This window comes from Rhinolophus sinicus, chromosome 3, assembly GCF_057876585.1.
Source record: "Rhinolophus sinicus isolate RSI-liver-muscle chromosome 3, RSI-T2T, whole genome shotgun sequence".
In the NCBI taxonomy this organism is placed as follows: domain Eukaryota; kingdom Metazoa; phylum Chordata; class Mammalia; order Chiroptera; family Rhinolophidae; genus Rhinolophus; species Rhinolophus sinicus.
Genome location: NC_142503.1, coordinates 129,672,730 through 129,739,738, shown reverse-complemented (window position 1 = coordinate 129,739,738; position 67,009 = coordinate 129,672,730). Strand labels below are relative to the sequence as shown.

General features: G+C 39.3%; 5 protein-coding genes and 2 pseudogenes across 5 annotated transcripts; 1 reads left to right on the top strand and 6 right to left on the bottom strand.

The window, feature by feature from the left end:
• Nucleotides 1-12,656: 12,656 nt before the first annotated feature.
• Nucleotides 12,657-14,139, bottom strand: OR10G3 (olfactory receptor family 10 subfamily G member 3). The gene has a single exon (XM_019713588.3). It carries the CDS (start codon nt 14,137-14,139, stop codon nt 13,198-13,200), a length of 942 nt encoding a protein of 313 aa, XP_019569147.2. The 3' UTR covers nt 12,657-13,197.
• Nucleotides 14,140-21,562: 7,423 nt separating this feature from the next.
• Nucleotides 21,563-23,747, bottom strand: LOC109435604 (olfactory receptor 10G2). The gene has a single exon (XM_019713589.3). The coding sequence runs from the start codon at nt 22,542-22,544 to the stop codon at nt 21,588-21,590; it is 957 nt and encodes a 318-aa protein (XP_019569148.3). The 5' UTR covers nt 22,545-23,747; the 3' UTR covers nt 21,563-21,587.
• Nucleotides 23,748-31,138: 7,391 nt separating this feature from the next.
• On the bottom strand, nt 31,139-32,095 carry LOC141570367 (olfactory receptor 10G2-like). Its single transcript, XM_074326707.2, has one exon. The coding sequence runs from the start codon at nt 32,093-32,095 to the stop codon at nt 31,139-31,141; it is 957 nt and encodes a 318-aa protein (XP_074182808.2).
• Nucleotides 32,096-40,965: 8,870 nt separating this feature from the next.
• On the bottom strand, nt 40,966-41,857 carry LOC141570608 (Y-box-binding protein 1 pseudogene; annotated as a pseudogene).
• A 3,142-nt stretch (nt 41,858-44,999) lies between these two features.
• LOC109435605 (RNA-binding protein 3 pseudogene) lies at nt 45,000-45,619 on the bottom strand (annotated as a pseudogene).
• Nucleotides 45,620-51,436: 5,817 nt separating this feature from the next.
• On the top strand, nt 51,437-53,532 carry OR4E2 (olfactory receptor family 4 subfamily E member 2). Its single transcript, XM_019713587.3, has one exon. It carries the CDS (start codon nt 52,579-52,581, stop codon nt 53,530-53,532), a length of 954 nt encoding a protein of 317 aa, XP_019569146.2. The 5' UTR covers nt 51,437-52,578.
• Nucleotides 53,533-65,199: 11,667 nt separating this feature from the next.
• On the bottom strand, nt 65,200-66,147 carry OR4E1 (olfactory receptor family 4 subfamily E member 1). Its single transcript, XM_019713529.3, has one exon. The coding sequence runs from the start codon at nt 66,145-66,147 to the stop codon at nt 65,200-65,202; it is 948 nt and encodes a 315-aa protein (XP_019569088.3).
• Between the last annotated feature and the right edge of the window lie 862 nt (nt 66,148-67,009).

Genomic DNA, 67,009 nt, shown 5'->3' with positions numbered 1-67,009 from the left:
TTAAGGAGGGCACAGCTCACAGTGGCCCATGCAGGAATCGAACCGGCAACCTCGGTGTTATTAGCACCACGCTCTAACCAACTGAGCTAACCGGTCACCCCCCTCACATATGTTTTAAAAATACTTAAATATCATCTTTTAGTTGGTGACTTTTCTTTCTTTTTCTTTTTTTTTTTGCATTCAATCCAAATATGGATGGGTACATGAGGTCCTCTCATATCTTCCAACTTCATGGCAGATATTTCCTACCCGAATGTCTTGTCACCACAAATTCAGTGTAACCCAGGATCTGGATGGTGTTCTTCTCTTCCTTTTCTTTCCCACCTAGAAGGCAGGCTTCACTAGTTTACAAAGGGAAACCAGAAGATTTATTCCATTGTCTTTTAGATGCATCCCAGAGTTGAAGTGTCACCCTTCTTCCTCCCCCATCGTGAGAGCAGAAGCCCAGACTGTGGCAGGCGGATACTGCTGTCCTTGTACCCCCACAGCTATCATGCAGGACCTCATTGTTTTCTGTACATATTTTTTGGGGATGTGAGAGCCCTTGTCAACAGACAGTTGTTGCCACCAATTCAATACAACAGGAGTCTCCAGTTTGGGGTGTGGTGAAGGGGAATTTTAGTCAATGAAAACAGCTTAATCATGAAATAGCATAGCTGTGCAACAGCACAGTTGTGAGGTGACCCTGGCCCTAGTGTCACAGCTCTGTCCCTCTCTGGCTTTACCCCAGTTCAGCAAGCCAGCTCTGCTCCAGTCAGACAAGATAGGTTTAATGTTACAACTCTAGCTGGGGAAACATAGTCTTTGGTGGAAATAGAATGTGATCGTTGAGTCAGAGGGGACCTGCCTTATATAGAGAGCTGACTTACATATACATACACCCCTGATCTCTGATTGGTCCATTTCTATGCAAATGAGGATGCTAAATCCTCACAGTTTGATCCAAATAGCATCATCCTGATTGGTCAGAATGGAGCCACTCTGATTAGTCAGTGAAGATGCAAAGGAGGATATAGCTACACAGCTCCAATTGGATGGGGAAAGTTTCAGTCCTATTGGTTGAAATGTGATTCCAGGAACTACTTTATAAGTGTTGGTTCAGATGGCAGGAACACAGTGCAGGCAGGCAGCTTCTCCCTGAAGTGTGATGTGCATGAGAGGCCCCCATTTAACAATGGCTGCTAGGCTCTGCTTTTAAATTTGGGCCCAATTAACCACGAGGAGTCCTTCTTAATAGGTATTTCCTTTCTCTGAGTCAACATCCTCTCAATAAGAGGGTCTGGCAACAAGGCTCAAGGGCTCCTCTGAGAGAGCACAGCCCCATCCCCTGCTCATAGCTACTTCTAGCCAGGGGCACGTGCAGGAGATGCTGGGGGGCTCATCACTGGAAGAAGGCATAAGACACGATCCATTCTCTTCAGAGCTGAGCGCTTTCTTCGATGAATTCTTTCAAATTGCAGGTGGCTCATGTCCCCCTAGTTTTGTGTGTAAGTAGGTTGAAATAAAAACATACTCAACATATTGATTAATTGCTCCTTTTTACCTTCTTTCTGAAGTTGTGTTTCCCCAACCTTTATTTATATCTTTTGGTCTTCTCTGGATCTTTTCCACAGTCTTCTTAAAAATGTGTTTTATTTTTTAGAGCAGTTTTAGATTTACAGCAAAATTGAGCATAAGGTACAGAGATTTCTAATGTGCCCTTTGCCCCTACATATACATAATACCCCCCATTATCAACGTCCCCACTAGAGAGGTACATTTGTTAGAATTGATGAACCTACATTGACAAATCAAGCATCACCCTCGGGGGTAGGGAAACCTGAACTGTAATTGATGATTTCCTGGAGGCTCAGTGTGGACAAGTCTGAGAGAGAAAAACTCCAAGGGAATCCAGTCATAGGGAGGCTCCCAGGCTTTTCTGAGTTTGCCTTTAGGAGTTCTACTTCTGGCTTGGTCTCACAGTATATATAGGAGAAAAATACCCTCATGTTTCCAATAGGAGAAGGAAAATGGGACCTTTTTGAAATAAGCCAGAGCATTCTCTTCTTTACAAGTCCTGCCCTCAGGGGAACTATTTAACCAGAGCCTAACCTGCTGGGGTACTATTAGAGCCCAACTGACCAGGGAGAAGGGAAATACTCAACTCCAGCCCCCTCTAGCCATCCTGTCCCACCTAAAGTGGGAAGGGGGTGTTGAGAAACACATACAAAGTTCACAGTCCACAACTAAAGACTGTAAAATAATGACACCTAGTTATAAGACTAGAGTATGCTTCCTCTCGCCCCTTACCTCACTACCATATTATTAAAGGCATATTTACAGCAGTTCTTTTTACCAAGTACATCATGCCCGGTTATCGAGAAAAAAATTACAAGGCATACTAAAAGTCAAAACAAAACAAAGCCCCAAAAACTCCCCCACAAAACAAAAAACGCGGTTTGAACAGACAAAGCAAGCATCACAATCAGACTCAGATATAGCAGGGATGTTGGAATTATCAGACCAGGAATTTAAAACAATTGTGATTATCATGCTAATGGCACTAATGGATAAAGTAGACAGCATGCAAGAACAGATTTAAGCAGAGAGATGGAAATCCTAAGAAAGAACTAAAAAGAAATGTGAGAGATAAAAAACACCAGAACAGAAATGAAGACTGCCTTTGATGGGCTTATCAGTAGACTGGAAGCAGCTGCGGAAAGAATCTCTGAGCTTAAGGATATCTCAATAGAAACCTCCAAAACTAAAAAGCAAACAGAAAAAAGACTGGGCGGGGGGGACCCAGAACAGATATCTAAGAAATATGAGACAACTACAAAAGGTTTAATATATACTTAATAGAAAGAAAGGATATGGTGCCTTTGATCTAAAAGAAATTAATTTCTACTATGACTATTGTATGTATCCATATTAGAATATTATATGAAAGGGAAATGAAATGTATTAAATCACAATGAGTTAAATGAAAATACCCTTCCTGGTGGAGATCACATGTGAGCTAACTGAATCATAAGGAGTCTGCATAAAAGTTTAACTCTGTATTCTGAATTTATAAACAGATAAAAAGATGGTAATCCTACAAAACTATAGGTTGTAAACACAACTCTAAACCTGAAAATTCTAGAAAGAGGGCATCATTTAGTGAAACTCATCTTGAAGTTGAACAAGCCAGTGAAATTATTAAATTTATTGTTGCTTGTTTTTCTTCAAAACTTAAACTTGATGGAGGAGACAAATACTTAAAAAAATTATTTTAATTAAAATTTATTGGGGTGACAATGGTTAGTATAATTACGTAGGTTTCAAGTGTACAATTCCGTAATACGTCATCTATATATCACGTTGTGTGTTCAACACCCAGAGTCAGCTCTCCTTCCATCACCATGTATTTGACCCCGTTTACCCTCATCTATCACCCCCCTCCCCACCTATTCTCTGGTAACCACTAAACTATTGTCTGTGGCTGAGACAAATACTTCTTGAATGAATTCACAAATTTCAATATTCACTACCATTACCTTAATACCCTCACCTGACTGCTGCATCAGTCTTCTAACTAGCCTCCTTACTGTGTTTTGCCTTCTACAATCCATTCACTACATAGCAATAAGTGTGACACTATTAAAACACAAGTCAAATATAGTCAATAATATTGCAATCACTGTGATGTTGGTTGGGAACTGACTTATTGGGGCAATCACTTTGTAAGTTATATAAATGTCTAATCACTATTCTGTACACCTGAAACTAATATAACATTGTATGTCAAATGTAACTGAAAAATTAAAAACAAACAAACAAACAAACAGAAAACCCCACGAGTCAAATCACCTCAATGTGGAGCTTCGATTCTCTCAGTGGCTTTGATATGATACTTAGAGTGAAATCCATAGTCCTTACAAAGATCTGGATGATCTGGCCCCACTTTACTTTTTATAGCTTTTCTTATGTCCCTGGATCCTCACCCTCATTAACAATGCTAGCTTTGCCTAATTCTTTCTTATTCTTCAAGTTTCAGATTACCATATTTTCACAAAAATCCTTGTACATGAATGTTCATAGCAATTTATTCATAATAGCCAGAGAGTGGAAACAATGCAAATCATCATTAACTGTTGAATGGATAAACAAAATGTGGTATAGTCATACACTAGATTATTATTCAACCTGTCAACATAAGAAACGTCAAACCTGTAGAGAATTATTATAAAAGTTTATTTGAGCTAAATTGCCACTATATGCCAGGGAGCAAGATCTTAGATGCTCTGGAGAATAACAATTTCACAATTTCTTTTATGTGTTTGAAATTAAGGAGGGAATATCAGGAAGATTACATGAGGATGGGAGAAAGCAAGGCAGATATTGGATTACAGGATAGTTAACAACATTATATGCTTTCTTGAGGGTGGTTATTTGAAAGGTGTGTTAACCTAGATGCACAGAAACAATGGACAAGCTTGCTTAAAGTAAAGATAAACCTTTTACTAAAAAGTATATGCTTGGAGCATGACTATTCACCATGATCTGCCCAGAAGAAATTTAGAATCAGATCATCCTGTCAGATTACTTTCCAGAGAACCCCTTTTTTTGTCCACAAATCTTAAAAAAGAATGAAATCACAAACCTTAAAAAAGAATGCAATTCTCGGGTAGCTGGATGGCTCAGTTGGTTAGAGCCCGAGCTCTGAACAACAGGGTTGCCGGTTCGATTCTCACATGGGCCAGTGAGCTGCGCCCTCCACAACTAGATTGAAGACAATGAGCTGCCACTGAGCTTCTGGATGGGTGGCTGGATGGTTCAGTTGGTCAGAGCGTGAGCTCTCTCTCAACAATAAGGTTGCTGGTTCAATTCCCACCTGGGATGGTGGACTGTGTCCCCTGCAACTAAAGATTGAAAACAACAACTGGACTTGGAGAAACACCCTGTTCCCCAATATTCCCCAATAAAATTTGTTTTAAAAAATGCTAAGTGAAAAGTAGTTAGGGCAAATATTGTATGATTCCACTTATATGAGAAACCTAGCATAGGCAAATTACTTAATCACATGACACAACGTGTATATTTCAAACCTTGATTCTCCAAATAGTTCTTTACGTCAGTGTTCTATACCATGGTCTGGGAATAATGGCTCCTGCCCTTTGGCCTATGGCAGGTCAGGTGAGGCCTGAATCACATGAAAATTTCTGGATCTTGGAAGAAGAAGGCCCTGAAGGGCTGACAGGTTAGGCCAAAAGAAAAAAATGATCAGAGAAACAAAGACAATGGCCGGCCCCAGGAAGATGACAAAGGCTGTTGAGGTCAGGCAAAGATAAAGCTACCAAGGCATTAGGAGAGCTGTTCTGGAGTGTGGTTCTAGGGCAGGCATTTGGAAAATAAAGCCCTGGCTGGGGGTAGAGGGAAGAGAGGTGTTCAGGTATCGGGGTCTTAGGTCACAGTAGCCAGGAGTGTATTAAAGATAGAGCACTTGCCAACATCACCAGCTTCCTGTTTTTCCCCCCAGACCCCAGGCCCTACCCTTCCTCTTCAAGGGTCTCTCAGCCTCTTTTCACTTCCTTCTTGCTGCCCTTTCCTCTCTGGAAAACTATAAACGCTATTGCCTCAGAACCTTTGATTGCTAGACCCATGAGTCAGAGAACCTTGAGGCTACTTAGGGGGCTTAGGGTTTGGGGGAGGTTGGCTTGTTGCTTGTGCTGGGTCAAAATTGGTTGGGGCATTTCTGCTGTTGTAGTTGTATCTTGTCCTTCCAAGCTGCCCAGCTTCTCTGTAGAGGGAACAGGGACCCCTGTGTAACTGCATGTAAACTTCATTTCTTTAGGATGCATTCTACTTTAATCCAAACTAGCTTTGTTTAGCCTGATAGAAATATAACTCACTTGCATTCTTTCCCCAGATTCTCCTACCTGTACATATACTGTATGTCCACTCCTTTTAATCATTAAGCCCTTAGGATATTAGGTTCTGGTCAGTGTCAAACTTACTTCAGAATAAAGCTTCAGATCTATCAACCATGACCAAGATACAATAACCAAACCTCAAACTAGAATAAAGTTTTGGTCAAACAAAGCTAACACCTTAGCCTCCTTTATGTCTCAGCTCCAGACTCATGAAAGCAGAACGGCCCCATGGACCACGTCGCCTGGGAACCAGACAGAACATGCCATGACTGACACCAGACCTGGAGCTATGATCAATCGCCCCCTGCCTTAGCCCCGACCAATCAGTAGAGCCCATGACACCAACTCCCATAGCAACCATGATTAATGATTTGCCCCTTACATAACCTAGCTGCTAGAGGCCACCAGAGAACCAGGTTTTTGAGATCATTAGTTCACCTGTGTCTCTGGGCTTGGCACCAATTCCTTAAATAAGCCTTTACTTTCTTTGCTGCAAAGTCCTGCTCGTGTCTCTTTTTTTTTGGCTTGGCTGCATGCAGGCAAGTGGACCCTCTGAGTCTATCGTAGCGCCTTCTCTATATAACTTTTGGCAGAAAGGTCCAGAAAGTGGAGACAAAACTGCCTTGGGGGACCAAGAGTCCAGGCTTTTTCCCATTGCTTCTCTTCATACTTCATGCACTGTGAGGTCTTTTATCCCCAGGAAAATTCTGCTCTTGATGTTTAGATTCATTAAATGGAGCATAGAATGAGGTGTGCTTTGGGTGTCAGAGAGTCTCAGCATCCTGCGGCATCAAAAATGGTGGGTCAGTACCCAAGTTACACAGCCTCACCCCATGCAGGTCCTAGCTTCTTACAGCTGGGTGCTATAGCAACACAGCCTAAGAGGAGAGAGGCTCAGAAACCGTTCCAGCCACAGAATCCCTAGGACCTAATTCTCCAGAAGCTTGAGCCTGGGGCCAAGTAAAGGAGCACATACAGGTTATTTGAGACTGGGTATGTGAGGTCTTTCACTGGATGGGTGGAAGTACATATGGTGACTCTTCCTTGGCTCTAGAGAGAAGAAAGAAAAATAGGAGTGTGTAAAGGGATAAATGAGGTTCTTACAAGTAAGCAAAATGAACATGAAAAGGAAAATTGGTGAAACTTTTGTCCTGTGCAGACATGAAGCAGGTTTCCAATGGAAGGGCTCTATTTTCGTCGGTAATAGAGTGGACTGGTGGATTAATCTAAATTGGAACAGAGCAGAGACTTTCCCTTGTTTCCAGAGGTTCTAAGATTTGTGTTCAGCTCCAAGACATTGTATGGCTTTGGGCCTTTCATTTAACCTTTCTGAAATTCAGTTACTAAAAATGGCTTACCATACTACCTCCTTACCTCATGGACGGGGTGATGGCCTTATATATGTGATAGGCCTTTGTAAACTCTAAAGCCTTGTTATTTAAAGTGTGGGCTTGGTCTAACAGCATCAATCACCTGGCAGCTTGTTAGAAATGAAAATCTCAAGTCCCATTCCAATTCGACAGAATCAGAATCTGCATTTTAATAAGATCCCCAGATAGCCACGTACACATTACAATTTTCAAAGAATCACCGTAAATCACTGTATAAATTAATGTTACTGTCTGAGTGAGGACCAAACATCACTTGGGATTCAGTTTTGCCCTCTTATGTAAGACCACAAGGGGGTGGTAAGTGCCCACTTCACTGAGTGACAGATCCCTCTACTCCAACTTCTTTCATAAGTGTAGTCTTTTTTTTTTTTTTTTTTTAAAGATTTTATTGGGGAAGGGGAACAGGGCTTTATTGGGGAACAGTGTGTACTTCCAGGACTTCTTTTTCCCAGGTCATGTTGTTGTCCTTTCAGTCTTAGTTGTGGAGGGCGCAGCTCAGCTCCAGATCCAGTTGCCGTTGCTAGTTGCAGGGGGCAGAGCCCACCATCCCTTGAGGGACTCGAGGAATTGAACTGGCAACCTTGTGGTTGAGAGCCCACTGGTCCATGTGGGAATTGAACTGGCAGCCTTCGGAGTTAGGAGCACCGAGCTCTAACCGCCTGAGCCACCGGGCCGGCCCCCATAAGTGTAGTCTTAAGAAGGATGATTAAGAATGTGCTGGGCCCTGGCAGTGGGATGGGAGAAAATGAAAGAAGGACCTGGAGAGAAGAAAAGAAAGATGGATGGTGAAGGAGATGGAAGGCGGATGAACTATAGTGATTTTCTGGGCTGAGTGCAGGAGAGCAAGTGTAAGTAGAGACAAGCTGAAAGCATTTGTAATCCTGTGTTGGGGGCTTTGAGCACACGAAGGTCTGCTGTTCTGAGGTAATAGACAAATTTCTCCTTTTTGTCACTTTTCTCCTTTTTCTAACAGAAGACATGCTTCTGACATGGATCCTCTTCTTGCTTCTCCTAACGGATGAGTCTGGCTTCTCCGAGACCCACAACTTCCTTGTCATCATGTTGACAGACCCATAGCAAAGGTCTCTGATAAGTACAAATATCACTGTGACGTGATGATGATGGTTCGAGGGCTGGCCACTGAGAATAGCTGTAAGAAGACCAAGACCTTTTTTGCAGCCTGTTTCCTAACACAGGTAACCCTCTGCAAGGGTCCAACTGTGAGTAACTGCCACCTCATCATCTTCAAAGTCCCTCAATGTAATCTCTACCCAGAGGCCTTTTCACCACACTTACTACCAAGGCATTAACCCCTGGGGATATGTGAGGGTGGTCTGTGTGGGGAAACATTCAATTCTCTTGGAGGAATCATCTCTAAGCATCTCATCAAGGATGACTGTGGTTCTGCCCCCCACCCCCCCCACCCCATTCCCACTGGGAGGCCCTGTTTGGTCCTAGCTAGTCTAGGTTCTCCCCCCAGAGCCTGGACTGCCTCACTGTTCCCTACGTCCCAGCCCCTAAACCTGCTCTGAGGGATAGTGGAGGCAGAGGGGAGAGAGGCTTGTCACCAGCCTCCTTTGACACCTTTAGTACTTGCCCTGTCTAATTGCCTTATCTTTCCTCCAGAGAGAGAGAGAGAAAGAGAGAGAACCAATGCTAAATATTTTTCTAGGGTTTGGCTCCTTTTCTCCTCAAGCTCTCACTCCCTAGGGTGGAAGAGAAGGTCAGAGAGAGGTTTGTGAGCCTGGTGTGGGCAGTTATGCTCCAGGGTCTGCTGAGCCCATTTGCCCACCTGCTGCTTTAATAAAACTCTCAAGGGTGCTGACCGTGAGTGGCTCTGAGTGTTTGGGTTTCTAGCACCCTCTCATTTGAGGGGGGCTTGTGACAGAGAGGGGTTTGTAGGTGAAATTCTCCTTTACAGGTACGAATCCCAGAACTGCCAAGCACCAACAGTGGGCAGAAGTGTCACTATCAGGAGACAGGAGTGACATTGTCCTGGGGCAGACCCACTCCAAGCAGCATGATCCCTTCTCTGACATGGGTCCAGCTGCCGACCATGCTGGCCATGCCCCCTTGAACACTGTCTTCTTAGCTTAGCAGAAGATGCAGAGAAATGTTGAAAAGACCAAACTGATTACTGAAAGTACAGGAAAATTAACCCAGAGGCTATAATTAGCATAAAGCTTACCGAGGACAGATTTCCTAACTTACTCCGTTTCACCTGTCATTTTGAGATACTTAAACTTTGGTCCAAAGGGATCAGGAGAGGAATCCATCACATCGACTGAGCATCCTCAGGGTGCAGAAACACTGCCTACATTGTGGCAACTGTACTGTGGAAGGGACAGACAAGGTAAGAGAGGAAGGTGTCTGCCACCCTGTCTGCCGGGTATTTTATCTCCTCTGAAGAGCTTTCAGCTTTTAGAAGCAACCCCTTTCTATGTCACTGTAATGTTTTTAATTTTTATTCTGTCATTTCTACCTTGTATGGTCTTTTGGTTACTAGGGCTTCCCAGAGGAAATCGGTAAGAAAAATTTAGGATCCATGAGTTAATTTTTAAGTTTCAGGCCGAGAAGGACAAAATCTTTGCCATTGGTTTGGCTCACTTTCTTTTGTTCTTTAAGTGGCAATTGTTTTTCTATAAGAGAAAAGATAATTCCATGTTTTTATTGCATACTATATGCAAAAATAAATTTCAGATGAAATAAAGATATAAATGAATAAAACAAAATTATAAAAATGTTACAAAAAAATTAAGGACACTAGAAAATCTTGGGGTGGGGAGCAAGCTTCTTAAGCAAGACAGAAGCCCAGAATCCATAAAGGAAAAGATTATGGCACAAAAATAAAAAATTCGGAATAAGAAAAACACAGAATAAACACAAACAAGTGATACAGTTGGAAGAAAATAGTTGTACTCATATAATCAACAGATGACTTTTCTAATATACAAAGCTCTCATGAATTGATAGGGAAAAGTAAACAACTCAATAAAAAATAAGCAAGTGATATAAACAGACAAATGATAGAAGAGGAATTCTGAATTATAGGTAAATCTAATAAAAGATAATCTCTCTATAGTTAGATACATTAAAACAAAAATAAGCTTCTCAACAGCTTGGCAAAAATTAGTTGATGTGATTTATTGTAGGTGAGAGCGTGGGAATGGGCATTCATTCACACACACACACACACACACACACACACACATTGTATTTTATGTATGTATGTTTTTGGTGTATCTATTGTAGTAAGTTCTCACTTAACATCCTCAATAGTTTCTTGGAAATTATGACTTTAAGCAAAATGATATATAATGAAACCAATTTTACCATGGGCTAATTGATATAAACAAGAGTTAAGTAACTACATCATATTTCTCGTAAAAAAACATCACCAAACTTCTAAATAATGGCCCCACATACTTCATATTAAACACTGAAATAATTGTGAGTGATACAGACATCTAAGAAAGGTTAATAAAAACAAGTAAGATAATGATTTTCCAAATTGTTGACTCCAGTATTGTATCTTGAGGGCCTGAGCCTATGCTGGCAGCTCAGGGCACAAAGTAGGAACCAACCTGAGCAGGACACCCCTTCCATCGCAGGGCATGCTCACACCCCACCCACACTCACTCAGACTGGGACAATCTAGACCTGACATTTCACTTAATATGCTGCACATCTTAACTGACTATAGGAATAACATTTACAGTCATAATGTGATACCCTTTAGGTAAATGCTTTTTAATGGTTTTCCGTATTTGGAATCACCATAAACAGAATAATAAAGGCCTACTGATGGTTATAGAATAGAGTATAAATTTGATCAACTCTTACAATTAAAAAGTACAGATTACAGAAGTTGAGAGGTGCAAGGTAAGAAGAGGTGGATAAAATGGGGGTTCTCATGGTCTCCTTTCATAAAGTGAAAGGAAAAGAGATTTAACTGTATTCATTCACTAATGCAGCAAATACTGAACACCTGCTATGCTGATACACTCTTCTTAGTGCTGGAGATTCAGTGGTGAATAAAATAGACACAAATCCCTGCCCACTTACAAAGACAATGATAGAAGAGTTACACTTACAACCATAGTCTTATGTGGGCAATAGATGGAAAATTGGTCAACAGGGCATCCCCAAATTGCAGAATGGAGCACATCCCTGGTGTGGCTGTCATGGAGGTGTCATTGGCATCTCCCTTCGAGACAGAAATAAACTAGTATATACCTTCCAGTGAGAAAATAAACCTTCCTCCTCAGAAAAAGTAAGATGACAGTTAGGTTTCCATGGTTTCCATGTCATACTGTTTATTTGCATGTTTCTATATGGCCAGGTGACCCTCAACTGACACTATCCCTTTCGTGCAAGCACATTTTCTAGATCATAGCCCTTGGAGTCACAAGCAAATATAAGTTTCTTATATGACTTCTCCAATAGCCCATGTGATCAACAGTTTCCCCTGCCTCCTACTGCCTTCCCCTTTTGCACCCCTTAAATAAGACCCCCATGTGGCTTACCAAAATCCTGCTCTTTTTGTTTGACTTGATCATTCGGCCTAAAATATTCCATCCATGGAACTGAATAAAGACATGTGATAATATTATTTTATTAATTTTTAAAACAACAGCTATGATAGCAATTGTGCTAAGCACCTGTGAAAACGGGAACAAGATGTATAACAGCCTTTGGAAACTTTTTGATTCATAAGCTACAGATTTAAGTTTATTTTTGTAATTAAATAGTCAACCATTTTATTTGTTAACTATTTTGAAAGATTAAGATATTTCATAAGTAATTTTGTAGTTTGAGGGAGTTGATATCTAGCGCATTGTTTGTTTTCAGTATAGAATATTGAGGAATTGTGTACGTTCGCTTCATCGAAGGGAATATGGCTGGTTTTCTCCTAGATCAATAGGTGAACTTCTGAGTCATTTGGAGAGGAACATTCACATGACCAAACTAGTGACTCTCTGCTATGACCAAGAGACTTTGCTCTATTGATAACATGATTTTATCACATGGATAAAGCAACCATCCAACATAAAAAACGGAGCATGAGGCAGAAGCATAATAGGATAAGATTGGAGGTGCGAAAGGGTTAAAACGAGAGATATAGCATGAAATTTGCCCACATTGATTAAGCCCTGGCCTAACTCACTGAAAGCTTGTCAACCTCATGAATCTAAATAGACATGAAATACTAATTTGGATAAATTATCCTGGTGCCCTGATTAATTGCCCTATTTTCTTTTAATGGGAAATTTCATATTGAGCTTTACTTTTGGGTATGGGGGAATTATTACTGGGACATTTGAAAATATTTTATTGCATTCTTTTTTGGATTGTTTAATTTGGTTTGGTTTGTGAAAGTACCAGTTTAAGAAAAGGTTTATTTCTTCAGCAGGCAAGGTAGAGAAAGGACTGTAGCTCCTCTTTATATCCCATACTGGCCTCAGGAAGTTCCCCAAGCCAGACCTTTTAAAATGCACAAAGCAGGGCATCTATAGTTTCTCTTCTAGCACTAGCTCCTAAGGTATATATCCAATTGCAACAGAACTGAAGAACATTCTCCCATCAAAAGACCTATAGTCCATCCTATTAGGACTTGACCGATTCCAGCCTAGATGTCAATCCTCTGGATGTCTAAATGTACCAGGTTTTGCTATCTCCTAAGTGGCTTTAGTCTCACTCTTCACTCTTGTAGCAGCTGAGTTGTTTACCTGGGAAGAACACTAAGGAACGGCTAGAAAGTAGTATTTTGCCTGAAACTGTGTTTGATCTTGATGTATTGATACTATATGGCTACACAAAAAAGAAAAATCAAGAAAGAAAAAAGCTGTCTGAAATCTAAACATTAGAATAATTGTAAATGTGAAGGTGTCCCCAGTGAGGGACAGGCACTTTCAAACATCACTGTTAGTCCCAGGACCTCCTATCATTCTCTTCAGGGCCAGCTTCACCTCTTGGTTCCGCAGAGTATAGATGAGAGGGTTGAGAAAAGGAGTGATGGCTGTGGGGAATAGGGCAGCTGCCCCATCCAGGGGGCTGTTGGTTTCAGGCCTCAGGTAGATGAAGGCACAGGGCACATAGTACACGGTTACCACGGTTACATGGGCTCCACAGGTGGAAAAGGCCCGGCGCCGCCCATCAGCTGTACGGATTCTCAGGATGGCCTGAATGATCTGTATGTAGGAGAGGAGGATCAGGGAGAAGCAACTGGCAACCACCAGTCCGATGTCCACAAAGGTCACCAGCTCGTTGACTGTTGTATCAGCACAGGCCAGCCTCAAAACTGCAGGGATGTCACAGAAGAAGTAATCTACCTGGTTGGGCCCGCAGTAGGGCAGACGGAAGGTTAGGATGGCCTGGAGAGCCCCATGGATGGAGCCGGCCACCCAAGCTCCGGCCACAAGAATGGTGCATAGCTTCCCATTCATGAGCACCGGGTAGCGCAGGGGCCGGCATATTGCCAGGTACCTGTCATAGGCCATCAAGGTGTAGAGGAAGCACTGGGTGCTGCCCAGGAAGTGATAGAAATACAACTGAGCCACACAGCCACCAAATGAGATGGGTTTGACACCTAAAGTGAAGTTCATCATGAGACGAGGGACAATGACGGTGGAGATGCCCATGTCAATGATGGAGAGAATGCCAAGAAAAATGTACATGGGACGGGTATGGAGCTGTGTGTCTACCCAGACAGTGATTAGAATGAGCAGGTTCCCCAGCTGAGTCAGGATGTAGATCAGCAAAAAGAACACAAAAAGAAATGTCCTTAGCCTGAGTGGGTAGGGAATGCCTGTCAGGATGAACTCAGTCAACAATGTACTGTTGACTCTTTCCATCCTCTAGAGAGATCCTACCTAGAGAATAGACAAAACAGGAATTAGCATTGGTGGTGAGAGGAAGGTGAGGGGCAATTAGGGAAAGGGATTGTAAAAACCAGGAGAGGGGCAGGGAAGTTTCTCTCTTATGTGGAGCGATGACAAGTAGGGAGAAAATATGTTCTATGGCAGGAGCTGGCCTGTTTTGTAAGTAAAGTTTTTTTGGAGTACAGTCATGCTCATTTACTTATATATTGTCTGTGGCTGCTTTGGTGCTATGATGGCAGAGTGGAGTCATTGCATTTGGCCTGCAAAGCCTAAAACAATTACTCTCTGGACCTTGACAGAAAATGTTTGCACCTAGAGTACTTTTGCCAAAGATTAAGGGTTTACTGGGAATGACACGTGGTGGAAAGGGATATTTGTTTTGTTAAATGCTCTGCCAGTTCAGAAACTTCCAGAGGCCACTAGCTCGTTCTTATCTCTGCCAGGGCAGAAACTTATGCAGAGTGGGGAGTATGCAGAAAGGAAATGAGAAAATTCTTTCCCCCTCTTTGTAGTAGAGAGAATGGAATAGAATTTTGATTAAATGATTAGTTACATGTAATAGTGCTTGATGCTGTATAAGTCTACTCTCCAGGTTCTTTGTAGAAAAGAATGCCCATGAGGCAGTAAACATATAAGTAAAGTTGTGGTTGGTACTTAGTGCTATGTATTTTGGTTTCTTTTTACATAATAATTTTGCCTTGGGACATGGTAAAGAAAGAGAAGAGAGAAGGAAGCAAAGCGGGACAGCCATAGTGAGAAGTCAGGTGGCTGCTCTGGTCTGGCAGACATGGGATGCTATAGTTTTCTGAGGTAGAAAAGGTCTGATGTTAAACTCTGCAGATTTAGAAATCTGATTTGGTCAGGTTTCCCCAGGGTAATCAGGCATTGGGAAATCAATTCACTCTATTCAAATACCTGAGAGAATGACTTGTAAACCAAACAACAATTTTGTTAACCTACAGTGGGAGATCTTACTCCCATGACTGAAATGGTGTGGGAGTGCCATAGTAAGCGCCCAGGGCAACCACTTACTATGTAATATCAAGGTCCTTGGAAATCAAATTAGGAATCAGGTGTATATTTCTGAATTTTGAATCAGGGCAAAAGGAATTTGATGGAGCTTCAACAGCTCTCAATTAATTACACCTAGTGAATTACACAGTACCTTTATCTTTATACTTCAATCTTCCCTTCAGATACAATACCTTTTTCTTCTGGACAGTAGTGGGGATACATGGACAAAGTTTTACTGTTATTATTTCCTTCCTGAGTCTATATCTGTTTTAGATTACCTTTATTATTTCTAATGGCATTCTTCTTTTCAGCACATTTCATAACTTTTTGGGATTCCTTAATGCTTTTTTCCCTCATTTATTTTCCATACTGTCTTCTTATTTGCATTAGGGAACATTCTCTGTTCTCTGAATTTTTCTTGTGGAACTATTTCCCCCCCCCCCCCCGGAAATTTCCCATAGATAGGGAATTCCAATCCACACATATTGTGTTGATTCTTGTGTGGGTTTTAAATATATGTCAAAGATTTATTAACTCAAGAATGAGCAAACTAGTTAGAACATAGAGTTACCAAGAGCATTTGAAGGAGAGAGTATTTATAGGCACTGAAAAAAAAAAAAAAAAGACTGTTGGCATAAGGTTGCCAGGTTAGTCCAAAACTGGTTACAGTATAATGACAAAACCATAGCCTTTGGGGATATTTTTCCTATGAAAAAGAAATCTATCAAATTAGCATATTATCTCACAGAACCTAAACTTAAAAATTTTTAAATTTGTATTTTTACATTGAGGTATAATTTACATTAACATTATATTAGTTTCAGGTGCACGACGTAATGATTTGGTATGTGTATATGCTGACTCTTGTTATGTTCAACCCGAGAGAATGTATTTCCTAATCTTGCCCTTAGGTTTTAGAGCCATCATGGGAAGGCATGTAGCTCTGTGTGTAATTCTGTTTTATTAGGTGTGATTTCATTCCAGTCGCAATTAAGTTTTCCTCTATTCGTTTCTTTAACAATTTTTCTTCCTCATTTAGTTATAAAGACTCACAGGACAACTTTTTTTTAACCTCTGATTTGTCATGCCAGTATCATAGACCTCCAAGCATGAAACTTGGTATCACTGGCTGAACACCCTCTTCTTACTTCGAGTCACTGATATCCCAGATGTGGCGCTGAGATGCCTTAATTCATTTCAATAACAAAACTGGAGATAGAGATAGCTAGCTAGCTAGTTAGATAGATAGGAGAACATGGCACAAAGAGAAAGAAACATTGCACTAATGAAATCTCAATGGACTAGGGTGATATGAACTCACAAAATAATGATGGTATTTTACATCTCTGTAGTGTTCTCATGATCCTTGAAGGAGTTAGATGACAGAGGCGTCCCATAGCCATGTAGAGTAAGGACTCCAACTAGGCTTTATGGTTTCCACTTCAGTACTTTTTCTACATTTTACTTACCATTACTTCCAACAAATAAGCCAAAATAATTTAGTAAATCATGTTATTTCAGGTTGCTAACTCATTAGGAGTTTTAAAAATTCATTAAAACATTAATCGTTAGTGTCCTTGAGGCCATAGTTTTGTCTATGATCAAAATAACGATTTTAAGAGTTTGGTGGTTCATTCTGTCAAAGATTCCAAACTGGTGTTGCTGCCCCCTATTTTTAAACCTAAATGTAGTAGAATTAAGTGCATGTTCTAAAATCAAACAAGAGTGAAATTTTCTTTATCATGAATCCGTAAAGTAGCCCATCTTCTTTCGTTGTCTGGAATTCTATCACATCGAGTGTTTTTTTAAAAAAATAGACCATTGCTGGGTGCTTAGCAATATTTTCATTTTACAGAGAACTTGACTGTGAAGATATTGGTGCAATGTGTTTTTGAACTGTGATCTGGTACCAAATATAAAAGGTCATGTAGTACAATCATGTTTGAAAAAGATGGGAATCATTAGTGGATCACAAAATGACTATAAATCAACAATGTTGATCATTAAAGAAATTGTTAGTGATTGATGATTTGCCCAGGGGATTAGGCACCTTTTCTAATGAGGCAAAGGGCACAGGCTTGACCCCACTTCAGCAGATGAGGTTTGCTTAATTCTGGTTCCAAATTACATACCTAACTCTAGTCATCTATCTCTCAAATGGCCATGAAGAAAATAAAAAAAATATATTATTTTTTGAAAATCAACTCAAAGCACTCTCTTTTAATTTATACAAAACATCTCAAATATTTAGAAACTTATATAATCTATTGCTATTTTCTGAATTTTACAATGAGACAGGTAAAACTGAAAATAATCTAAAGAGGAGTAACGTTGCAAAGAACATATACATAAGTACAATGAGATGAGAAAAATTTGAGTTACTAAGTCTAAGAAATGAGACTACAAGTCTTCATTAAAATATAAAACCCTTATTAGCAATGAGTTTGAACTATGTGTTTAAAACATTCACTAACACAGAAATCAGATTACAGTTTTACTCACACCCATCCTTCAAACTGTGGGCAGAGAACTTGTCTTAACAGGTGGGAGAAGGGACCTGACAAAGACCAAACAGCAAGGAGACAAGTGGGAACAACCACAGTACTCCAGATGCTCTTACCTGCTTTGGTTGGTGTTGAATCTAGACAGTGAATGACTCTCTGAAGAAGAGTAGTTTTGGAGAAAAATGTAGCCAATGAAAGGATTGGGGAGAGAGTGTTATCCTGATATAAAATAGCGAAATGTTAGTTGTATAGTTAGACTTAGCAGAGCAATAACAAAAAAAAATTTCTGTGAGAACAGAAAGAAATATATTGAATAATTAATCAAGAAAAGATTGAGAGATAAAGTGACTGAGAGTAGAGAAACATTTTGCACAGTGTTTGGACCTATCATTTATCTGTATCTGAAACTCACTCTGTGGTCATCTATAGTTGGCAATATCTTCCTCTCTTTTCAGCATCTCTCCACATCAGTGATCAAGTCTTGTAGGTGATGTTTAACTCTAGAAAATGAGATCAGACAATGATAGGTGCTACTTGAGGAAGAGAGTACCACCTTCACCTGGAGGTGTCAGTGTCCATAGAAAATCCTTTTGCAATCTGAGAGGCGAGATAAAAACCTGTTTCTAGAAAGATTTCAATGATTTTGGATCTAATGGGATCAGCAGTAGTTATTGTGAAGAGATCATGGCAGAAGACCCAATTTATCAGTTCTGGCTGGATCAAAATGAAGGCCCAAACTATTGAAACTTGATCTATTATTTACCTGCTTATTTATAGACGTCCTCTTCCAGTTTCCTTACAAACTGAGGGAACAGTTGTGGCTCCCACTGAAGGTAACTGCTAAGGTTTGTCTCTCTTGTGTTCTGTTACTTCTTTTATTTTCCCCAGAGTCAATTACAGTGGGTGAGACAATTACCTCGGGGAATATTATAACAGCACTCTTGTGATAAAACAAGACCAATATTCATGGTTTTGTTTCCTGGGAAACTCCCTTATTTCTAACTTTTTAGAATTTTGTAGCATTAGGTGGGACAAAGTCTGTGGGGCTTAACAGGGCTTATTGAGGCTTACATATCTATGATTTCTTTTATCTTCCAAAAACAAATTTGGGGGGGAAAAAGGAAGGACAGCTAATGTGGTTGTCGTTGGTCAAAAGATGTTTTCTTATTGGCACTTTCACATTTTATGAAACTCATATTTCTTTGAATTTCTAAGGTGCTAACATAGATCTATATAGACTAAGAGAAACAGAATCTCAGGATTAGAGGGACATGAGAAGTCATCCAACCCAACTATCTACAATATTTTTAGTCATGCTCCCTAAGCAGTGATTTTTACTAGTATTTTTTAGTCCTGTTTCTTTGAATACTTTCAGATTGGTCTGATTTCTTTTCTGCTAGTCTGATCTTTGAAACTATCTGAACCCTTTCTCCAAACTTCCTTCAAAAGTCTGGTAATGGTCTATATCTTAAGATAATATCCTGAATGTGATCTGTTTCCCCTGCCACCATACTTTAGTAATAATCTCTATAGCTCCAGTCACCTTGGTGTTGAAGTGTCTAGAGCAAAGGTTGGTAAACTTTCTGTAAAGTCCAGATAATAAATATTGTTGGCCTTGAGGACCATACAGTTTCTATTGTAACTATTCAAGTGTGTCATTGTACATGAAAGCAGCCATAAGTAATACATTACAAATGGACATGGCCGTATTACGGACATGGCCGTATTATGGACATGGCCATACAAACTTTATTTGTAGACACTGAAACTTGAATTTCATGCATAATAAAAACTTATTCTACTTTTTTTCCAACTATTCAAAAAATCAAAAACCCATTCTTAGCTTGCAGGTTATACAAAAAACAGGTAGCAGGTCAAATTTGGACCACAGGAGAATAGTGGTAATCAGGGGAAGAAAAAAACTTGTTTGTAACAAGTTTGTGAGAAGAACTGGCCAAGGTGTGTACAGGTAGATGGAATCAGGCAAAAATGTTTGTCTTACCTTTTCACAGTCTTATCTTTCCTTGTATGAGTATTTTGCAGCTTCCACTATTTCAGGAAGCATGACTTCAGTTGCACTAGGTTTCAGAAAGGAAACTGTTGAATTTTATGGGTCCAGGTATGTATATTGCAACCAGACTGTGTGTGAGGAGGTAGTTTGTGAAGTGGGATGGCACAGGTACAGGTTCATAATTTCTTAAGTTGTTCATGATTTAATCTAGTTTCACGGATTCACCTGACACCTTTCTAGCCATGTTTCACAAAAATCACCTGACACATTTCTAGCCGCGTTTCACAAAAATCATTCCACAAGAGTAGTTATGTTTATTGATTAAGGTAGTAATGGTATACACACACCTCTAAGAGTAGTTAGGTTTTATGGATTAAACATGCATATGACCCCAAGATCTGACAGGCTTCATAGCATCTCATCTCCTCTGGCAACAATAATAAGGTCCCCAAGGTTAGGTATTATACAAAAGACATATCCATTAGCTCTGATTTCTATCATTATTTTATTCATGTCACAAGTGGCAATTTTATTGCTTCTGACGAGAGAGATGCAGATAAAAAGATGGGCAGCTGTTGCTCTTGCACCTCTCCCTTTGTTGCAAGCCCTTCCAGCCTCCAACTGTAGTGACTTCCAGGGGATTTAAAGGGCCTCTGTCTTTTTCTCTTCATTTTTTGCTTTACTTAGACATATAACTACGCCTACCTGTTAAGATGGACTGGGAAATGTCCATAGTGGGGCACCCATGTTCTAGCTACAGCTCTCTGCTGAGGGAGGAAGGAGAGAATTTATTTTGATGGGCAGTTAGCCATCTCTACTACAGTGCCTATTAGTAGACATTAGGGAAAAAAGGGCTACAACATAAATATCAATAAAACATTCTTTCTGTTCTCCAAGGACTCTGATCTAAACTATAATACAGGCCAGCCTATGATAAGTGCTATTACAAAATTCAAAGGACTGTAGGAATACAGGGGAGGAGGAGATAAGTTCTGATTGGGAGAATCAGAGAAAACTTCTTGTAGGAATAAGAATTTTTCCTGGGCCATGAAGGAAGCATAAAACATCAGTTTACTAAAATGAAGAAGGAAAAAGAGTATTTCAGATACAACAATGTCTTAAGTAAAGAGAATGTTAAAAAAGAAAAGGCAGGTAAATTAATGGGGTCTGGAGGGAAGAGGGAGATAGAAATGTCTGGGGAGATGGGGTATGTTGGAATCTGACTGTGGGGGATTTTGAATTCCAAGCTAAGAGGTCTGGCTTTATCTATATGCAATGGAGAGCCAGTGAATATTTACAAGGAAAGAAATGACATATTGAGTTCTATGTTTTAGAAAGGAAATGCTGGTAATGCTATGGATGAGGATGGGGATCACAAGGGGATAACTTAGAAGTCAGAGAAATATTCCTGAGACAGAGTGAACAGAATTTGGGGAGAGAAAGGGGCTGGAAGGAAACACAGAGGATCCACACGGAGATTCACATCAAGTGCTTGGGGAGGATGGATTTGCCTTGACATGAGCACAGTAATCCTGAATGCCCAGAGGTTTGGGAAATTAGGAGTGAAGCAAATCGATGAAGGGTGATGGGACACCATTTTGCTGATTTTTCCCAAATTGGCCTGGAATAATCCCCCCTCCTTCCAGATAGAACATTTATTCCTCATATTCGACATTTATGTAGAATGTGCTTTCTCCTGAGAGATGGGTCATAAAAGTGTAAAACAGCTCTAGCCTATTTGCAAAGGCTAAATATAGCACTAGAGCTTCTTCCTAGCAGAATTACATTCAATTAAGCTTAAACCAACATCTATTTGTTGAATGTTTGCCATAGGCAGCAATAGCTGAAAAGAGTGGTGGCGACGGTGGTGTAGGTAGTCCCTGAGCCCATAGTTACTTATTTTCATTCACAGCCCCTAGACCTGCTGTTATTCTCTTCAGAGCAGACTTCACTTCTTGGTTCCTCAGTGTATAGATGAGGGGGTTCAGTAATGGAGTGACAACAGTGTAAAACACAGCCACTGCCCCATCCAGGGGACCCTTGGAGCCTGGCCTGAGGTAGATGAAAATACAGGGGACATAGTAGACTGTGACCACAGTTAAGTGGGAACCACAGGTGGAGAATGCCCGGCGCCGCCCATCAGCTGTGCGTATCTTTAAGATGGCATGGATTATGTTGGCATAGGAGAGCAGAATTAACATGAAGCAACTGGCAGCCACTACCCCAATGTCCACAAAGGTCACCAGCTCATTGACAGTCGTGTCAGCACAGGCCAGTCTCAATAATGCAGGGATGTCACAGAAAAAGTAATCCACCTGGTTGGGCCCACAGTAGGGCAGGCGGAAGGTCAGGGTGGCTTGGATAGACCCATGGATGGAACCGGCCACCCAAACTCCAGCCACAAGAATGGTGCATAGCTTCCCATTCATGAGCACCGGGTAGCGCAGGGGCCGGCATATTGCCAGGTACCTGTCATAGGCCATCAAGGTGTAGAGGAAGCACTGGGTGCTGCCCAGGAAGTGAAAGAAATACAACTGAGCCACACAGCCACCAAATGGGACTGCCTTACTGGCTGCAGTGAAGTTTAGAATAATGCGAGGAACGGTGACTGAGGAGAGCCACATGTCCAGGAATGAGAGCACGCCCAGAAGAATGTACATGGGGCGAGCATGGAGCTTCGGGTCAGCCCACACAGTGAACAGAATGAGCAGGTTCCCCAGCTGCGTCAGGATGTAAATGGTGAAGAAGACCAGGAAGAGGAGGGTCCTCAGATTTGGGGGGTGAGATAAGCCCAGGAGAATGAAATCTGTCACCACAGTGTCCAGGGATGTGTTTTTGGTCTTTCCCATGTCTCTCTGTAGTCTGCTAAGATGAATGGTGAAGCCAGACAAGGGAAATACAACACAGGGAGGTGATGAGAGAAAGCTTTTATCTGCTGACCAGAGTCTAGGAGGTAAACAGAGGATTTCTATGTTTTAAGTAGAAGGCATTCTCCATCAATCACCTAGGTTTGCTTGGCAAGACAAGTCCTTAGAGGCTGCTTACTTTCTAGATGCCCTGAAATGCTTCTTCAATGGGAGACACTACATGTAAGTGTTGGAAGCCAAGGCACAGGGCGTTTCTGAACAATAATGTTATTTCAAATGATAGGTCTGTGCCCCAAAGGGGACCACAAAGAAGTAGATGCTGGTGTTATGGAACAGTACGAAACAATTAGTCATAATTACTGTTTCTATTGTTGGTCTCTGACTTAATATCCTCAAAGTGTTTCCTCCCATGATCTGCAAGAATCTTTGAGATCTGACCCTTACATATTTCTAGTTTTTTTTTTTTTTTTTTTTTTTTTACCCTTTGGTTCCCTCAGAGTACCATACCCTCCTTATTTCTGGACCTCCTCCTTCTGAAGTACACTGATTCGCCTTAACATAGCCTCGTTCCTCAGGATTCACTTTGGCGGTCACCTCCTTTGGGAAGGGTTCTCCCTTAGAAAACAACCTTCTGGGAGATAAGAGTTTATACTGTAAAAGGCAATTGCAGTACAGTGTGATAAGAGCTATTTGCTTAAGTGCTCATTGGTTTCTTCTACTGGGTTAAAACATCCTTCAGAACAAAGACATAGTCTATTTTGTTCTTTTTATGTTTCTACAACACCTGCCCCAGTGCTTAGCAATAGTAAGTTAATTAATAAATATTTGGCTGCTTGGCTGACTGAATGGATATTGCCATTTCCCATTAATCCTGCATTCTGTTAGCCTGTGTAATCACATTTCTCATGCTTTATGTCACACACACTTCAGCAACATGAGTCTATTCCCAGTGTAAACAAAGTCCAAGACATTACCCATGCTTCCTGTTTGCTCTAGAATGTTATTTACATTTATTGATTGACCTAAGTAGTTTAATGGTTTTGATGATTTGGATTATAATAGCATTGATTGTTATAGGATTTGACCTTTAGTATGTTTTATTTTAAAATCTATTTGCCTCCCAACAAATTAATTTCTTAAAAACTCTTTGAAGGTACTAGAGAGCTGAGTCAGATGTTATTTAAAAACTCCATTTGATGACTGGTTTGTTCTAAAAGAAATTTTCTTCAGAGGGGTGGTAGATGGGGGGTAGGGGGTTATAACTGTGTGAGGGATATAAATGATAAATGTTTAGCTATTACATTACATTGTTTTGTACACCTGAAACTAATTAAAAGCACTGTTAATAAAAAATAAATAAAATAATTTTTCCTCATAATAGTGTTTTAGGTATTTTTCTTGTTGCTTAAACTAAAACATCTTATAATTCTTAGGAAACAACAAAAAATTAAACTATATTTAAACTAAACTTTAATAAGAGATTAATTATACAGAGATATTAACCTTGATAGATCTAACTACTGAAATACCACTAAAAATATCCTTATATAAACACCAGTCTCAAACATATTTATTCTTTATTATTATATAACCTTCAAGTAAGTTGACTAAGTGTGCTTATCACTGGGAAAAAAAGGGTTAAGGATCCCATCTCTGAGTCTGCTCAGTAATGCTGAATTTGAGGCATCATTTATATTTACTATTTATATGAAACTTTTAAAGTCTGGAAATTAAGTCTTTGCTTCTATTGTAAATTGACCTCACTTTATTACCTACCCCAAACTAGAGAAAAGAAAAGATAACTGTTTAAAATTCAAGTCAAAGAAGAAAGTTCCTAATCTGGAGAAATACAAATTTAATTAAAAATTAATATGCATAAAGTATTAACTCTGTGAGTAGAGGATGAGGTAAGGAAGTAGATGGAGAAAGAGACAGACTATATACAATTTTTGACAAGATTACTGAAACTTTTAAAGTCTGGAAATGAAGTCTTTGCTTCTATTGTAAGTTGACCTGGCTTTAGGAATGCTTCCCTTCTTGGACTCACATGGACACAACAGCAAAATCTTGGAGGAGGCTGGTCTTTCGCAGGTAGAATAGCCCAACAGGTGGAGAAAGCGTACTTCAGAGCATCTCCTGGGCTTGTGGTGATGGGTGACTGTACCTCTGCTTTAGAATTCGATTAAAATCTTCCAGGGGTCAACACATTGACTATTTTAATAATTTAGGAGACCACCTGCCTTGGAGGTTCTTTATAGATTGTGACTTCTCTACTTAAGTATCTTGAATTTTGTATTACTTACGGTATCAACTAGATCTCCTTTGATTGAGCTTAGTTTTTAAAAAAGAAAAAAATCGTCAAGAGATTTGTAGAAAACTATTTACCTTTTGGGAATTCTACCCTGAAACATTTCCCCCATGAGAGCTACATCCCCCCGATCCTCATTATTTTTTGTTTTGACAGCAAGCAGGCATCATTTCTACACATTGAGAAAGTGAGCTGTGAAGAGCAGCATAATCTGTTTGCGTGAACTCTAATTTCTGTGAATTCTTCCTTTGAAGTGTTGCAGAATCACATATTTACTCACATTATTCCCAGAAATGCATTGAAAATGTACTTAATTTTCAAAAATTGAGCTAATCTTCCTTATATGTTTCCACCTCTTTGGATATTGATAGAAAAAGACAACAACCCTAAATTTAGGTGAGTTGAGTAAAATTTAGTCATCTTCACTTTAAAATCTTGAATGATTCCATTGTTCCCATGAAGTGGAGAAAGAGGATGTTTTCAAACAGTTGGAGTGTTCCTTGGGTACTTGTACTCTTTTTTGGGGTGTGGCAAGTCTGGTAGAAAACTTGGGTCATGCAGTTGAGAATGGCTCCATCTGAAATTGTGGGGTGACTTGTTTCCCCCAAATGCTTGTTTGGGGTAAGTTGTATGCTGTGGTTCATTCGTACTGGCTTACAATAGCTTACTGTTAAATTTTCAGAAGTTTTGTAAGCTCTTTTTTAAACTTGCAATTTAAATTTACAACTAAATATGCATTTTCAATTACATAAATTGCATTAAAATATCATAATATTAAACACTCGTCACTTTCTAATATTTTACTATGTTTTACTAGTACCTATAAAGTTATTCATATTTAGCGTATCTTTATGGTAATGGCGTCCTGTCATTAACAACTGCATATACAATGATTTCATGTTGGAGTTTGAAAATATTGTGGTGGGAGTATTTAAACCATGGAAATTGGCAAACAATGCAAATTAGGGCCTTTTTTTGGAAGGGGGGGTTAAGGTGGGGAGTATTTTTAAACATTACCAGCATACCACTAGCTGGAATCCACAGTTCCTGTTCTTGGTCTCTGGTCTGGAAATCACTGCATGCTTTGACTTTGCTTTGACTCCAGCCTTGTGCTGCTGCACTGTCATTCCCAATACCTCTCTGTGTTCACTGGCAAAACATGCAGGCATTTCTGGTAAAACATATAGGCATGGGTGGGCTTGAGCAGTTCTGGTATTTCCTGAGTGTATGAGGTCTGACAAATAGGTTCGCGAACTCATCCTAGAAAAAGTGCTACATATCTCATTGCTGACTATCACAATATTCACCTTCAAAGTATTCCCCTTGGGAAGCTATGCACTGATGCCAGCGCCTAGTCCACCCTTCAATTTTGGAACTTTTTCTGGAATGGTCATCAGAGCTGTCATCATATTACCTTTGATGTCCTGAATGTAATCAAAATGTCTTCCTTTCAATATTTCTTTTATCTGTGGGTAAAGTAAGAAGCCACTGGGGGCCAGATCAGGTGAGTAGGGAGGGTGTTCCAATACAGTTATTTGTTTACTGGCTAAAAACTCCCTCACAGACAGTGCTGTGTGAGCTGGTGCATTGCTGTGATGCAAGAGCCAGGAATTGTTGGCGAAAAGTTCATGTCGTTTTCATCTAACTTTTTCACATAGCCTTTTCAGCACTTCCAAATAGTAAACTTGGTTAACTGTTTGTCCAGTTGGTACAAATTTATAATGAATAATCCATCTGATATCAAAAAAGTTTAGCAACATTGTTTTGATTTGGACTGATGGAACTTTTTTGGTTGTGGAGAATTGGCTGACTTCCATTGTGCACTTTGACTCTTTATTTCAGGGTCGTATTGGTACACCCATGTTTCATCACCAGTGATAATATGGCCCAAAACATCGTCTTGCCTCTCCAAAAGGTCTTGGAAAACTTTGACTCTCCTTTGCTTTTGTTCATTGGTGAGCTCCTTCGGGACCATTTTTGCACACACCTTTCTCATGCCAAGATTTTCAGTTAAGATTTTCCTAACTGTTTCTCTATCAGCATTTACTTGATCTGTTATGCTTCTCACAGTCAGCTGATGATTCTGATACGTAATTTGATGAATTTTTACAATTTTTTTGGTCAGTTCTGCTTGTTACTGGCTGCCCTGACCTCTCTTCATCAGTGATGCATTCTCTCCCCTCAGAAAAACGTTTAATCCATTTGCACACTGCCGTTTTCTTCATGGCATTATCCCCATAAACTTGGACTTCAGATTTCACTTCCACTCTTGCCAAATTTAACAAGAAATTTAATGTTTGTTCATTGCTCTAATTCAAGCTCAGAAATTCTTGCGATGGCGCACAAAAACACGCAACAATAATGATCGCCACTCAGCAAGACATCGCCACCCATTGACATGAACACATCTGTGAGACATTATTATACCAAGGCTGTGAAACCTTACCGAGCTCTTTGTACAGTGCTGCCAACGTAAGCGCACAGTGGCAAGTTCGCGAACTTAATTGTCAGACCTTGTATGCCTGTTTCTACCTTTAACTTTAAGCTTGTTTAAAATAATGTAGCAGAAAACTCTGAAAGTGAATTCTAGTATATCTGAAGCATGGACTGCTAGAAGGAAAGATGAACTGCGGGCTCTCTTCTTTTTCTTCTCCTTTCCTTCCTTGTCCTAGTTATCCTGTGGCCCTAGGGTGGAAGACAGAATTTGCTTTTGAATAAAGCTCTTTATTCAAAGGTAAGATCCTTGGTGAGTACTTTTGTTTATGCAATAATAAGTTATACACTTATTCATTTATTCCTGGAAAGCTCTGAAATTTGTGAAGTAAAGGAAAATGCCTCAGCTTGAGATATTGAGATTCCATTTAATTCTGTAAACTCTGTCCTCATTTTTGTATTTCTTGGAGGGATTATTTTGATACTATTTAACTTTTTGGTGGATTTATCCACCAAAGTTGGAGCATTTTGGAGAATGTGGGGTCTGCAGATTTAAGGAGTAAAAGGAAAATTAAGGAGAACTCATCTCTGTGGAACAGAAAAGTGAGGTTATGCAATGAGGCGGAGGGTGGGGTGGGAAAGACAGGGCCTGTAGGTAATTTCTATAAAATCACTAAGGATGGATATAAAGAATAGTAAAATCTTGTACTGAGTTTAAACATTTTTCTTTTTCTGAATTGTAATTCTTGTGTGCTATCCCAAAGTCTTGTTGAACACTATAGCTTATATATTGTGTAGACAGGGAAATGCAGAATTTCTTCCTCATAATGTAGATTCCTCTTTCTTTTAGTACATCTTAGTACATGCATTTATTTCTATGTATATTTTCCCTTTAGCTTTGGGTGTTTAAATTCTTCTATCAGTTAATTTTGAATCATCCTTTTGGTATAAATAGAATAAGAGAGACTTGGTGGTAGGGACCAGGAAATAAAGGTAAAATGGATGGATTTCATGCCACAAATGTTTTGCTGGGAACCTAATATGTGCTAGACATGCTTTCAATTATGAGGAGGGTGGAATCAGTGAATAAAAGTTCTCTGCACTCATGTTGCATATATTCTAGTGAAGACAGAGAAAGAATAGACCTTTTAGGAAACATGCCTTTGAAAGTATAGGGGACATAAACTTGACCCTCAGAACTGGACTTCATTGTCTTTTAGAAGAAGAATGATGAAATGTATAAAAGCAATGCTGATGTCATATGTTTGTCATAAATTTTATAATATAAATTAGTCGTGAGCCAAGTAAGGGCCATACAGCATTGGATTATTACAAGACTACAAATCAAGTATCCAAAGAATCTCAATCTTTCAAATTACTCAAATGTATCTAGGTTCATAGTAGGACTCCAACACATAAAATCAGAAAGATACTGAACATTTGAGTAGAGGATCTAACACTGAAGCAAATGACATGTGTGTTATTAGTAAAAAATGAAAAATAAAAATTTAAGTACCTCATTGAAACAATGAAGGAGATAAAGTCTAAAAAACTTCTAGCAAAAAGTGAATGGTAGATAGAAGTGACTGTATAATATCAAATGTCTTAAATTTGAAGACATGTAAGTTATTGATATTCTCTTTACTCAGTATGTTATCCTTGTATTTAATTTAATGACTATGAGAAATATTCATAAAGACTTTTGTAGACTCACTCTGACCTTATTTTCATACCTACTTTACCCTAGTCTTAAGTCTCTAAAACCATGTTTTTCAACCATAGAGATTTTCAAAAAGAGCATCACCTCTCTTTGATACTTTCTATCTCTGCGAGTAGCATTTCTCTCTAGCTGACTTAGCAACTTCTTTCATTTCCACCTGGAATAAGGTTGGGTGTTAGAAATTGGAGCAAGCCATTACCTGAGAGGAGGAACCATGATGTTTAGAATTACTGTGGGTCAAACCCGGAACTCAGCTCAGTTGTCACATTCAAAAAAGAGTAGCTACATGTGGACTTGGGAGTCAGAAACTTCTAAATTCAAACCCTGGCTCTACAGGGTGTTCAGATAAAATCTCACAGCATAAAATGAACATAGGTTGTCAGGATTTGGAGTGCATCTAATCTGATTATCTTTCATGATGTTTAGAGTGAAGCTTCCTGAGCTCTTGTTGAGCATCTTTTGGCTTTGTTCCCTTGAGTATTTGGGAATGAATCCAGCTTCAGTGTTCTTTATCTTGAGATTTTTGGGGCTCTCTGTATCCCTCAGTGTGAGCTAGATAGAACATCCTATCGTCCAGTTATTTTCTCATCCTTGTGGTATCTGTGGCATTTCCAGAGCCACATTGATACTCAGATGTCTGGAGCATGCACTCATTGTGGCAGTTAACTTCTCTTTAGTTCTATTTCCTGGGGAAAATAAACCAAAAGAATGGTAGTAGAAGAAGCTTTCATCTACTATCTTCTACAACAAGAGTGTACCTCATCTCAGGGATTAATTGTTCACTGTTACATATGTAGCTCAAGAAAAATGAAACATCTACAGGCTGTATATGTGTGTGTCATTACTCTGGAGGACAGGGTTTGGGAGAGTTATATGACACTTTTCCTCCTGGCTCTCCTAATTGTTTCCTCCTTTGTCCCTTCTGGCTTAGGGATGGTAAACTGTTTGAGTGTCACTGAGCCCCAGGTTGTTCAACTTTTCCTTGTGGTCCTCCTACTCCCATATCTTTGTAAACAGCCTCTATGCAAATAAATCATCCTCAAATTATAATGTTTGGAGTGGGCCATCCATTTCGTTTTGGGAAATCAGTACCATCCAAATGCCTTAAGAGTTATTTGCATGTGTAGTCGGGTGCTAGGCAGTGAAGGAAGTCAATTGGAAGAAACATAAAGGCCAAGATCCTCATTAAGAAGAGTTTTAAAATTTGCAGCTTATACTTTGACACTCTTCTAAGAAAAGTCTTTAAGAGATTAGACAATATGAATTTGGATGGGAAGTGCATTCCACCTAGAGGGGAGAACTTGAGCAAAATAGTGGCAGGCAAGTATTGGGCATACTCAAGGACTAGCAGTAAATCAATGAGGATGAGAGAGGAAAAGGAGGTTAGAGCTGTGTTGGGAGATAAGGTTTGAAGGGTCCAGATTTTTTTGGATATTGAATACCAGATTAAAGGGTCTGACTTTATTGTACATTCATTACAGAGTCCTACAGATTCTATGGTCCAGAAGGGTAATTTTTATTTACCCTTCTGGAGGAGGAAGAGGACAAAAGATTATTTAGGAATCAAGAGAGATATTCTAAAGGTGAAAGGGACAGAATTTGATGTCTTAGTACATGGGAAGAGTGATGGACAGGAAGAAAACATAAATCATCCAATATTTCCAAGTTCAAGTGCTTGGAAATGTTAATGCCATACAAGCAAAGAAACAGAATTTACAGGAGACTAGGGTTTAGGGGCAAAGAGAATGAAAAAAGGGCTAGGGTAGCATTACGTCCTTTGTTTCCCCTTTCACATTTTCTGGCATAATATACTTCTGAAGAGGTTGACACATTCTCATCCTATTTACCCTTTGATAAGGCCTTTTTTTTATACCACAAAGTAATCAGAGGTGGTAGAAGTAATGCATCCATTTATTTCTAAACATAATTTAAATAATTTGAATCAATTAAAAAAGATAAAAAAGATTGTGAATCCAAAGAGGTCAGAATTTCTCATAAATAGAATTAAATTCTGTTCAGTTTAAATCATTAACAGTTTATCAAACATTTGCCACATGCAGTAATAGCTGAAAAGAGTGGTGGCGACAGTAGTGTAGATAGTCCCTGAGCCCATAGTTACTTATTTTCATTCACAGCCCCTAGACCTGCTGTTATTCTCTTCAGAGCAGACTTCACTTCTTGGTTTCTCAGTGTATAGATGAGGGGGTTCAGTAATGGAGTGACAACAGTGTAAAACACAGCCACTGCCCTGTCCAGAGGACCCTTGGAGCCTGGCCTGAGGTAGATGAAAATACAGGGGACATAGTAGACTGTGACTACAGTTAAGTGGGAACCACAGGTGGAGAATGCCCGGCGCCGCCCATCAGCTGTGCGTATCTTTAAGACGGCATGGATTATGTTGGCATAGGAGAGCAGAATTAACATGAAGCAACTGGCAGCCACTACCCCAATGTCCACAAAGGTCACCAGCTCATTGACAGTCGTGTCAGCACAGGCCAGTCTCAATAATGCAGGGATGTCACAGAAAAAGTAATCCACCTGGTTGGGCCTACAGTAGGGCAGGCGGAAGGTCAAGGTGGCTTGGATAGACCCATGGATGGAGCCCGCCACCCAAACTCCAGCCACAAGAATGGTGCATAGCTTCCCATTCATGAGCACCGGGTAGCGCAGGGGCTGGCATATTGCCAGGTACCTGTCATAGGCCATCAAGGTGTAGAGGAAGCACTGGGTGCTGCCCAGGAAGTGAAAGAAATACAACTGAGCCACACAGCTACCAAATGGGACTGCCTTACTGGCCGCAGTGAAGTTTAGAATAATGCGAGGAACGGTGGCTGAGGAGAGCCACATGTCCAGGAATGAGAGCACGCCCAGAAGAATGTACATGGGGCGAGCATGGAGCTTCGGGTCAGCCCACACAGTGAACAGAATGAGCAGGTTCCCCAGCTGCGTCAGGATGTAAATGGTGAAGAAGACCAGGAAGAGGAGGGTCCTCAGATTTGGGGGGTGAGATAAGCCCAGGAGAATGAAATCTGTCACCACAGTGTCCAGGGATGTGTTTTTGGTCTTTCCCATGTCTCTCTGTAGTCTGCTAAGAAGAATGGTGAAGCCAGACAGGGGAAATACAACACAGGGAGGTGGTGAAAGAATGCTTTTGTCTGATTATTAATGCCTAAGAGTTATGAGAATAACTCATAACATGAGTTATGAAACTGAATACTGTTAAATTTTATTTTAAAGAAGTGGTGTTGCCATTAGTTACTTCAGTTCACTTGATATGAGAAACTGTCCAGAGGCTGGTTAGTTTCCTAGATGAATGAAAACCCTTGTGTATTGGGAGATACTTAGAAGCTGAATTTGGCTGATCAAGGAGTAGGGGAACTTATAACTCCAAACAAAAAGGATGGTCACCAAAGAGGGGCTGAGGTTGAGGCTGAGAAGTATGAAATGCATATGCTACAATTACTGCATCTACTTTTTTTCTCCACTTAATCATCATCGCAATGTCTCCTTTTTGCCCTCAGCTAAAAATCCCATCTCCTCACAATAGCATGCAAAAACATTCATTATCTGGCCCTTATTTACCACTCCATCACATCACTGTTATTTATTATCTACGTTTTCTTGCAATTCCTTCCTAGTGTTCAGATGCACAGGACTCCTCAGGGCTCTCTGCTCCTGTGTCCAGTCTGCCTTCTCTGCTCCCTTCGCCTTGGTAATGCTCCCTTCACCACTATTCCTTCAGGACTGAATTTGGGGTCCTCACCTTCAAGAAGACTTTCCTGATTCCCGAGTACCATGCATATACTTTTCAGAGCAGGTATCATATTATATTGCCATCGTCCAATTTCTGAATGTACTAGATGCGATGTGCTAGATGGGATGACTAAATGGCTGATTGAATGGATATTGCTAAGTCCCACTGAATCCTGACACAGTGCTGCTTTCTCTGTTTGATCTTGTTTGTCTAAACCTTGGGCCCACCGGGCGGGCAAGGGCCATCTCATTCTTATGCAATATGGATTTAGTTTTATTGCAACGAATTCCAAGGGTCATTCATGTTTTTTTATTACTCCAGGATATCATTTATATTTATTAATTTATGTGGTCCATTGATTTGCAATTGGACTTTTTTGGTATGAGGTTATAGAGGAATTATTATTGTTTATTATAAAAGCATTGATTAATGCAGGAATTGATCTTATTGTGTATATATATATATATATATATATATATATATAGTCTATAATACTGTATTATATAGATACTGTAATATATACTATATATGTATATATATACTATATAGTATATATATACTATATATATACTGTAATATATACTATATGTATACTATAATATATAGTATACATATACTATTATATATATATACTGTAATATATACTATATGTATACTGTAATATATACTATAATATATAGTATACATATACTATTATATATATACTGTAATATATACTATATATATACAGTCTATAATACAGCAACTCTCTCTAAAGACCTTGAAAGAATTTGAAGTACCTAATTAGGATGATAAGAAAAGATAGAAGAATAAAATATGTTTGTTTCACTCTTTTTGTTGAATAGGATGTTAGATAAAAGATTTTTCTCTTCACACTAGGGTTTGAGATGCATTCATCTGTCATTTAGCTATAAAATATCTTTGTAATTTAAATGACTATTTTTTAGGAAGCAATTATAATGGCAACAGATGAATTATAAATAACGTATTGACAGGTTTACCAATTCAATCTTCATCAGATAATTCCAAGAGATTTTACCTTGGTTATTTTCTAAAATAGCATAATTCCTATATTAACATTTAAGAGCTATTGATGGTAATAATAATACTTAATATACCTGGCTCTTCAGGGTCCATAGAAAATGTTAAGCATGCCCTCCGCCCACAAAGAAAGAAGAAATACCGGATTTTTACTGCCTGAATTTCAGGTGGACACCCTGGTTTATTTGAAAATGGATGGGAAGACCAGTTTTTATTTCTTTGACTAGAATATAGAAAAGAGTTGAGACTTAAGATTATGCTAAAATACTATTAATGAACCAAAGTAATTTTTTTGTCAATGCAGACATATAATATCAGTGTGCTTCCCCTTAGACAAATGATATACTCCTGAAATGTTTTATGAAAGTCAATTGTATATAAAATCAGATAAAATATACTACTAGGGGAATCATTTGGAGGATTTCCATAAATACATATATATATATATATATATATATATATATATATATATATATATATATATATATATAGTGAAAAAATTGTCCCCAATTTATCTGCTTTGCTAGTCTGATTTTTCCCATTTATTTTGCATAAATATGGTTGCATAAATCTGGTTCCTCTTCTCCCAGGTGCCCTGTTGGAAGAAAGTTCCTTTTACCTTCTAGGTTCTGGTTGTCCTTCCTGGTAGGACCAGGAAACTGAGGTGGGTAACAGCTGCTGGATGTGAGGGCAGATTACTTTTCTAGGCTGACTCTGCAGAGGGTGGAGGTTTTGACTTAGGCTGTGGTGTTCAGGGGTTGTAGAGGAAGGCAATCTGTGATGCAGAGAGGTGGACGGAGCAGATTTCCAGAAGGTGGATCTTTGGAGAAACAAGGAGCATGTTTGTAGAAGGTTAGACGTGTTGATGAGAGAAGAGTCTGGGTACCACCCTCCTTGCCCTGCTGTTCCCCGGTCCAGTAGGTTTATGTGTCACTTCGTTTTAGGTCTGCTCCTGTTTTCAGTTGTGGAAACTTTGGATATTTAAAGTGAAGAAAGGGGCAGACTTAAAGAATTTCAAAAAATTAAAAATAACTTTAATATCTCTATCCTGGCTAATTAGGTAACCAACTTATTTTAAAATCTCCTGTTTTAGACTATTTGATATTGCTAAAATCATGTTAGGAAATAGTTGGAATTTAAATATAAAAGCACATAAAAGTAGCAAAAGTTTAAAATTCAATACAAAATGTATCGGAAAATAAGGGCCCAGTGACATTAGAGAATAAATAATACATACTTTGAAAGCAATTATACTGGAAGCTCTAGAGAAAGGCTGTGGGGATGGGTGAAAGACTGGGCATTGAAAAGATAAGAACAGTGGAGATGGCCAAGAGCATTTTTTAGAGAACTTATGGAGCCATGGGATCATGGGAGAGGCTGCTTTCTGTCCACCCCACTTCTGCCCAAATGAGGCCAGTTTGGTGTGAGCACATCCAGCTATTTGAAAGTTTGGATTTCTATAGTGAATGTTGGGATCTGGGCCATTAGGGAACAGTTATGAGATCCTGAAGATGAGGAATGAAGACTGGCCCACTGTTGTGTTAGACATACTAAGATCACAGGACCTTTATTTACCCTTGAGAGAAGACCCAACCCAAATCTGTTTCTGGAAAGATTCCCCTTCCATCACATTCATTCAGTTATGCATCCTGATAGAGCTAAGGCAGAGTAAGGGAAATGGATAGAGTCTGAGGTGGCCTAGACATATTTTATCTCTTCCCACAAGAGGATATTCCGGTCCTTCTACCTAAAGTTAAAAAAAATGAGCTTGTTTAAGGAAAGGCACTTAGTGTTCTTTTCAGTGGAGGAAGAAAAGATGACCAATTTGGCCTGTGTTTGCACAATTACTAAAGAATCTTCTTCACAATCTTTATGACTTTATCACTGCACAACTTTGCCCTTTATCACTGTCCTAAGAAAAAGAGAATATGAAAAGAAAATAGTGTTAAAATTCTTTTGAGTCATTTTCTCAACACAAAAAAGAAATTCCCTAAGCTTGGAAAGAAGGAAGTTAATTCTAGCTGTTTGGGAAAAAGTTGAGGAAGAAGATGGAGAAAAGAGACTGGTTAAATTAACATTTGAACAAAATAACAGGAAACATTTAAAGTTTCAGAATTAGTTTGTGGCCTCATTCTTAATGGAGCTGGTTTCAGGATTGTTTTTCCATCCATCTTAGACTCACATGTATGGAGCTGAGAAATCATGGAGGAGACTGGCTGTCCTTGAGTGAAATGGTCCAGCAGATAGAGAGGTGTCCTTCAGAGGTTCAGTCTGGCCTATTGTAAAAGGCTCCCATGTCTGATTTGGAAAGGCTTTAGAATTCTTTCAGGAGTTTACCTGGCAAAAAAAATATGCAGACTCTCTCAGATTACTTGCCTTTCAGGGCTCTTTGAATAGTGTGACTTCTATATTATTTGAATGACATTTTACATTTTCATCTGTTGTTGCCTCTGTTGCTCTGAATAAAAGAAGAAGGAGAAGGAGAAGGAGAAGGAGAAGGAGAAGGAGAAGAAGAAGAAGAAGAAGAAGAAGAAGAAGAAGAAGAAGAAGAAGAAGAAGAAGAAGAAGAAGAAGAAGAAGAAGAAGAGGGAGAAGAGGGAGAAGACGAAAACACTGTCAAGAGATTTGAAGAAAAATTCTAAACTCAGGGGAAATCCTACTCTAATTTATTTCCCTAATGAGATTTTTCCCTCCCCAAATTGTCATTATTTTGTTTTGAGAGAGAATGGCTGCAAATGTTTCTAGTAGATCTCTGGAAAGGGGGCTGTGGGGAATGACCCTGTCAGAATAGTTTCTGGTAAGCAACTGGAAGTGTTATGAGATCTCAATTGGTCACTGTCCCTCTCCAAATATCCATCAGGGATTCTCCATCACCCCTTCTGGTTTCTGTTCAGATGTCACCTAATCAATGAGATCTCTCTTGACCTTCCTCCTTCCTCTTTGCTGTTTCATTTTTCTCAGTAACATTTAACACCACCTGACATACTATATTTACTCATTTACTTGGTTTCTTGTTGATCTCTCTTTACTAGAATGTAGGCTTCACAAGAGGAGGGGGTTTTGCTCATTCTGGAATCCTTAGCATTAGAGAGCAGTGACTGGCACATGGTAGGGTCTCAAGAAATACTTTTGAATAAAAAAATAAGAGAAACCGCCACACAGGTTAAATGCTGTGGACAGGAAAAAAACAAAACAAAACAAAACAAAACAAAACAAAACAGAACAAAACAAGCTGTGCTTTTAAATATGAACCTCTGATTCAAAGTTACCAGGGGTTGATTTGATATCAAATTGATTCTCACGTTCATGTGCAGGTCTAGATAGCATATGTCAGTTCAAGTAGCTTTGGGTATTCATTTATTTATTTTATACAAGTTAATGTTAATCTGAGTGATACTGGAGAACTGGCTAGAAATGAAGAAGTGAAGTGTGATATGAGCTTCAGGAAGCGCCACTGTAAAATGATGGAGCTGGACAAAGACTAGATGATTCCTGAGATTCCTTTTAATTCTAAATTACTAAGGAAGATGTGCAGGCTCCCGCTCGCACGCACACGTGTGTGTGTGTGTGTGTGTGTGTGTGTGTGTGTGTGTGTGTGTGTGTGTGTGTGTGACATTGCAATGCTACATCTGGCCACAAGATGACAGTATTATCTATGTTAAAACCAAGTACTGACCTGTGTCTCCTATACTGAGTAAATAGAAATAATGAATCCAGAGGACTCATGACGGATATAATAAATTCCTTTAGCGAAGATACTGTATATGGGGGTACATCAGCTTGGGAAAACTATGTGTCAAGAGAGATAATTTGCTTTTGTGACAATTGGGAAATAGTTTGAAACACTTCCTCCCTTCCTTCCTCCCTCCCTCCCATCCTTCTGTCAGTTTTTTTTTCTCTTTCTCTTTAGTTCCCTTCCACTTCCTTCTTTCAAGTTCTTACTTTATTACATAAAAATTATAAATCAAACAAAACGGAGATATATAAGAAAAGGTTTATATTCTAATTTCCTTTACATCTCAACCTTCTGACTGACTGCGTGATGAACACACAGTGTGACATATAGCTGATGTATTACAGAATTGTACACTTGAAACCTAAGTATTTTACTAACCATTGTCACCCCAATACATTTTAATTAAAAAAAAAACTCAACCTTCTGAAGTAACTACAGTTAATAGTTTCCTTTGTTGTTCCACATCTATTCCTCTATATTTACTCATAAATACAGACAGATATATATTGTATTTCTTTAGATCTTTTAAATAACATCTCTTTGCATGTGAGGAGATACATTTAGATGGTAGAAAAACTACCCCATCTCTTCTGTACTGTCACAAATACCACCACCATCACCACTACAACGCACACACACCCCACTTCTAATCCCACTCCTGTTTCTATTTTCTCCTGCTTTGAGAAAGAGAAACTCAGTATGGAAAAATTGACCACTTCTGCCTTTGTTTTATATTATTTTCCCATTCCTCACCTCTGTTGTTTACACACAATTCTATTGTCCAATGTTCACAGAATCACTTGGATTAAGACCTGTGGATTTGTTTGTAGAAAATATTCATGTGAAGACACTCCTGTAAGGGAACCCAGAGCAGCTCAGGTGGAAGAAGCTTAGAGTCACCCCTTCTTGAACAGAAGCTCCTCCCCTTGCGTTTCTTCTGGGTTTTGCATCCACAGGGAGGGAGTCGACCTTCGACCTTCAGCAGCTCAGGAACTGGGATGCAGTGCCTGGCTCGTAGTGTCCTGCAGCAGATGTGGGGAGTTTTCCTTCTTTATGTTTTTCTGACAATGGAAGGTAAGTCTCCCAATGTTCCCAAGGAAACATTGCTTGGAATTTTCAAAATAATTTTCTTTCAGCTAAATTAAATGATTACAGCCTCTCACACTTATCATAAGAGAGTCTTTCCTGACACGCATTTTCCTTATGGGGTGCTAATTATCCTCGTCCTCCTTCCCTTCCTCCTCTTTTTTACCACCACTTATTGCTATCTAAGGAACTCCTCCATCAATGGCAGTTTTTTTGTGACTCTATGGAAACTAACCTTTTTAATAATGATGTGGCTTCCAGAAGTGCTGCCCTGGTAATGGTCATGTGTCTTCTCATAGGCTTTGCAGGACAAGGTGTTCAGCAGGCTGCTGAGTTGACGGCTATGGAAGGAGCCTCTGTCCAGATCAACTGCTCGTACCAGGTAGCTGCGTTTAACGGGCTGTCCTGGTACCAACAACATGAGGGCAGTTCACCCATGTTTATCTCTTACAATATACTGGATGGTTTGGAGAGTAGAGGGCATCATTTTTCCTCATTCCTGAGTCGTTCTGAGACATACAGCTACCTCCTTGTGAAGGATCTTCAGATGAAAGACTCTGCCTCTTACCTCTGTGCTGTGAGAGACACAGTGAAGCGTCTTAAGCTGTACCAAAATTCAAAAGGCAGCCATTGTAGTAAGAAGTTATATTTCCTGAGTGTATGCCTGCTGTGAGTTAAGACTGGGGACTTTGGAACCAGATTGCCGGGGTTTGTAGTCCATTTTAAGATCTTCCTTGCCTGCTTTGTAATTCCCTGCTTTGTAATTCAAATGAAGTTTGAAGTTTTCAGTGAAGTTTGTTAAACATTACAGCCTACTGTCAGCTAGGTTTAGAGAATAAATAATCATTGTTGTGGTTTTGTCTCCACACAATAAGGCTGACAAGAGCTTAGACAGTCAAACTGTAGGTTATTTGGATATCAAAAGTGAGGGCTGCTCTAAGTTAAAATAAGGCATAGTCAGTCATATATTACATAAGTTTGTTTGGAATCAAAGATTAAACAAAATTCTCTTTGGGTGAACCTTTGAGATGGAATTTCTATGGAAATAGTCATGTTGGAAAGCAATATAGCATTATGAATCAAAGCCATTAAAAATGTTCATATTCCTTTAATAATTCTATTCCTTGAATAATTCTATTTTTGAGCTCTCACTGAAAGAGAGGCAGGCTAGAAATGAGGTTTAAGGGCTTTGGACTTTGGAGTGTGGAATGTTTATATAGCAGCATTATTCATTAGGGCAAAATATGGGCAACAATGTTAAGTAAGTTATGATCAATGGAATATTTTAAAGATATATTAGTTTCTATTGCTGCATAACAAGTTATCACAGCACCCATGTATTTACTTATAGTTCTGTAGATCAGAAGTGCAGGCAGTTTGAACTGCTTTCATGCTTAGGATATCACAAGTCAAGGTGTTGGCTGGCTGACTTCTCATCTGAATCTAAGGGTCTTTGTCCAAGTTCATTTCTATTATTGTCAGAATTCTGTTCCTCGCACTTATAGGACTGAGGTCATTGTTTCCTTGCTGTTTGTGGGTTGGGGGCATCTTCACTTCCTTAAGGACACCTGCATTCCTTCTCATGTGATCCCCTCCATCTTTAAACTAGAAACAGCACTTCAAGTCCTTCTCATGTGTGGAACTTTGGGGCTTCATTTTTTGCCTTCTTCCTCTGACACCAGACAGAGATAGTTCATGTGCTTTTAAGATCTGTGCTTAAGCTAGGCAAACCTAGATATCTCCATTTTTAAAGGTCACCAGTGTCATATAACACAACATAATCAATAGAGTGATATTTCATCACATTTAACATTCTGGGGATTAGGGGATGGAATTTGGGGCCATTGCTCGAAATTCTGCTTACCATACAGCCAATAAAAGACATTCATAAAGATTGTATAAAAACTCTTGAGTTCCTAGAAAAGGGGAGGAAGCCCAAACATACATTTCTTATCATAAATCACAATATCACAGTTGACTTTTTAAATAATAAAGTTATAAACTTTGATTACAAATTAAGAATGAGGTTCTCAAAGATCTTAACTTGACCAGATATGAAACAATTTAAAAATATTTAAAGTTGTATTGAGAAAAATCAGGCTTAAAAACCCCACAATCATCATTACCTAAAAGTGATGTCTTTAGATAAAAATATTAAAAACCCCAAACTGTGTAGATAGTGCATAGTCCTAGTCATCTGGTCAACGGGCAAGAAGTAAGTACATAAGGTCTTCAACTCAATATTTCGTTTATTTCTTGTTGCTGGGATTTTATATTCATTTCTTCTTTTTGGATGACTGAACCGGGTGGTCAGCTGACCTTTACTCAAGACAGGCCCTGCTCAGCCTCAGTAGTGGATAAATTCTCAGCTGGTGAATCAGCTGCTTTTGTCTCTTTGCCATGTTATGGTTTAGGGTTTTCCAGGCATCTGCGGAGGTGACTGAAGCTGCTGCAGTAATGATGCTGAGGTGGATGCTGACCTTGGGTCTTATCTCCTTGACTTTCCTTCTCCTCTTTATTGCTGTCGTCTCTGTGTTGCCTTCGGTTAGAAGGGCCCCTGAGGAATTGTGATCTATAACGCTGATCCATATTCTGTCTCACTGGTCTACTTTATTCTCCTGAACCCTAGTTGTCAGCACCCTCCAGCACTTCTTTCTGCACTGGAGGGTTGGAATAGTGTGACTGATGATCACAGGGTCTCTGCATGTAGTAAGGTGAGAACTGTGGCCTGAAGGAGGGCTGACACCATTGGGCCTGGCCTTTGGGAGCACTCTCCCATCCCTCCTTCTTTTCCTTACTCTTACTGTTCTGGTAATTACACGGAGGAGCCCTACCACCTGGGTAGCATCTATAATAGTTACGGTCTGCTGAATATTTACTACCTTGCACTGGTGGAACTCCACCAGGGCCTGTAACATCTGATGCCCCCATACCCTTTTCTCCTCAACAACACCAAACTCTGCTGTCTCTCTATCTCCTGCACTGCAAAGGTGGATATACGTTTTATTGTATATCAGTACCTCATTCCTTTTTATTACTGGATAACATTCCATTTTTTATGGATATACCACATTTTGTTTATCCATTTGTCAGTTGATAGACATTTTGGTTGCTTCCATTTTTTGGCTATTAGGAATGATGCTGCAATAAATGTTTGTGTACAATTTTTTGTGTGGACATGTTTTCAATTCTCTTGGGTATGGGAGTGAATTTTCTGAGTTATAACTCTGTGTTTAACAATTTGAGATATTGCCAAATTGTTTCCCTAATTGTCTGCACTACTTTTCATTCCTACCAGTAATGTATGAGGGTTTCAATTTTTCCTCATCCTTTCTGACACATGTTATCATCTGTCTTTTCAATTATAGTGATCCTAGTGGAGTGAAGTGGTATCTCTCTTTTTAAAAGAATTTTGTTAAAAATATGGCTAACACACAATATTATATTAGTTTCAGGGGTACACCATAGTTATTCAACACTATGTACCTAAAAAAATGATCAACATAAGTCCAGCAACCATCTGACACCATACTATGCTATCACAATATTCATGACTGTATTCCCCATGCTGTACATTACACCTCCATGATTTATTTTTTTTAATCTGGAAATTTGGACCTCTTATTCCCTTCCCCTGGTGATCACTTTTTAAATTTATCAATTACAGTTGACATTCAATATTATTTTGTATTAATTTCAGGTGTACAGCATAGTAGTTAGACATTTATATAATTTAAGAAGAGATCCCCGAGTAGTCTAGTACTCACCTAGAACTATACATAGTTATTACCATATCATTGGCTGTATTCCCTATGCTTTACTTTACATCTCCACGACTATTTTGTAACTAAATTTGTACTTTTTAATCTCTTCACCTTTTTCACCCTATCCCCCACCTCCTCCCATCTATCACCCTAGCAACTCTAGTACCCATCTGACACTATACATAGTTATTACAGTATTATTGTCTATATCCCTTATACTATACCCTACATCCCCACTGTAACAACCAATTTGTACTTCTTAATCCCTTCCCATTCTTTCATCCTCACCACCAACCCCTCCCATCTGGCAACCATCAATATGTTCTCTGTATCTATGAGTTTGTTTCTGTTTTGTTTGTTAATTTTGTTCTTATATTCCACAAATAAATGAAATCACATTGTATCTGTCTTTCTCTGTCTGACATACTTCACTCAGCACAACACCCTCTATGTCCTTCCATGCTGTCGCAGATGGCAAGAACCCATTTCTTTCCATGGCCGAGCAATATTCCATTATATATATCTACCACCTCCTCTTTATCCATTCTTCCTTTGACAGACACCCAGGCCGCCTTCACATCTGGGCCATTGTAAACAATGCTGCAATGAACATATGGATGCACATGTCCCCTCAAAATAGTGATTTGGGTTCCTTCAGATAAATATCCGGAAGTAGGATTACTGGGTCCTTCATTAGCTCTTCTTTTTTTAAAATATATAAATTTATTTATTTAATTAAAAAAAATTATTTTATTATTTTTCTTTTTAAGACTTTTTTTTGGGGGGAAGGGGAACAGGACTTTGTTGGGGAACAGTGTGTACTTCTAGGACTTTTTCCAAGTCAAGTTGTTGTCCTTTCAATCTTAGTTGTGGAGGGCTCAGCTCAGCTACAGGTCCTGTTGCCATTGTTAGTTGCAGGGGGCGCAGCCCACCATCCCTTGCGGGAGTTGAGGAATCGAACCCGCAACCTGGTGGTTGAGAGCCCACTGGCCCATGTGGGAATCGAACTGGCAGCCTTCGGTGTTAGGAGCACGGAGCTCCAACTGCCTGAGCCACCGGTCCAGCCCCCATTATCTCTTCTTATAGCCTTTGTTTTAAAGACTATTTTGTCTGGTATAAGTATTGCTACCTCAGCTGTTTTTTTTAATTTCCATTTTCATGAAATTTTTTTCATCCCTTTACTTTCTATCTGTGTATGTCTTTCAATCAGAAGTGGGTCTCTTATAGGCAGCATATGTTAGGGTTTTGGTTGTTTTTTTTTTTTTTAATTAAATTTATTGGGGTGACAATTGTTAGTAAAATTACATAGATTTCAGGTGTACAATTCTGTATTACATCATCTATAAATCCCATTGTGGGTTTTGGTTTTTTATCCATTCTGCCCTCCTAAGTCTTTTGATTGGAGCACTTAATTCATTTACATTGAAAGTAATTGTTGGTAGATATGTATCTATTGCTATTTTATTATTCATAATTTTGATTTTCTTTTTAATCTTAAAGAAATCCCTCTAACATTCCTTGTACTAATGCTTGGTGGTTATGAACTCCTTTAGCTTCTCTTGTCTGGGAAGCTCTTTATCTGTACTTTGATTGTAAATGATAGCCTTGCTGAGTAGAGTAATCTTGGTTGTAGGTCCTTGCTTTTTATCACGTTGAATAGTTCCTGCCAATCCCATCTGGCCTGCAAAGTTTCTGTTGAGAAATCAGCTGACAGTCTTATGGGAGCTCCCTTATTAGTTGACTTTGTTTTGCTGCTTTTAGGATTCTGTCTTTGTCTTTAACCTTTGCCCATTTAAATTATAATGTGTCTAGGTGTGGGACTGTTTGGGTTCATCCTGTTTGGGACTCTGTGATTCCTGGACTTGTATGTCTATTTCCTTTGCCAGCTTAAGAAAGTTTTCAGTGATTATTTCTTCAAATAAATTCTCAATCTCTTGCTTTCTCTCTTCTTCTGGTACCCCTATGATGGAAATGTTGTTACACTTGATGTTCTCCTAAAGGTCTCTTAAACTATCCTCATTTTTTCCCCCAGGTTTCATCTTTTTAATGAGCTCCATGAAGAACATCCTAAATGCCATGAGACAAAACAAAATATTTTTTCTTCCAGAATTAAAAAAAGTGAACATTCACAAATACTTTAAAGAAACTTCTGTATAATCTGTGTGGTGACTCTTAGTAAAAAACACCTCTAAGTAATCATATTGGTTTCTTGTAGTCACATTTGGAAATTGCTTCCTAACCATGTTAAACACTGTGTATGGGTTTTTTTTAAATGCCCCTAGATACACATTAAATCAGGGTGGCTGTTTTTTGTCAGAACCAATCCTGAGAGCCCAAACTGAAAAACTGGTCAAAGGAAAAATACCCAAACTCTATAAATGTCCCAGAATTTGTCTTTAAATGGGAGGAAAAAAACTTTTTAAAACACATGGAGCTTTCTAAAAGGTTTTTTTTAACACACTACCTTGTGAGCTCAATTCAAAAATAGAAGTCAATGTACTAAAACAGATGTTTCAGTGAAGCTCCAAAAATCTTTTCAAATACAGCCATTAGGAAAGACATTCCTGGATCAGAAGTTTTATTCCTTGTGTATCTACATTAGGTGTGTATGCCTCATTTTAGCTGTCTTCATTGTCTCTGGAATTTCCTCCTGAGTAGCAGTCATAACCACCCTGGCTTCTGCTACCATAGTCTCTGGACCTTCCATATCCATCTTCATATCTTCCATGTTGATTGTCATACCTGCCACTCCTACAGCCTTGGTCCCCACCACCTCTAGAGTAGCTGTGACCATTCCCATGGGTCCCAAAGGCACCCTCTCTGGTACCCTCAGCCAATTTGCCTGCAAGGTCCACACAGATCTGGCGACTGTCCAGAGACTCTCCATTCATGGCTCTCATGGCATCTGAGGCATGTTCTGGATTGGTGAAGGTGATGAAGCCAAAACCCCGGGATTGCTGTGTCTCCTGGTCCTTGACAACAATTATCTCAGAAATAGGGCCAAAGCTGCTGATGTGATCTTCCAGAGCTTACTCATTAGTGTTAAAGTTGAGCCCTTCAACAAAGAGCTTCTCTTCTTCAGAGGACATGGCAGTGAATTGGAGTCCTGGAAATTAAGAAATAAAAGGACCAACAGCACAGCAGCCACCAATGAGCAGAGCAACTGAGCTATCCTCATTTTTTATTTTTTATTCTTTTTTCTTTTTGCTGTTCCAGTTGGGTGTTTTCTGCTACCATGTCTTCCAAATCACTGATTAGATCCTCTGCTTCATCTAGTCTCCTGGTGATTCCTTCTAGAGCATTCTTCATTTCAATTATTGCATTCTTCACTTCTGACTGGTTCTTTTTTTATGTTATGCATGTCCTTTCTATGCTTGCAATCTCTTTGTTGAAGTTCTTACTAAGTTCCTTGAGCATCCATATAATCATTGTGTTGAACTCTGTCTCTGGTAGGTTGCTTGATTACATTTTGTTTAATTCTTTTTTTGGAGTTTTCTCCTGTTCTTTCATTTGGGATGCATTTCTTTGTTTCCTCATTTTAGCTACCTTTTTGTGTTTGTTTCTAAGCAATAAGTAGCTGTGGGGACAGAGCCCCAGAGAGCAGTTTCCAGGCTCTCGGCCTCATGTGGAAGGGTGCTGGCTCGGGTAGTAGATAGCCATCAGCTTTGGCTGGTTGGCCGTCAGCTGTAGCCATTGGGCCATTGGCCACTAATATAACTGCCGTGGCTATGGAGGAGAGTCGTTGGAGAGTTGAGGAGAGAGGAGGAGAGTTGAGGAGAGTGAAGGAGAGTCAGTCGGTTGGCAGGTCGCACGTCGTGTTAACCCAGCCTCCAGTGAGACCATAGTGGTATGACTCCCCTACCTATGGCTCCGTGGGTATTCCTTTTTGGCCTCACCATATCCTGTGTTCTTGTGTGGGGAGTGGGAGCTGAGACCCCGCGGGCCGCCCCGCACAACAGTAGCTCTACTATGTTTCCCAGTCTTGGATGGGTGGCCTTATGTAGTAGGTGTCCTATGGGGCCCAGTAGCACAGTCTCCCTGGTCACCTGAGCTGGGTGCTCCAGCAGCATCCCTTGTGTGGGTTGTGTCTGCTTTCCTTTTGTAGTTGATCCTAGATTGCTGTTGGCATGTTAGTGGGTGGTATTGACCCTTAGCCTGTCTACCTGTGGGGTTGGCCACGTCCACAGCTTATGGTCTTCTGTACCTGAGGCTTACCCTATTGAGTGGGATTTGCCCCAGTGGGCTCTGGTGCCTGTTGAGACCACCCTTTGTGTGTGCCACTTGGGCTAATTGGGTGGTGCTCTGCTGTGGCCTGAAGACCTCCAAGTATGTTGTTTCTGGGACCTCTTGCAAGGGGCTCTGGTGCAGGCCCAGGTCACCCAATGCCTGTGACTTGTTGGGGACTACCTGGTAGGAGCTACAAAGAAATCTGCTGTAGTTCGCTGCCTGTGCTATATCTGAAGACACATAGGAGAGACCACACTGCAAACTGAGGATGGTTACCACCAGTACCAGGCTGGGGTTACTCTGCATAAAGCCAGGACACTTGGAGGCCTGCTGCCACCTGCCGGCTCCCTTAAGGTTCAACCACTGATAAAGCTTCATGCAGTACATGAGTTGGGTGAGGCAGGATCTCAGGGAGTCACTAGAGTGGGAAGAATTGTGGTCACCAGGTTAATGTAGACTCTGGTTTGGTGCCGGTGCTGAGCCTGGAGTGACTCAGCAAAAGTCTCAGAGCACACCGAGGCCAGTTGCTGCCCCCCTGTGGCCCATGGACTCTGATAGTTTTCTAGGAAAGAGTGCAATGCAGGAGGGGTTGGCTGTTCATAAGAAAGTGCCTCCAGCTGTGTGCGAGTTGGGTGGGGTGGAGTACCAGCTGAGTTAGTAGGGCAGAGCAGTGCAGCTCATTAGGCCAGTCAGATTCAGATTTGGCCTGTGGGGGCGGGCTCAACATAGGAATGATGGCGCCCACCTGCTGGCTGCACAGGAAGAGGACCCCTTACTGGGAAAATGCCAACTGTCCTCTGGTCCTCCTCCTGATGCCACTCACTTCAGGCTGTCCCCGTATGTCTCCGAGGCCCCCTGAGTTACCGTCCCTCCACTGGATCCCAAGGTGAGTGCCTGCGAGTGAGTGAGTCTGTGCGTGGGCTCTTTAAGAGTATGTCTGGGTTTCCAGTATCCTTCCTTCCCATGTGAACTGTCAGAATCCCTACTGTTTTTCACAGCCAGATATTGTGGGTGCTCCTCTTTCTAGCACCAGGACTCTGGACTGGGGAGGATGGTGTGGGAAGCTGGGGTCCCTCGCTCCTCTGTGGGGAACCTCCGTGGCCAAGATATCCCTCCTGATTCTCAGCCACGGCAGGGAGGTTTGGGGCTTATTCAGTGTCTCTGCCCCTCCTACCAGCCTTGACATGGCTTCTTTATATTTTTAGTTATAGAACTTCTGTTCAGCTAAACTTCAGATGGTTCTCCAGGTTGATTGCTGTATAATTTAGTTGTACTTTTAATGTGTTCATGGAAGGACACAGGCACAGTGTTCATTTACTCTGCCATCTTGGATCTGAAGTGGTATCTCACTGTGGTTTTGACTTGCATTTTCCTGAAGGCTAATTATATTGAAAATACGTTTATGAATTTATTGGCCATTTGTATATCTTCTTTGGAAAAATGTATATTCAGATCATTTGCCCATTTTTAAGTTGTGCTATTTGTCTTTTTTATTGGTGAGCTGTAAGAGTTGTTTTTTTTTTTTTTTTAATGTATTCTGGACACAAGTTAGACCATTTTCATTTAATGTAATTATTGATGGGGTTTGGTTTAAATCCACCATTTTGCTATTTGTTTATTATCTTCATTTTTTCTATGTTCTGTTTCATTTTTCATTTGGATTAACTGAGTTTTTAAAAAGTATTTTCTCTACTATTACCTTATTAGCTATGCCATTTTATTTTAGTTTTTCTCTATCACTTAGAAGATATATCTTTAATGTAGTATACCATTGAATAACATTATAACACGGTATAAGAATCTTTCAAACTACCATTTTCCTTCTCCCAGCCTTATTATTTTAATTTTAATATATTTTACTCCAGCATGTTGTAAGTTCCACAATGTATTATTATTATTATTATTATTATTATTATTATTTTGCTTTAAGTAGTCAAAACTCTTTTAAAATAGATTTAAACACTGACTGGTTACAAAACATCATGACATTTTTTCCTTATTGGAAGATGTTTCCTCATGCACACAATCTATAAAGTGTGTATTATATTTTTTTGTTTTGAACTTTTATTCAAGCAGTAAAAAAGACAAATGAGAATGTTTTGCATCAGCTACTTCTGGAAATTAAGTTAGTTCCAGGATGTATATTAGGCATTTTGGGAGCCTAAAGATTGGTACCAATTTACTTAGTATTCATGGGTGAGGCCTTGTCAGTGGCCTTGAATCCCTGGTGTGTATTGCAGTAGTTAGTACAGTGGCTAAACAAGCTGATGTCATGCTAATTGCCAAAGTTTGGAACTTTTTCATTTAAGAGGCTGCTGGTTTTATTGTCTACTTATTAAATTGCTAACCGAATGAGATTAATAACCAGAAATTCATTGAAATGGAAAACTTTTAATAATACTCCTGAGTATTCATTGATGGCCAGTTCAATTATAGTCATGCAATGATCACTTCAAAATCCTATGTCAGAGAAGTAAAAATCCCAAAGCTTCGAATCCTGAAATCCGCTTTGTGTAGAATTTTGTGCTCTATGATTTTACATCCCAGGCTTCTGTCACAGGGTATAAGAGGAGAAATGAATCATTAGAGGGGGTACAGGAGCTGTGGTAAGTGTTTGTCAGTGGAAATTCTATTTTAAATAAGTGAGGTGAGTCTACACATGTTACTGATTACATATTGAAGAATATTGCTTTTGCCTTTAAAAGAGAGCCAGAATTTTATAGAGTTACTATGTTGATCGATTTGATTTGATGACACTGAGTTTTCCTGTTCTCTTTCTGCCTCACCTTTACAAAGTGATAATGATTTTTATGTGCCACAGAACCACTAATGAAGCCAGAGATTCTTCCCATTCCCTGGCTTCTCTCTTAATCTTTTCAACAGGAGACCTAGACATCTGCTACATTCAATCACATAGAAGAGATGCATCTAGTTCCTATTTTACAACTCAGAAAACTGACACTTAGGGAGGTGAAGGCCAAAGGTCACAGTTATTTGAATTCATTGTACAGGCTCTATGACAAGCCTCTGCCTTTTCCTTTCTAGTTGAAAGCAAAACAGCTCTTGGTTCTCTATTACTAATGTGTTGCTGACTAGAGTTTACAGGAAAGTTCATCCCCATCTTAAGACTATTGATTTATAAGATATACAACCATATTATAAACTCTTAGACATGTAGAAGGAAAAATGTACTTATAACCCCATAAATTCAGCATTTTTGTTTCTTTTTTGCTTTTCCCCCCCATGCATGCTTTTAATACTTTGTTTTTTGAAACAAAGTAACCCATGCTTATTATACAAATTTAAACAATACAGAGTATAATGTAAAAATTAGTAAAATCCTACTATTCCTTTCAACTCTACATTCCATGTGTAACCAAGGTTAAAATAAGTGTGTTGTTCAACACCTATCTTCTATCCTTTTAGGCAAAAATACGATAGACAAACAATCAATTTTGAATAGGTTTGAATATGTATAAATATGTTATAACGTACATATATGCATATATATGTGTATGTGTACACATAAAAATCTTTTTTGATTCCTTTCTTTCTTTTTTTCTTTGTTCCTTCTCTTCTCTCTCTCTCTCTCTCCTCCCCCTTCTTTCCTTCCTGGTTCACAACATATTCATAATATGCTCTTTTCACTTCATATATTGTTAACATTCCTTGAAGTTAATACCGTGTTTCCCTGAAAATAAGACCTAACTGGAACATAAGCCCTAGCATGATTTTTCAGGATGATATCCCCTGAACATAAGCCCTAACGCATCTTTTGGAGCAAAAATTAATATAAGACCCAGTCTTATTTTCGGGAAAACATGGTAGTTTGCAGTCTTGGCTATACACAGGAACCAAGAAGGAGCTTTAGAAGCACTGATGGGTCTGACTCCTAGAGATTCTGAATCAATTGTCTGGGGTGGGACCTAGGCAGCAAAATTTATAAAACCCCCTTAGGTTGTTCTAATGTGCTGCCACATTGAGAACCATAGATCCAACTCATTCTTATTAATGGCTATATAATATTCTATATTGTGGCTGTACTAAAATTCATTTACTTATGCCTCTATTGGTAAACATTCAGTTTATTTCCGGTACCTTGTTTTCTAAAAATGTTTTAATAAACATGTGTCTTTAATTACATAGTCTTTTATTTCTAGGAAATACAGTCCTAGAAGTGGGATTCCTGGGTTAGGGGTCTGGGCATTTAAATTTTTGAGAGGTACTGTCAGAATATTTACCAAAAAGTTCTTAATAATACCTATTTCCACTAGCAGTCTATAGAGTGATCAGCTCCTTACCCCTTTGCCAGTCTGAAGAGAGACAGAAAGTATTTTTTTCACCTACTTTTGAAGTTAAACATCTTATTTGTCATTTGCATTTTTTTCTGTGATTTGTCTATTCATATTTTTTTGCCCATGTTTAATTGTCATCTTTTCTTGTCAAATTTTAAAAGATCTTTGAATATTAGGAATATTATCCCTTTTTTGGTCATATGGGTTGCAATATTTTCTTCTAGCTTGTTATTTGCATTTTGATAATTTACATGGCACTATATATATTTTAAATTGTGGGAATGTATCAACAAATTTGATTTCATTTTTTATTCATAATATTTCAATATTTTTTTATATTGGTAATTCTTTATTACTGCCATTCCTAATGGCTTTGCACAATTCTATTCAAGTTCCACTATATTCATTTAAGCTTCAAAAAAAAAGTTCCATGACCATTATTTTAAATAATGCTGTAATTAATATTTTCTTGCATTTAGCTTTTTGAATAGGTTGGATGCTTAGGAGATTCCTACCAGTGAAGTAATTGAATCAAGAACATAAATTTTTTTTTTTATGGTTTGTGGTAATTATTTCCTAAACTCTGTTATAGGTTTTGTCCAGCCAATCAGTATAGAAAATTAGGGGTAATATAATGTTAGTATTTATACAATAATATCTCGTAGGGGGAAAATCATATTACAAAAATATGTTTCTCGAGTCACTTATTAGCTATACTATAAATAAAGGATTGGATTCTCTTTTCAGATAAAAATATTTTTTGCATACCTACTGTGTGCAAGAAACCATGCTAAGTGCTACAAGGGGTAAGTCATACGTGGTTATTGCTTTTTAAGAAAATTTTAATTTAATGGGGAACAAAAATGAATATTTTCTTTTATAGTTAGGTATCATAAAAGAAGTAGGAAAGGGAAGAGATAGGATTTAATTGTGTCAGGGAAGTTTTCTTAAAGGTACTGCTTTTCCAAATAGTCTTGAAAGATGAATAGTATTTTATAGTCAGCAACGAGGTAAAGAGAGCATATTTGATTAGAGGGTATGTTTTCTGAGCAGAGGAAACAGAATAAATAAAGACAAAGATTTTGGACAATAAATAGGTGGAGGTAGCATGGCTGAAGCACAGTAACTTGCTTCGTTGGAGAGAAGAATACATAGGGAGAGGGAGGGATGCTATACTGAAAAAATAAATGTTGCAGGCTTTGAAGGTATGTTTAATTTGATAAAAGGAGTGAAATAGTGAATGATTTCAGTTGGGAGTTGTATTTTAGAACATTAACTTGGTGTTATCTGTGGATTAGACGGAAATGAAAAGAACCAGTTAACTAGTGGCTAAGGGTTTTAGGCAACTTATTTATTCTTGTAAGGCTCATTTATCTCATCTGCAAGATGGATCAATAATGCTTATGCCATGGTACAGTTGTGGTTAAACAAAATGGTGGATATAAAGTTTTGGAACAGCTCCTGATACATAGATGGGTATATTGTTACAATTATTATTAAATTGATCTTATATTCTATATGCCCTAAAAATAAATAAGCAATTCAGATAGGAATGCAGAATCACTTCAGTTAGTTCTATTCCTTAATAATAAAGCTAAATTAAGCTTTCATTCCCCCGACCCCTACCCAAGGTCCTTTGGAAAGCTCACTGGATGGATGGATGGATGGATGCACTAAACCAAACAAGAGTGACTGAATTTGTCTTCTTGGGACTCACAGATAAATGGATACTGGAGATATTACTTTTTGTGGCATTCTCTGCCACATATGTGCTAACCCTTTGGGGGAACATTCTCATTATGGTTACCATAGTCTTTACTGCACATCTCCATACTCCCATGTATTTCTTCCTGAGCAATCTGTCCTTCATTGACATCTGCCACTCATCTGTCACTGTGCCTAAGATGCTGGAGGGTTTGCTTTTAGAGAGAAAGACCATTTCTTTTGACAACTGCATCACACAGCTCTTCTTCTTACATCTGTTTGCCTGTGCTGAGATCTTTCTACTGACTATTATGGCCTACGATCGTTACGTAGCTATCTGCATTCCATTACACTACCCCAATGTGATGAACATGAGGGTCTGCATACAGCTTGTCTTTGCTCTCTGGTTGGGGGGTACTGTTCACTCACTGGTGCAGACCTTCTTGACCATTCGTCTACCTTATTGTGGCCCCAACATTATTGATAGCTACTTCTGTGATGTGCCTCCTGTCATCAAGTTGGCCTGCACAGACACATACCTTACGGGAATGCTGATTGTGTCCAATAGTGGAACCATCTCCCTCGCCTGCTTCCTGGCTTTGGTCACTTCCTACACGGTCATCCTGGTTTCTCTTAGAAAACAGTCAGCTGAAGGGCGCCAGAAAGCCCTGTCTACCTGTTCAGCCCACTTTATGGTGGTTGCCCTTTTCTTTGGACCATGCATCTTTATCTATACCCGGCCAGACACCAGCTTCTCCCTTGACAAGGTGGTATCTGTATTTTACACGGTGATCACCCCTTTGTTGAATCCCCTCATTTACAGTTTGAGGAATGAGAAAATAAAAAGTGCCATGAAGCAGCTCAGAGAAAGACAAGTCTTTTTCATGAAATCATGTACATGATGCTCTTGAGGTTGTAGGTATAATTATGGCCATATCTACAAGGAGAGAGCAAAAGTAAAAAATCAAAATCATTAGGTTGGGGCCGGCCTGGTGGCTCAGGCTGTTGGAACTCTGTGTTCCTAATGCCTAAGGCTGCCGGTTCGATTCCCACATGGGCCAGTGGGCTTTCAACCACAAGGTTGCCAGTTTGAGTCCTTGACTCCCACAAGGGATGGTGGGCTGTGCCCCCTGCAACTAAGATTGAACATGGCACCTTGAGCTGAGCTGCCGCTGAACTCCTGGATGGCTCAGTCGGTTGGAGCACATCCTCTCAACCACAGAAGTTGCCGGTTCAACTCCCACAAGGAATGGTGGGCTGTGCCCCCTGCAACTAACAATGGCAACTGGACCTGGAGCTGAGCTGCGCCCTCCACAACTAAGATTGAGGGAACAACAAGTTGACTTGGAAAAAGTCCTGGAAGTACACACTGTTCCCCAATAAGGTCTTGTTCTCCTTCCCCAATAAAATCTTAAAAAAAGAAAAAGAAAAGAAAAAGCATGGCTTTCCTTTTTTTTAAAAAAATCATTAGGTGAAATGGCATGGAGCAGGGCAGACTTTTGCATAAAAGAGAGGGACTGGTTAACTATCACTTAAATAAGGAAAAGATCATGGTGGAGCATATAAGGAAAAAGAACCTGGAGAAGTTTAAAGAAGACTTCTAATTTCACCAATAAAATAACACATTTTGAGGCACAGACTCATTTTCAGGAACAGGTGTAGTTGACAGAGAAACTACTTTCTTGATTTGTACTGTTCTGTGGGTGATTGACTCTGGGCAGCTATATGTCACACCTGTATTTTATATTAGGTTGGTGCAAAAGTAATTGTGGTTTAAAAGGTTAAAAATTATTGCAAAAACCGCAACTACTTTTGCACCAACTTAATACATTGCAGTGGTTTTAATCTTGTTGTTAAGTATATTTTCAGCATGTTAATTTGAGCTTTTACTTAATTTATATTAAACTTTGTTACATTTGAAAGTGATTTTCTCACTATTTGTAAATCGATTTTGTACTTTTTATCGTATTTTTATTTGGACAAATAAGATGTATTAAGAACTTTTAAAATGCATGAAGAACTTATTTTAAAATAAACTTTTTGAGGTAAAAATTAATTACACAAAATACACCCATTTTAATTGTAAACTTTGATGAGTTTTGACAAATGCACACAGCCAAATAAGCACCTCCCCAATCTAGACATAGGACCTCTCCAACACCCCAAAAGTTTCTTCAGTCCCTTCCCAGATAATCTCTCCACCTCACCCAAGTATCCAAGGATCTGATTTGTCTTTTCCAGAGTTTCATATGAATTGAATCATACAGTACGTACTCTTCTGTGTCTGACTTCTTTTGCTCTGTGTGCAGTTTCTGAGAGTAATCCAGGTCTTTGTGGTATCAGCAGTTTGTTCCTTTTTTCTTGCTGAGTAATATTTTATTGTATAAGTATAGCACAGTTTGTTGATTCATTCATGTATTGATGGACATTTGGGAGTTTCCAGTTATTGACACTTACGAATAAAGTAGCTTTAAACATTTATTTACAGGTTATTTGGGACACATTTATTTCTCTTGGGTAAATACTTAGGAGTAGAGTTATTGGGTTATATGGTAAATATATGTTTAACTTTGTAAGAAACTGCAAGACTTTTTCAAAGTGATTATATGATTTTATACTCTCATTAGAAGTATAAGAGTTTAACATCCAATGACTGGTATTGTCAGCCGTTAATTTTAGGCATTCTAATGAGTGTGTGTTTTCTTTTTCTTTTCCTTAATGACTGATGATGTTGAGCATCTTTTCATTTGCTTATTATCCTTTTATTTTTTAAAAGATTTTATTGGGGAAGGGGAACAGGACTTTATTGGGGTACAGTGTGTACTTCCAGGACTTTTTTTTTCCAAGTCAAGTTGTTGTCCTTTCAATCTTAGTTGTGGAGGGTGCTGTTCAGCTTCAAGTTGTTGTCCTTTCAGTCTTAGTTGTGGAGGGCACAGCTCAGCTCCAGGTCCAGTTGCTGTTGCTAGTTGCAGGGGGCGCAGCCCACCATCCCTTGCGGGAGTCGGCAACCTTGTGGTTGAGAGGATACACTCCCACCAACTGAGCCATCCAGGAGCTCAGCGGCAGCTCAGCTCAAGGTGCCGTGTTCCATCTTAGTTGCAGGGGGCCGAGCCCACCATCCCTTGTGGGATTCAGAGGAGTTGAACCGGCAACCTTGTGGTTGAGAGCCCACTGGCCCATGTGGGAATCGAACCGGCAGCTGTCGGAGTTAGGAGCACGGAGCTCCAACCACCTGAGCCACCGGGCCGGCCCCGCTTATTATCCTTTTATATGTCTTGTTTTGAGACGTGTCTGTTCAAATATTTTGCTTATTTATTATTTTTTGTCTTCTTGTTACTGTGTTGTAAGAGTTCTTTGTATAGTTTGGATACAAGACCATTGTTTGATATATGTCTTCACAATATTTTTTTCACTCTCTGGTTTGCAGTTTTATTTTCTGAGTGATGTACTTTGCATAGCAGAAATTTACATTTTGATTAAGTCCAATTTATCAATTTTTCACCTTTAGGGTTCATGCTGTTGTGTTCCAAGAAATCTTTGCCTACCCCAAAGTCTCAAAGATTTCCTTCCAGAAATTTTATAGCTTCAACTTTAAATTTAAGGTCTGTGATGTATTTTGAGTTCACTTTTGATATATGATGGAAGTTACAGGTTGAGATTCATTTCCCCCTCTATCTAGTTAATCCAGCACCATTTGAAAAAATTGTTTTTTCCTCATTGAGTTACCTTGGTACCTTTGTTGAAAGTCAGTTGACCCTTTAAATGTGAATTTAGTTTTAGATTTTTTATTCTGTTCCATTGACCTATATGAATTCTGAACTTACTGAATAAATCGGCATAATAAAAAGGTTGTTGTTTTCACCACTGACTTAAGGGCAGTTTAATAGTAACGTGAATAGAATACATCTGGCCCCCAAATTTTCTTTGTTGGAAAGTTTTAAATTATAAATTAAATTTCTTTAAAAAATACAGAATTATTTACATTTTGTTTTTTTCTTGTGTCAGTTATGTAAATCTATGTTGATCAAGGAGTTGTCTAATATTAACATTTTTATTGTGTAAATGGAGATGCTGTTAATTGAAATGAAAAGGACTCAGAGAAGTTTTTCTTTTTTGGGGTGGAAATTAAAAATTCTTGTTTGGTTATGATACATCTTGTTTGGTTATGAGAGTCCTATTAGACATCCAAGGGGAGATGATACATGGGTCTGGGATTTGGAACAGAGGTCATTTCTGGAGACACAAATTTATGGTATTAGCAGTGCATATAGAGAATATTTAAAGTCATGGGACTGGATGAGGTCACTAGGAAATAATGCATGGTGACTTTAGTTAACAATACCATATTATGGGTGGCTGGTTAACTCAGTTGGTTAGAGCGTGGTGTGAATAACACCAAGGTTGCCGGTTCGGTCCACGCGTGGGTCACTGTGAGCTGCGCCCTCCTTGAAAAAAAAAATCATGTTGTACAACCTAAATAAATAAAATAAAATAAAAATAATACTGTATTGTATGCTTGAAAGTTGCTAACAGAGTAGATGTTAAGTGTCCTCACCACACACATTTACAAAAGGTAACTGTGAGGTGATGGATGTGTTAATTAGCTTGATTGTGGTAATCATTTCACGGTGTATACATATATCAAATCATCATGTTGTACACCTTAAACATGTACAGTTTTTGTCAATTATACCTTAATAAAGCTGGGAAAAAACTTAGAAAATAGTGTAGCCCTGTCGACACCTTGATTTTAGCCCAGTGAGATTAATGTTGAATTTCTAACCTACAGAACTGTAAAGAGAATAAATTTATGTTGTTTTAAGCTTCTAAGTTTGTGGTAAGTTGTTACAGCAGCAATAGAAAATTAATACAGTTTTTTTAAATATGGGATTTCTTTGTTTTGTCCAATAAAGGAGGCCTATATACTTCTATGGGGAAGAAAATAAAAACAAAAAACTACAAAGCTCTGTTGAGAAAACTTGAAGAAATAGAGATTTATACATGTTCCTACATAGGAATAAAAGAAACGTTAATACAATAGACCTTCTTAAAGTGATTTATAAAGTGATTTAAAAACTAACTTAAAAGGGGGCGGCCGGTTAGCTCAGTTGGTTAGAGCGCGGTGCTCTTAACAACAACGTTGCCGGTTCTATCTTCACATGGGCCACTGTGAGCTGCATCCTCCGCAACTAGATTGAAACAACTACTTGACTTGGAGCTGATGGGTCCTGGAAAAACACAAATAAATAAAAGTTCAAGAAAAAAATTTGCTTATGAAAAACCCACAGGATTTTTGGAGTATAATTTCCAATAATTTTATAAAGTTTATTTGAAGAAATAAAGAGGTGAAAATAGTTAAGAGGATGCTTAGATTTACATAATTTTAGAGCTGTTAACTTACTGAATTAACTAGTATCACTCGTTGGGCTAAAACATATGAGTTTACTGTGGAATGGGCAAGTCCATATTAAGAAGACTGCATGACACATTCCTTAGTTAAAGAGGATAATATACTGTGACCAAAGGGAATAGGATAAGAGGATCTGATAGGTGGTCAGAGAGCTGCCATATAAAATAGTTATAATATCTATTTTAATGGAGCTCATGAAATGATACAGAGGCAGAAGACACTTAATTCTAAAAATATATCTGGCCTTTCTTTGCTTATTCTGAAAGGAACTTAGAATTCATTGGGGCCTTTGAATCACTATTCTACCAAGTTCTGTTAACTTGTAAAAATAATGCTTATGAGTACTCTAGAGAATTGGCTGCCAGAAAATATGAACATCTGCATGTATAATACAGAATGAGTGACTCAGTAACTCTGGCTAAAAGGCAGTAATTCAAATGACAGAAGTACTCAAAAGGACAAAGAATCAGAAACAGTTTATTAAATGGGAGATGCTCATGAAAATATATAAACATCATTACTTGGAAATTGATAAATAAATATAGCACATCAGTCCCTTACCTTTTCAATAAAACCAAAGTTATAATAAAAATCAGAGTTTTATATATCTGTCGTAAAGTGAGGCCAAGATATCATTAATACACGCACTTGAAAAACTTAGAAAAATGATCTAATTGTGCCTCTACATTCTGGACTTTCATACACACAGATTTTCATATCCATTAGTAGCTTTAATGCAGAAATATATTCCTAATGCCTTATTTATTTCTTTGTATTATGTCAATATTGTTGTTTCTATTATGTCAATATAGTTGCTCTATTGCATAGAAGATGGTTATAGCCTGAGGAATTCAACTGTTGAATACAAAGTTGCTGAGAAAATCTTTATATAGATTTTTGATCCCTGCTGCCATTTTAAAGTGAGTCAACCACAGAATCAAGAGTGAAGATATTTTCATTTTATTCTTTTTTTAAATAATTGTTTTATTTTTCAGTTAGAATTGACATACAATATTGTATTAGTTTCAGATGTGAAACATAGTGTTTAGACATTTATAATTTACGAGGTGATTGCCTTGATAAATCTAGTACCCATGTGACACCATACATAGTTATTATAATATTATTGATTATATTGCTTATGCTGTACTTCATATCCACATGAGTACTTTGTAACTACCAATTTGTGCTTCTTAATCCCTTCACCTTTTCCCACCCACTCTCCCATCCCCCTCCCAGCTGGCAACCATCAAAATGTTCTCTGTATGTATAAGTTTGTTTCTGTTTTTTTTTTTTGTTGTTGTTCTTTAAATTCTGCATATATGTGAAATCATACGGCATTTGTCTTTCTCTGTCTGACTTTCTCCATTCAGCACAATACCCTCTAGGTCCATCCATGTTTCAGATGGCAAAATTTCATTCTTTTATATGGCTGAATAATATTCCATTGCATATCTGTACCATGTCTTTTTTATCCATTCATCCATTCAGGGACACCCAGGTTGCCTCCAAATTTGGGCTATTGTAAACAGTGTTGCAATGAACATACATATGGATGCACATGTCCTTTTCAAGTAGTGTTTTGGGTTTCTTCAAATAAACACCCAGAAGTGGGATTACTGGGTCCTTCTTTGTCTCTTGCTGTTTTAAAGTCTATTTTGTCTGGTATATTTATTGCTACCCCAGATTTTTTTTTCATTTCCATTTTCATGAAGTATCTTTTTCCATCCCTTTACTTTCAGTCTATGTGTGTCTTTTGATTTAAAGTGAGTCTCTTGTAGGCAGCATATGTAAGGATCTTGTTTTCTTATCCATTCAGCCACACTGTTTTTTGATTGGAGCTTTAGTCCATTTACATTCAAAGTAATTGTTGATAGGTGTTCTGTGGGGCCAAGTGGCACAGTCTCCCTGGTTACTTAAGCTAGGTTCTCCATGGGTGTCCTTTGTATGGGTTGTGCCCTACTGTTGTAGTTGAGCTTTGATTGCTGTTTGTATGTCAGTGAGAGGGATTTACTCTTGGGATGATTGGTTGTGAGGACTGGCAGCTATAGTGGAGGAACTGTTGTGTACGGGCTGACGTTAGGGAGCAGGATTCACTTGAGCAGGGCTCTGGTGTCTGCCCAGTCTGCCTTTTGGGTGTGTCCCCACAGAAGCAGCTGGGTGGTGCTTCAGATTGCTTTGAAGCTGGCCACTGGGTGTGCTGCTTCTGGGGCCTCCTCTGAGGGAACCTGCTGCAGGCCAAGTTCAGCTGCAGCTTGTGCCCTGCCTGGGACCACCTGGCATAAGCCACAAAGCACTCTGCAGATGGTAGCTATCTGTGTTGGGCTTGGAGGTTCCTGGGAGAGGCCAAGCCGTGAACCAAGGCTGGCTGCTGCTGGGCCAGGCTTGGGGCTGCTCAGCAAGAGGTATGGGGCATGCCAAGGCTGATGTTACTTGTTTGGATTTTTTGACCCTTTGAGAAATTTTAGGAAAGTCAGCAGCATGAGCGAAGATAGGCCATTTGTATGGAAAAGGAACCAGAAGCTGCTTGGGTGGGCCTGCAAGTTGGGCGGGGCAGGGTCTCAGGGAATCACTAGGGCAGGGTGACTAGTGTTGGCCAGGTTGATGGAGACTAGATATGGCCGATGCCTGTGGCTGCATGCTGGGAAAGGGGAGGGCTCAATAAAGGGCTCAGCACTTCTGTCCAAGAGAAATTTGCCTCTCCAGCCCTTGCCCTGAAGCCAGATATTTCAGTTTCTCCCAGATGTTCCTGGTACCTTTCAAACTGCTGCCCCAGCTCTGGAGCTCAGAGTGAGTGAATCCATCAGTGAGTAAATCCTTTTGCAGGTCCTTTTATAGGAACACCTGGGACTGTAGCCGCTTTCAGTCTCATTCAGTCACAATCACTGCTATTTCTCATAGCCAGAAGTTGTGGGGGCTTTTCTTCCCAGCACTGGAACTCTGGGCTGGGGAACTTGGTGTGGGGCTGGGTCCCCTCACTCCTCAGGGAGGACCTCTGCAGCTGAGATATCCCTCCTGAGTTTTAACAGCCACACATGGGTGTGGACCAGCCTGTTCCGCATCTCCTCTTTTCCTACAAGTCTCAAGGTTACTTATTATGTATGTCCTTTGTTGAAGGACCTCAGTTTAGCTAGACTTCAGGTAATTTTTAATGATGGTTGTCCTGTAGTTTAGTTGTAATTTTGATGTGGTTGGGAGAGGAGGCAAGCACAGCATTTACCTACCCTGCCATCTTGACTGGAAAAATCTCGTTTTATTCTTTACTCTTCTATTTATTCAGTGAGTAGTTAAACACATTTTATATTATCCCTGGGTGTAAACACCTTCTTCTGTGAAATGGAGAATAAATGTTTTATTGTATCTCCTCAGAGAGTTGTGAGGACTAAGGCAATTGAAAATGGGTAGTATTAGAAATATGCTTGCAATTATGAAAAACAAAGCAAATATAACATTTTTATTCTATTGTAGTTTTACTAGATACTACCATAAGGACTTCCGTGGTGCATTGTCTTGTCTATCACATTGCATGTGTTCTTCTGTGCAGCTGATTTCTTCACAAGGAAGTTCTATTTGCACTCTCTGATAGGTTATATCTCCTTATTGTCTGTCATTGCTTGTAATGAAAGTATTTCATACAAATTACTTAATTGTCAAATTTAGTTCAGTTACTCTACCAACCAGTTCCGATGAATGTAGTTTCTTACTATGCAGAAAGTTATCTTTGGGAAAGAGATTACTGTATTAATTATTAGATTTGTCTGTTGGAAGTTAACTTGTGCTACCCAGAAAACCTACAGGATATCTTCATAACCATGCCTCTGTATAACTGAAATGGATTTTATGGCATGAATTTTCTTCCCAACACATTTCCTGGCAAACATAACATAAAAAATATGAGATGGGTCTTGTGGCCCACAGGTTTATTGGTCACAGGCTTATAGATCACACCTTCACAGATTGACAAGGAAATCCCAGCTGCATTTAAGCATCCCCTTCTCACTGAAGGAGTCAAAGTGAACTGTTGGGTCCCAATATGCCATGATTTTTCTATATAGATATGTGAAACACTGTTGCCTGGACTAGCCCCCTCATATTCCATATTCCCTGTTTTCCCAGTCTATTTAGCACACACCACCCTTAGACACTTATCACAATGTTACAATGTGTGTCCCAACACTAGATTCAAGATGCTGGATTATAGACTATGTTCTATTCAATTTGGTATTTTCTCCCAACAATTAGTGCAAGACTGAGTGACTATTAAGTGTTTAGTAATAAATGCTTTGTTGGATGGATTCTCTGTATAATAATTGGAATAATTTTATTAACATCTAAGTGATATCATGCCTTTTCTGTACTTAAACCATTCTGGTGTCTTCCAATTGTACTGAAAAAGATTCTAAACATGTTGAGAGGACGTGATAGTCTTGCTTTTACCTCCTCAATATCAGCTCTCTCACTATTGTCTGGCACACAGTCTAAGCTGTAAACACACGAGTCTTTCACTCCTTGGAACAAGCCAAGGTCTTTCCCAACATGTGTCTTCATACCTGCCATTTCCTCTGCCTAGAATGTTTATCACATCTTTTTCTCATGGTTGGCTCCTTTTCATATTTCATATTTTAGCTTAAATGTCATTTCCTCAGAGAAGCCCTCCTTGACTACCCAATCTAAAAACAGTCTCTTCTCCAGCTCTCTAACAGAAGCCTGCTGTGTTCTTTCACAACATTTGTCACAATCTATAATTAAAATCTGTTTGTATTTTTGTTTTTTGTTTTCACTAGATTCTAAACTACATTAAGGAGGAACAATATGTATGTTTTATTTATGACTATAAACCTAGTACTTAACACATAATAGGTGCTCAGTAAATACTTGTCAAATAAATGAATAATAAGACATCCCCATTTCATTGCTCTGATAGCAAACATTTCCTGGACACTTGAGGATATCAATGACTTTAATAGTTCAAAATCTTCTTTCCAAGTCACCAAAGTCATATGCAAATTCACTTCATCAGATTTATTGGTGTTTGCTAGGCTATTTAGGCAAGTGTCTGAATGAATGATACAGGCAAGTTTCTGAATGAATGATATAGGCAAGTGCTGCCCAGAAATCTGAAGGTTTGTTTAGACCTTAGTTATGACTCTAAGACAAAAGCAGGGAGAGGCAACATGTGTAATGAAAATAGCCTGAGTTTGTGTTGATACACTTGGGTTAACATCCTGCCTTCATCATCTCCTAGCTGGGTGACCTTGAGCATGTTATTCGTTCTCTTTGAGCTTTGGTTTCTTCATGTGTGAACAAGTATAATACCTACTTCACAGTATTGTTGTGAGAATTAAATAAATTGCCTAGAACAATTTTTAGCATATGGAACATATTAAAAATCATAGCTATTGCTATGATTGTCAGATATTGGGCCAGAAGATAATTGTGTGTCATACAGTCACGTGTCACTTAATGATGGGGATACATTTTGAGATATTCAGCATTAGGCAATTTCGTTGTATCAACATTATACAGTGCACATACACAAATCTATACGGTATATCCTACTTACATGCAGGCTATATGGTATAGCCTGTTGCTCCTAGGTTACAAACCTGTATAGCATGCTACTGTACTGAATACTGCAGGCAATTGTAACACAATGGTATTTGTGTGTCTAAACAGAAAATGCACAGTAAGAATACAGTATAAAATAAAAGATGGTACACCTGTATAAGGCACTTAGTATGAATGGAGCTTGCAGGACAAGAAGTTGCCCTGGATCTGTCAGTGAGTAAATGTGAAGGCCTAGGATACTATTGTACACTGCTGGTGACTTTATAAACACTGTCCCACAACCACTGCCCTTCCTTCCAAAAGGGTCAGAAATAGAACATCGAAGCTGTCAGTGCTGCTCCATGAACAGGGATCTGGGACTGATTGGAAATATTGAGGAGAAACTGGCTGGGTAAGGTGTAGATCACTATAATAGTGACTGTCAGGAGGGAGTGAAAGGTGGCCTGAGGATCAGTAGGATGAGACATTAAGATGGAGAGGTGAAGGAACAAAAGGGATTGTCATGGCAATGTGGTTTCGGCTATCGCATGTTGGAGCAGTGGTTGGTTTAAGGAACTTTGTGGTATTTATGAAAAAAGTGAGTGTTTAACATGGAGAAAGTGTAGATCTGAGGATTTAATATTTTGACTTTGGAAACTGGTTTTTGGTTGCATTGATCTCTCTAGCACAAAGGGCTCTCTCTGCCATTGAATTGATAGAAGAAATAAAAGTTATCTATGCTTTACATCATTTCAACCTGAAAATATTTCCAAAATACAGGGACGGGCTAGCTCCACACTACCACAGAAAGCTTTTGCTAAAGTGGTGGTGACACTTAGTACTTGTTAATGTAGCTTCTGTGGATTCGTGTCTTTGTACCGCATCTTAGGTCCTCAACAAAGAATGTATAGCAATGTACCCCAAAGACCATCAAGCCAGCTCTGGGAGGGTTGTAGCACCCTCTGAATACATATCTGGGGGGACAGGCTTCTGTGTGCTGAAACACCTCAGTGCCTGACTGATTGGGATGTAATCTGTGACTGAAGTGCTGTGAGTGAGAGGGAATCTATTGCCAAACCTCACAGATATTGCTCCCATCAGAGAAAAAGATATTCTTTCTGAACCATATGTCCTTCCGTTTCTTTTCAGAAATTCAGCTCCATTATAATCCTTTGGCACCACTGTCATATATTTGGTCCATTGTTGACCCAATGTCCCTATGTGGTGCATGACTGTAGCGTGATAAATATGGTATGTAACGTGTGTTTTTTTCCCCAAGTCAAGTTGTTGTCCTTTCAATCCTAGTTGTGGAGGGTGCCATTCAGCTTCAAGTTGTTGTCCTTTCAGTCTTAGTTGTGGAGGATGCAGCTCAGCTCCAGGTCCAGTTGCCGTTGCTAGTTGCAGGGGGCACTTCCCACCATCCCTTGTGGGAGTCGAACCGGCAACCTTGTGCTTGAGAGCCCACTGGCCCATGTGGGAATCGAACTGGCAGCCTTTGGAGTTAGGAGCACGGAGCTCTAACCGCCTGAGCCACTGGGCCGGCCTGTAATGTATTCTCTGCAAGGCATTTCTTTGATCTGGAGCACAAAACATCTTTAGGGCTTAGACATTTTTATTTTGTTTCTTTCCCTTCCTTTCTACCCATTAACTTGTTCAAGGCATTCTTCATATCTTCATTCCTTAGGGTATAGATGATGGGATTCAGCAGGGGGGTGACAGCAGTGAAAAACACAGACACCACCTTGTCTTCTGGGAGGCTAGTGGAGGGGCGGGAATAGATGAAGATGCAGTGTCCCAGGAACAGTGTGACTACAGTGAGGTGTGCTGCACAGGTAGATAGGGCCTTCCGCCTGCCCTCAGAGATCCGCTGCCTCAGACTCACCAGGATGACTGCATAGGAAGCCACGAGAACCACAAAACAGACCACGGAAATTAGCCCACTGTTGGAGATGATAAGAATCTCAATGATATAAGTATCAGTGCAGGCCAGTTTGATCACCTGAGGTACATCACAAAAGAAGTTGTCAATCTCATCAGGACCACAGTAGGGCAGTTTGATGGTGAGTGAGATCAGGGCTATGGAGTGGATGGTCCCCCCTGTCCAGAGAGCCACAGCCAGCCCCACACATACTTTCCAGTTCATCACTGTCATGTACTGCAAGGGTTTGCAAATGGCCACATACCGATCATAGGCCATGACAGTGAGGAGAAAGATCTCTGTGCAAGCAAAGAGGTGCAAGAAGAACATCTGAGTCACACAGGCATCAAAGGATATGAACTTCTCCTCTGACCAGGTGTCTATCAGCATTTTGGGGACAGTGACAGTGGAGTGGCAGACGTCGATAAAGGACAGGTTGCTGAGGAAGAAGTACATGGGGGTATGGAGCTGGCGTTCATAGAGAATAGTTATGACAATGAGGACATTCCCAATCAACGTCAGGACATAGAAAATGAGGAACACAGCAAACACAGTCACCTGCACCTTCTGATTTACAGATAAACCTCGAAGCTGAAAATATGTCACTAAAGTAGTGTGATTGAGCAGGCCAGCCTCTTCCATTCTCTTTGTTGGACACTTTCATCAAGAATTAGGAAAAAAAATAACAGTATTTTCATCAATTATTTGGTCACTTACTTTCTTTTGTACTCATGACTTTCCCCTCCATTCAGAGTTTATGGTCAAATATCTTATTTAAAAATCCCCATTCAGCATCTTAAATCAAGCTGGACACACAGTAGGTGCTAAACGTACACTTTTGGAATAGCAGAATAGAGACTCTTGATCCACAAAGAGATATAAAACAACCTTGGATAGGGAGAGACCAAACAAGTTATTCCTCCCTTATTGTGACAAGATATCAGTGCTTAGATTTAGGTTACAGATTTTTACAGGAGAAGAAGTTAAAATTCTCCTTTCTCCAAATAAGTAAATTGTCTAAGGCCACACAAATTTTGACCTTGAATACAATTTTCTTTATTGTCCTGTTGACTGCATTTTTCACTAACCCAAACTATTTGCTTCCCTGTTAGCTCTGCCATGATGCCCCTGAGACTGTAATTTCAATGATCTAGTTTTCAGAAGGCAGAGGCTTTTCACCAAGCTATTGGACAACTGGCAATACGGCTGCAACATTTTTTGGAACAATTATTTAGAGGAGGCTGGATAAAACCCTGGAAAATCTGTAGAGGGTAAGGGAGGTTTGCATCTCCTCCACCCCTCAGATGCTCATTCTTAAGCTGGAGGTCAAAGTTCAGGCCTAATAGTATCACTGTCTTAACTAGATTATCCTTCGCTCTCTTTAAAGTTCAGTTCTGTTATCTGGCCCACAAGTGAAACAAAAGTGGTTGTTTTATTTTCCTTTAAATTAGTCTACCTTTGACCCAAGCCTCACAATTTTTAATAAGAAATGTATATACTATAT

Coding starts and splice junctions, on each gene's coding strand:
- OR10G3 (XM_019713588.3), bottom strand. CDS start 14,139: ATGGAAAGAGTCAACAGTACATTGTTGACTGAGTTCATCCTGACAGGC.
- LOC109435604 (XM_019713589.3), bottom strand. CDS start 22,544: ATGGGAAAGACCAAAAACACATCCCTGGACACTGTGGTGACAGATTTC.
- LOC141570367 (XM_074326707.2), bottom strand. CDS start 32,095: ATGGGAAAGACCAAAAACACATCCCTGGACACTGTGGTGACAGATTTC.
- OR4E2 (XM_019713587.3), top strand. CDS start 52,579: ATGGATGGATGGATGGATGCACTAAACCAAACAAGAGTGACTGAATTT.
- OR4E1 (XM_019713529.3), bottom strand. CDS start 66,147: ATGGAAGAGGCTGGCCTGCTCAATCACACTACTTTAGTGACATATTTT.